General features: G+C 43.8%; 1 protein-coding gene across 1 annotated transcript; it reads left to right on the top strand.

The window, feature by feature from the left end:
- Window positions 1-44,872: 44,872 nt before the first annotated feature.
- On the top strand, window positions 44,873-63,938 carry LOC148518395 (protein kinase C delta type-like). Its single transcript, XM_088477453.1, has 8 exons — window positions 44,873-45,266; window positions 57,072-57,172; window positions 57,643-57,813; window positions 58,004-58,095; window positions 58,898-58,960; window positions 60,107-60,245; window positions 62,028-62,300; window positions 63,660-63,938. The coding sequence occupies exons 1-8, from the start codon at window positions 44,873-44,875 to the stop codon at window positions 63,936-63,938; spliced, it is 1,512 nt and encodes a 503-aa protein (XP_088333579.1).
- Window positions 63,939-72,089: the final 8,151 nt, after the last annotated feature.

Raw genomic sequence — 72,089 nt, 5'->3', positions numbered from 1 at the left:
TAGGGATTTCATAAAGTTGTTGGTAGTATTGGAGAAATTCTTCCGCTATTTTATTGGGATCTGCAAGAACCTCCGAGGTGTTGGAAAGCTTGTGATATGTTTGGGGGCCGTATGTTGTTTAAGCATGGAAGCTAATAATTTGCCAGGTCTGTTACCCCATTTGAAATATCTTTGTTTTTGAAATGTGACATCTAATAAGGCTTGCTCTGCACATGCATTGTCATAAAGCAGCTTGGCTTCTTTGTATTTATTTTTATTGTCATCCCTGGGGTTTTGTATGAAACAGGAATATGTCCCTGATAGTGTCTGGCTAAGTTCTCTTAATTTATTAATCAATTTCCTACGGCGGTGGGTGACATAGCCAATAATATGGCCTCTCATCACAGGTTTCGAGGCGCTCCAGAATAGGTTAATGTCAGAAATATGTTGTGAGTTGTCTGTGGCATAATTTGTAAAATTATGTTCTAGTAGTTTTTTTAAATCTTCTGAATTAGCAAGATAAGCGGGAAATCTCCAGTCATATGAGCTGGAGACTGGTGTGTAATTTTAGAACGAACCAAATGGGGGCATGATCTGAAATCATGATATTGTAAATGCCAGAGTCTATCACTCTATGGAGTAAACAAGGGGATAGTAACCAAAAATCTATTCTGGAGAATGTGTCATGAGGATTGGAGTAGAATTTGTATTCCCTGTCGGCTGGGTGTTGGTATCGCCAAGGGTCTGTTAACTGCATTGACTCCTTCATGTATAACAAAGAAGAGGGTGCGCTTCCTTCTGACCTACCCGAATTTCCAGATCGGTCTAGGGATGAGGAAAGCACTGTATTAAAATCGCCTCCTAGGATTAATGGGCCTTCCATCCAGCCCTGTAAATTGGTAAAGATTTCTGAAAAAAAGGGAGTTTGTGAATTGTTTGGACCATAAATATTAGCAATTGTAATTTTTTCTCCATCTATGTTTAATTTCATAAAGATATAGCGCCCTTGTGTGTCTATAAGAGTGTCAATGATCTCATATTGTATCGATTTGCTAAATAAAATAATTACACCTCTTGTTTTTGTGGAATATGAAGCCGCAGTGAAATTCTTAATCCAATTGCCTCGAATTACATTATTATCTATATTTTTCCAATGTGACTCTTGAAGTAGAGCCACATCTGGTCTAAACCTTTTCAGTTGATGTACTATTTTTTTCCTTTTTATCGGGGTGTTTAGGCCTTCCACATTCCAAGATACAAATTTAACTGAATGTTTCACCCTTACTGAGTCTAAAGTTATATCTATTGGTTGTGACATCTAGCCAATCCCTATTTTGACCCAAAACCGTGTGTAATTAAGTGTTTTGTCTAGTCATGGCATGTCCCAGCCATCACTCCATGACTGTCTTTTTAAGAACCCAAATTAGGAACCAGTATGGTCCCATTACCAACAAATAAAACGTATTCGGTAAGAAAAATGTACATGGAACATGTACCCATTTACAGGAATTCCTATATCTATAAAACATAGGTAAGCAACCTAAAAAAGTGAAGTATAAACAATGTACTATCAATTTCAAACTTAAGTGCATTGTATAATTAAACATTTAAACTGTAATAAAGGATATTTGCATCACAAGAGTTAATCAGTGATTGTTGCGTGGTGATCTATCGCCATTCGCAGTTGTAGGAGGAGACAACAGTATAGCCGAGCTAAGAAAGTTAGATGCGGCCTTCGGGGAGTCAAAAAATAGAGTTTTGCCATTATGTAGAATGCGTAATTTAGCCGGATATAATAAGGCAAATCTGAAGCCGTTTTCGAACAGTTCTTTGCAAACGGGAGAATTCACGTCTGCGCATAGCAACACTGTAGGAAAAGTCCTGGAAAATTAGCAATTTTGCACCCTGGTATGTCAGATCAATGTGTTTTCGGTAGGCTTCTAGGAGATGAACCTTCTCAGCATAGTTTAGAACTCTTAGTATGACCGGCCTTGGTCTGCGTTGGTCATTGCGGTTTTCGGGGCCCACCCTGTGCACACGTTCAGTGAGAATAGGATGAGATTTAATATCGATGCCCAGTGTTGTAGAAAGCCATTGCGACACCAAGTCCATCAGTTCTCTTGGTTTTACAGACTCAGGCTAGCCAATGATGCGGAGATTATTGCGCCTGTTCCTGTTCTCCAGGTCCTCCAATTTGTCGTGAAATGCAGCCATGGCTAACTCCTGTTTTTGAATTAAGGCTTTTGACTCTGTGAGCTCATCTTCCAAAGTTGAGATTCTCTGTTCTGCCTCATCGAGACGTTGTGAGTGTTGTAGTAACTGCCCTAGTGCAGATTCTACAGATTGTTTTAGCTCAGAAATTCCTGCCAACTTTTGGTCCAGTAAAGGAGATATGATTTCCGATATTTCCTGAGCTCTTTGAAGAGATTGAGCACTGTACTGGGAGCTCTCTTCGGTCATGTCAGGTGTATTCACCTTTTCTGGGGATCCCAAAAGACGAGGAGGGTCAGCAGTAGTATTTTTCTATTTGCTTTTGGGAATAGTGCCCCCTCTTGAGCCACGCTGTTGCTTGGCCATGTACTTTTCCATGCAAATAATCAAATATATCTTACGTAGGTTCCCAGTTATTGGAGTTCACGTTAGCTGAGAGAGGTAGTGTATGTTATTATATACGCCTGTACACTTGCGTTCTGCGGTTATTTCAGCTAGTAATGGGCGTTACTTGCACAAGGATAAACAATAATTTTTTTTATCTTCTGACAGTATATACCTGCGGGGAATCACTCCCGCAGCGGTCTCCTACCCCGATATTTCTTGTTGTAGGTCAGCTTTGTCTCAAGTGTCCAGTGGAGAGACAAAGGAGCACAGTTAAAAGCAGCCTTTACTGAGGTCCGCTCGCCGGAAGCAGTTATAACTTGTTATTTAACAAGTATTCAGAACCATCACAGTTATTGTGGGTATCCTAAAATGATGGCTGTCATTTGAGTATTTTTGCAGAACTTAAAGTAAACTCAGGGCTCTTTTGGCATCGTTATGAAAGTTGGTAAGTGATTATATAACACCAAAGTGTCCATAGATTCTTTAGAGGGTATCCGGCATCTGTGAATGGAGAAAGCCTAGTGCTATATAATTTGGTTTAATTGGGGTGTGTTAGTTGTCAATCCACCTGTGGCCACAGAAGGGGGTTTAAAGCCAAGTATGTAATAAAGTAAGGCTTTAGTTTCAGTAAAAGGTAATTTCCTAAATACTTTAATATTTAAAATACCCTTGTGAGTGGCAGTATTAAAGATTATAGAGGGCTGAGCAACAGATTCATGGGCAATGTAGCAGGCCACACACGAGTGATGTTAGGATGTGGGGAGAAGCTGTGCACTTCAGAATATCTCACACTGTACACTGCGATCTCTCCAGCCCGCCGGGCGTGAGAGCAAGGAGGCACAGATCTCCTCAGATGTGTGGTCAGTCGGATGGGGAGAAGTGTAGGGAAGGCTGTGGACCGAGGTCTCAGTGTCTGGAGGTGAGTGAGCCGGCAGCAGGAGAAATCAGCGCTTCAGCAGCGCGCCTGTCAGCAGTCGCCGCCGGCCGTTACAACAGGGCACAGTGACCAGCGGCAGGTACCTGGGGTCCCCTGCGGCAGGGGGATCAGCGGGAGGGAGTGCCGGCGATGTTCTCAGCGCTCCAGGGATGTCCGCGGAAAAGGCGTCGGACGGCACCCGGAATCGAGGCCGCGGCTTTTGGCGCGGTGTAGGCCTCAGAGCCCTGGGATCAGGAGCAGTCCTCCAGAGTCCAATATGACCTTTCTGATGGGTCTGAAAGGTACAGTAGGCTGTGGGTTGTAGGGCAGAGGCTGTTAATGCCCTTTTTTAATGAGTAAAGAGGGTATTTTTAGCTATAACGCTGGAGCTGATATAAAACACCTCCGCTCAGCTCTCTTATCAGGCCACGCCCCCTATGATCAACATCTTATATGGGATAATGTGAATGTATTTGATTGTCCGGATAAGGAGACTATTGTGTATATATAGAGTGGACACATTTCAATCAGTAATAGCTTTAATGAAGGCAAAAATATAATGCATGTACAAGAAATGCAATAACATTGAAGTTTATTTTGAAACATTGTCTTGGTAACTCTAATGTACTTTGTCCAGTCTGACTTCCTCAGGAGGAGATGTAAATACGCATTTTTTTGTGCGTATATGTGCAGTAAGGAAATGGGTATCTTACGCAAAATAAATAACTACATTAAAATTTAAATGAACACGAAAGTTTTTGACATAGAATACTCTGTTAGCAAAATTAACCAGGTGGCATTTGCAAAGCATGACTAAACATTCTCATATATTATAGCCTAAACTCTCCACAGGATGAAACTGTACAGACCTCATTACATTACACCTGTCAGTGAGAATTACCATTACTGTCCACTGATGTGCAATTGCCAGCTGGATTCCTGTGGTCACGTGGATTATGTGTTACCTGCAAGGGCAAAGGGCTTTCATTCTTTAATCATGAATAAAGTAGAAGCAAAAAATTCTGAGGACCATATAAATAATATAAAAAGTGTTAGATTCTGTGCAATAGTTGAACCTGTTGTAAACTGACAATATGTAATGTGTGACTTCAGTGCTGGTAATGCATTCTTGGTCTGATTCTGAGTTAGGAATAAAGCAAGAAAGAGCAAGTAACTGTGCACCTGGGTAAAACCATGTTGCATTGTGGGGGGAGGGAGTGTTTGCTTTAATGCTGTGTACACACTGGCAGATATATTGGCCGATCAATTCATCGACCAATATATCAGGTGCCTGTCGGACAATGTGTACCAGCGATGTGTCTGTGAACAACGTCGTTCACAGACATATCGTGTTGGCTTTGCTGCACAGCCGATGCTCAATATATCTGCAGATATATTGGGGCATCGTGCTGTGTGTACAGGCAGTCAGTCGACTGACCGTACACTTGCAGCGGCAGCCGCGGGGCAGCGGGTCCCACCTCCCCTCCAACACACAGAACACAGGTGATGGTTGTTCAGTGTGTATGATCAACCATCATCTACAGATATATCTGCAGACCACTCGATCTGCAGATATATCTGATTAGTGTGTATCCAGCTTAAGATATGCATGCAAAAATAAAGCTGTCCAGGATTTGTTAGCTGCATTCAAAATATGTATGTACAGTATATGCACCCCTTACATTGCTACATGGTTTTTAGATGTACACAGTCACTCATTCTTGCTTTATTCCCAACTCAGAATTAGGTCCTATGTACCATTCCACATCCTGCCTTCTGCCAACAGGTTGTATACAGGGGTGTATCTATAAGGGGTGCAGGGTGTGTGGTGCACAAGGGTCCCTGGGTCCAGGGGGGGCCCACACCACACACCCTGCACCCATATTATCTAATACTTACCTCTCTGAGGTCCCACGTCGGGACAAAATGCCAGAAAATGGCCATTCCGGCTATTTTCCGGCGTTTTGCGCATGCGCAGTGAGGAAAACCGCCGGGTAAATTGCGTTTCCTCAGCGACCTGTGCATGCGCAGTAGACTCTGGGCACACTCTAGTGCCCAAAGTCTATTGATGCTGCGGTCAGCGGTCAGACGTGTCAGTCTGCTGCCGGCAGCTGGGGAGAGAGGTCGGGGCCCCGGACAGGGAAAGAACACGGGCCCCCTCCTCTCTTAAAATGCCCCTGGTTGTATATATACAGTATGTTAGCTCTGAAGTAATTGTCATATTTGTGTAACACACTTATTACGCAATAATGCCAGACTGCTAAATGCAATTCAATGGAGACAGAACCATTTGTTTGTTACAGTACTTGGATACAGATGGCATCCTACATAACCTTCTGTAGAGAGTTTGTGACAAAACTTTCTTCTAGTTTGTTACGTGTAAATGTTAGTGCCTGAACGTGACATGAGTGGGTTACTGGGAGCTGGCCTTTCAGTGTGAAAGGAGTAATTCAGGGCTTCTGGAAAGATCATCATCCTACTACTTCTGTTTGTTATCAACAGTGGGCGTTTGGTATCACAATGTGGGAAATTGCAACCAGAGGGATGACTCCATATCCAGGGATACAGAACCACGAAATATATGACCATTTACTACAGGGACACAGGCTAAAGCAGCCACCAGACTGTTTGGATGAACTGTGAGTACTGAATTTTGCACAAAGGAGTATTATTATGCAGTGACTGTACAAATGTTTATTTTTCAAACAAAAATAATCTTGAATGCATCTTGGTTGTTTTTGTGGCACAGTTTCTACTAGTCCATTTCAGATAATAAATATAATTTACACCAGTGCCGTCCAATGCCCTGCGCCTGGAAGAACTATTTTAGAGAGAAGATAGAGATAAGCACACACAGCACAGCCACTCTGTAAACACAGGGGCTCACATCACAATAAGATACATACATCTGTAAATTTAGGTCTTCACTACACATTGAAAATTCACCATCCATGGTCTGCAACCAAATCCAATGACCTTTTTCCTGTCCTTGCATAACCATCTAGGAATACACTTTCTGAAATATTGACCCCAGACCCACATATACCATTCTGATATCGCTTTGCAAAACACTCTCATGTGATCTAAATCTCCTTCCTCCAATTCCACTCCTAGAGTTGTCCTTGAAAATCTTATTGCAACTATTGTACAAATCCAAACCCTCACCCAAACTCCTGACTTTCTTGAAACCGCACCAGTTTCCCTGCCCTGTGTCAAATCAACTCCAGTCCCTGCTCTACTAAATGCCCCCTATGTAATACTCTCCATCCAGTTTTATCCCCCTACATTACTTCTTACATGTGGACCCAGTGGGTTGGGTATGGGATCCCAGCAGCCAGAACACCGACAGTCAAAATCCTGACAGATTTCTGCAAGCATTATAACCCTTATAATATTATATATTATCCCACAGCCTAATCTTAACCCTCCATTCCCCAACCCTGTGCCTAACCCTGATACTGATACTTACATTCACAATTGGTCGTTATCCTGACAGTCGGGATGCCGCTGTTGGGATGCTGACTACATCCTGACCCAACATGATCAGTGACATGGGCCTGGACTTGGATTCAAAGTATGTACATATCACTCCTTCAAGGTCTGACACCACCATGGTGACAGTGGAGGTCCATGGAAATAATTCCAATGAGGAGAGGTACATCCTGGAGGGGGCGTCTGATGTGCAGGCTGGGGAATTGGAACAAGCCTGTGCTCCACTATTAATTGGCAGCATCCCAAGTAAAAGAGTTCCGTGGTGTGAGAGCAACACTCTCCTGGATGGAAACTCATCTTCTCTATGCTGATGACTTTGCAGAAGACTCTGAAATCATAGTGTAGAAAGCTCGACATAAATATATATTTCACTTTTTGTACATTATGGACAAATATTTTTCCATTGAACCAATATAAATACCACTCAGGATTCTGTAAATAGAAATATAGGTGACTATTGTATATAAATGTATGAACTATATAGAGATTGATGACAGAAAAAAGGTGTAAATATTCAGCGTATACATTATATGAATTGATGCAGGGTTTTGCTGTGGTTCAGAATTGTGCCTTAGGCAATATAAAGCAGGGGTTGTCTTTATGAAGAGTGAGCTAGCCACTCATTTACTGTTTGAAGAAACCACTAGCTCCCCTCTCTGCCATGGCTGTAGCTAGTGTTCTGTGCCTTTTATTGCTTTCTTCATCATGTAATTGTTATTTCTATAGAAAAACATAGTAGGAGTAACCACCAAAGATAATGGACATGTCTTACATACAGTAGACGTGTAATACATGAATGTGTGAATGCTTCCATAAACAGCTGTGAAAGATATCGGTCATCTATGTTATCCTCTGACATTACTGGTCATCAATTATATTAGTATCTTTCACTATGTGGATGTGTTAGGATGTTCCTCATCCGTGTCAGAGAGTAACACAGATAGTGTATGTCACAGTGGTACAGTATATACACTGTTTTATTAAGGTTTCATACCTTCTGTCCTGTCATTTCCCTTTATACATATACCAGAGCTAGACATTACATAACACAAGACACACACAGTCTAATATGTTATTGTGTCACAGAGCACTATTGTGACTTCTAGGGGTTTATTTATGAAAGTTCGATTTTGCATTTGAATTAATGATCGATTTAACTCGTCTGAAATCGAATCAAATTGACATTCGTTTTCACTGACAAAATCCCCCATTTACAAAGATTCGATTGTTAATTTGATTTCAAAATCGTATTCGATGTGTGTCGATTTTGAATAGTGGTTTTTTGTTCAGTTTTGGATGTCTATTTCAAAATCGAAAATTCACCCATAAAATTTTATGAAATGGAATTAAAAAGCGACAAACACTTCCTTATGTATTCCTATTGGCCAAACATATCACATGCAAGAAGTTACTGTGGCTCCTCTAATTCTGGTTTGCGTACATCTCCGATGGTGGGGCGCCTGCGTATGTACAGGGCCCGTACTGTGCATGTGCAGAACGGATTCTGCGTCATCACACACAGTGCCCCCTTTTGGGTGTGGAGGAACCAAAAGAGGCAGGAGCGAGGTGCACTGCGCCAATCTTTGTCCATAATTCCTACAGCCACAGTGAACCACATGTTTGGATGCATTTTTATTAGAAATGTGCGCAAATCCTAAAGTTTTTCTTGAATTATTTTTAAATTGCTAAAAACATCTAAAATCATGTAATTTGGACCTGTCACATAGAGCCTTTACAGTATTATTAATGTCTGACCTGATTCATTGACGGATGCTATGGTGATTGCAGCTGCGATTGTGTATGTTGAGGATGTGCAAAATTTTTTAAAACAACCCAGCAGCCCTGAAAAGTACAGAGACGCCCTGCGGGGCAATCACAAGGCACAGCAACTGCGCACACATTCTCAGCGCACACGCACATCCATCGATTATCGTCAGCCCAATTAAATCAATGGACACGAAGCATGGCAGCCTGAACAGAGATGCCTGCGGCATACTGCTTTAGTACAGATTCGCAGGCGCACCCAGTGACACGCTCCAGAACTAGCTATGATTTGTCTGCGTTTTTGCCACCACTCACCTGTCACCGGCCAGAAACAGTGCCTGGCTGTCAATCACTCTGCATAAAGGTAAGCACTGGGCAGGGGCGTCGGAATGATTTTATGTTGGGGGGCCCATATAAAATCGTTCAGGCGCCGCCCCTCCCCTCCATCTTACCTCAGTAAAGCTGCACAGCCCTGACAGTCCGCGGCCGCCGATCCTTTGAAATGTTTGGGGGATGAGCCGCCCCCTTGCGCCCCCCCCCTCCCCCCGTTCCGATGCCCATGGTTCTGGGAGAAGCGTCACTATTAGATTTTGCTGCATCCGCAGTGTGAATAATATGGATGAGGAATTTACCAATAATTGCTCAATTGCAAAAATATCGGCATATCGTCTGTCATCTATACTTTCGTAGGCATCATAATGAAGGTTTAGGGAATAGATGTTGTTGAAATCGCCTCTCTGCTATTAGTCTATTTTTTGGGGGATTTTGTGTTCGATTTGTGTTTGATTTTCTGTTTGAATGTTCGTAAATGAGGAGATCCTATGTTTATCTATGTAAAAGTACCGATGTTTTGACGATATTCTATTTTGAACGGCATTTGGTTTTATATTCAATTTTACATTCAGTTTTGCCTTTAGTAAATATCTGATGTGTAAAATAGAATGAAAATCGAATTCAAATTCACTATAAATTTTAAATCAAACAAAATTGAACTTTAGTAAATATACCCAATCAATCAGGCTGTGGCTTAGTAGGCATTGTGTGTGACAACAGAGGTCCCCCTGCCATTCGGAGTTGTGCACAAACCATCGGGTTTACGTAAAACTCTGAATCGGGCCTGATGAGTGACATGTCACTCATACATTGTATTAGGAGACCCCTACAACCTGGCTCCCTAAGTGACCGCCTAGCTTAGTTTAGCAGTAACACCAGGCCTGGGTTTAATGCTGTTTCAGAGGTATATAAAATGCCTCTAATACACTAACATTAAAAGTTGGTGTTCTGTGTGTCTCACTGCTGTTGCTAAGTGATCTTGTCCATAGGCAACTAACATTTTTATTCTAGGGAAACTTAGTGACCGTTATTCTAAACAAACCTTTTTATCTACTAATCCTTCTTGTGCAGAAGAACTCTTAATGGCTATATAAGGTGCTATTCTGCTCATGTATTTTATATGGTATTCATATTTTTGGATTAAACAATGGCATGTGGCAAAAATAGTTTTAGCTCAATTTTTATTGTATTTTTTATTATAAAGAAAGCTAACCAAGCATACGAGATACTGAGGGAAACTATTTACAGAGACAATAGAATTAAATGAGCAGTGACGTAATAGTGCCTCACTGGGCCTTATAGCAAAATTTGGGTAGGGGCCCAGGGATGCCACTCTAATGGACTAGAGTGTGCCATATTTTCCGACTTTTAAGGTATCTTTCCTGCCAGCAGCCTGAAGTGGAGAGCTTCGAGGGGCGGGGCCAGACTATGGGCGTCATTATGCCCTACCCCCTTTACAGAAAAAGTCTGCGATTCGCTGGTCTGTCAGGTGGGGGCGGGGCTAAATGACACGATTCACGTCATTTAGCCGCACCCCCTCCCTATGGACTCTCAAAGTTCACTGTTACAGAACCTGCACTAAGACATATTGGTGTAATTGTTTTCCTAGTGGGAAAGCCGTATGCGTACGTTCTGTGAGTTACACACAGATGTGTGCACAAAAGCACAAAGAGTTTAATTTACACATCAGACACTTCAAATAAACACATCAGAAAGCAAAATCCCAACATTGAGATAAACTGTATTGTTCATGTAATGAGACGGTGGACATATAGTGCTTATGTATGACTTTGAATTAAGTGCCTCAGACATGTAAATGCAATGGCATCCTAAGCAAGCAATTTTACCAGGTAGACATGCACGTTGTAGGTAGGCAGTGGAAATGGGGTTCAAGACACTGTGACATGGCTTGAAACCCGTGTTCATTGTCCTGGGCTGGATCTGGGATTTTGGTGGAAAAGTGGTATAATTTCTGTCCACAACTAATAATTAGATGACTAGCAAATACTTTGTACAATCTGTTCAGCTGCCTTTTGGTCTAAAATACAATTTCATATTACCAGCTCTTCTGAAAACCTATATAAAATATATCCAAGGCTGAACTGTATAACAAACTTTATTATAGTGAATAAAGATACATGGGCCGATGTCCAGATTGGTATAATTTAAGCCTACTTGGTTCATGTCTAATGGTTTCTACAACAGACCAGGGCTCATTCACAAAGGGTACAGTAAATAGCATGGAAACTTATGTGGACTTTAGAAGCCTTCAAGTGATGTGTTTGAATGCGCTTAACATGGGTTGCGCTTTTACCAGACCAAACTATTCTACTGGTAGAGTATATTAATGCATTGCAAATGGCTCTTGCTACAGGATAACATTTTAAATGTTGTTAGTATGAGAAATCCTTTGTACAGTATTATTTTAAACGTACTTTTTAGTCATTATTTAGATGCTGAAAAGAACATTAAGGGGGAAATTGAATTGGCAATGTGCAGTTGCTGCACACATTACTGACTATTATGGTCAAGGGCGGTGCTAGTGTGTTCAGCGCTCCCTGCAAACTATAAATTTGCGCCCTCCTACAAATATGTCTTCTTGATGTCTCTTTATACTGTTAGCTAGCTGACTTGCCCCCCTCACCTCCGTCAGGGGCAGGCAGCTGCCAGCTGTCACTCTCTCTCTCTCTGTCTCACTGTTCGGGGCCTTTCCCTGGCGTTGTGGTGCACAGCTCCTCCATAGCTCTTTTTCTTGGGCACACCACACACAGAGCCAGTTTACTGTACTACTGCTTATAAGAAAGGGTAGACGGTGCTGGGGAGCTAGTTATACAAACTTGCCCCTGCCGCTCAGGGGCGGGCAATGCCAGGCAAGTAAATCAGTTGATAACCGAGCGGCTGCAGACAAGAATTACATTTAAATTCAGGTGGATTGGCGATCTGTCTAATGGGTGGTCCGGTCCACACCTGGGCCACCACTATGGTTTAGCCCGGTGGTTCCCAAACTGTGCGCCATGGCACCCTGGGTTGCCATGGGACACTTGCAGGGCAGCCTCAGGTTGGTGATCCAGCACCAAATCAAATTATTTATGGTCAATGTAATGTAAATATGTAGACAAACAGAAGTGCAAACCTGTCCACCACTATATAACTAACCCTGAGGATGACAGGTCAGCACAATATACTTCATTTACTACATTTTTTTCTGAATTTCTGAATAACAAACTTTTGGCTTAGGGGTGCTGTGAAAACAATGCTGATATTCTAGGGCGCCGTGGTTCAAGAAAGTTTGGGAACTACCGGTTTTGCCTATGAAAGCCCATGACACTTTGAGTGCAGGTAAATGGTAAAGGCACTGAGAAAGCAAGCAGAGGGAGGGTGCCTCTCCAGCCCTTTGCCCCCCTGCAATGCTTACGCAGCGGAATGCATCGCGCCAGTCCTGATTATAGTACCACAACATTGCACGGCTCTACGGGGTGTGAAAGAAAAGGTGCGATAGTGGTTGTCTGACTGTTTTCTATGGCATTTTGTCTCTATCATTTCTAATCGTATTGCCCCACAAAATAGGTATGAGAGAGCCCTAAATGTATAAAAACTAACATGAGCAAAAAATGGATGGAGTTCCCTTTTTAAAATACAAAATGTATAATTTGTAAAGATCTGTGCTTCTAAATAACGTTTATCCAGCTGATTACTAATGTCTGCCTGTTCCTATTTCAATTGTTGCATTATTGACTGACTGATTTTTAGTAAGAAATATCCATGGAAGAAATTAAAGTCTCAGTAAAACAGGATGAGCATATAATAAGTGTAAGTTCTTCAAACCTTGTGCAAATAAAATCCTAGCCTTTATGAAGCTCTCACATAGAAAAACATAACAATAGTTCACTGTGAGCCAGTAAATGAGAAGTTTATTTTTATAGTAACATGTACAGGAGCTATGTAGTGCTAAGTGTAAATTCATGTTTCAAATTTATACTGTATCTAAATTGTTAGTATTAATAAAGAATATATTTCTTAATTGTACATGTATTATTGTGATTTAGGTTCAATTGTCATATCTGTACACTGGACAAGCTTGGTTAAATCTTATAATTAATGATTTTGCAAAGCTAGAGCAGAGCTGTGTTAGGACAGTGGCCCTGATTCAGAGCCGGACGCACTGACAGAGCGCTCGCTCTGAATCAGGGCCAGGCTATTTTTTTTTTTGAACGGCCTCCTGCCTGCTTGCATAGTTGTGGGTGACCACCCACAGCTATAGCGAGTGGGCAGGAAGATGGTCGCGATGGTCTTGCGACGAGACCCTTGTGGTAGGGTCTCGTTGCCGCAAGCCCTGGAGTGCTTTCGGCTCAAACAGAGCCGAAAGCACTCCCACTGACATCACTTGTGATGTCAATGGTGCCGGCCCCAGACGGTAGGCATTATCATGGGAACGCCTCCGTCTGGGCAGCCACGCCCCCGGCACGCCCACCAAAGGGGGCGTGCTGTCACTCAGCATCGACAGCACGCCCCCTTTGGTACGAGACACGGAGCAATGGCTTGCCCGTCGTTATCCGGGTCTCGCGCATGCGCACGACGGAGCCGGCTCCGTCGTGTGCATGCGCACTGGGCCACCATCGACCCGCTTGCGAGCGGGTCTGAATCAGGCCCAGTATACTGTAGTTTCAGAGGATATGTTAGGTTTTTGCTTATGACATACAGTAGGGGGATGACTAAACTCCATATTGCAGCTGATAAGTTACTGGCGTTAGGAAAACCACCAGTGACACATGATGCAGTGGTGACCCGCACTTTCTCTTTTTAGTGAGAAGAGGGCATTGAAGAATGTGAGCTTGATGGAGAGTAGTCAATGAAGAATGAGAGAAACTAGACAGACAGCATCCAAAAGATGATATTGCCACTCCCAACTGCAGGTGCAAGTGGGTATGGGGTCACTGGAACCTCTAGGTTCGACCCCATCTATCTGAGCCAGATTAAGGGGGGGAGGGCCATAATCTCTTAGATCCATCCGAACACCCCAACACACATGGGGCACATTGCTCCACTGTGCAGTCCTGTACTTTTTCTAAAGGCCAAGCAATGAGTGGAGCAGGCCAAGTGACGAGTGGGGGTGGTGCTTACAAGAGGGGGATGGTCAAAGGACTGGGGTGGGCCCCCCTTTCTTAAGTGCCCCGGGCTTCCCCTGAAGGCTAAATCTGGCCTTGGGTTCTAGGTGTGATTGGCTAGTGGGACTGCGATGGGTGGAATGTGCAGCAGCACACAATAGACTCAAGGGAGCATCAGGACTAATGAGTGGTTAAAAATGTCCTGAGGTCAGTGTCACAAGCAGGAATCACAGACAGTAGAGCAACCAAGTTGAAAAACATGGGCTAGTGATTTCTGCGGTCAACTGCTGCAGTCGTAAAAGGCTGGTTTTGTTGTGCACCCACCACTATAGGGGCTGCCACAAAAGAGACCCAAACAAGGGGCTGGAGAGTTTGGAGCGTGAAGATCATGTCACCACAGAAGGAGTGTGCCAGACCAGTTAACAAGAGAAAACTACAACTATAAATGGTTGAATAGGCGCTGTCAGAAATTGTTTCCCCCAAGCTGTCAATAGTCAGTCTCCTATATATGACAACAAGTAAAACCAAAAAGCGCTGATGAAAGATAAATATCTCTACGAACTCAATAATAGTAAGTATGGGACACAGGGCCTGATTCAGAGCCGCACGCAAAATGCGTGCGCTCGCTCTGAATCAGGGCGGACGCTTTTTTTTAAATCCGGCCTCCTGGCCGCTCGCAGATCTGTGGGTGACCACCCACAGCTTTTGCGAGCGGCCAGGTGATGGTCGCGACCATCGGGCTTGCGACAATACGCTTGTGGTAGGGTCTCGATCCCGCAAGCCCCAGTGAGCTTTCGGCTCTAATAGAGCCGGAAGCTCACCCACTGACATCACTCGTGATGTCTGTGGGGCCGCCCCCAAATGGCAGTCGTTCCTTCGGGACCGCCTCCGTTTGGCCAGCCACCCCCCCTGCCCGCCTCCAAAATGGGGCGAGCTGTCGATCAACATCGACAGCTGCCCCTTTTGGATGCAAGCGCCGGAGCGAGTGCTTTTTGCGCTGTGATTGCAATAGCGATTACACAAGCAGTCTCACTGGAATAGTATGCTTATCCATTGTGATCGCTATGCCGACGCCCACCTTACCTTACACACATCCGTAATACTTAGCAAGACTGCGAAACCATCGGTAACATCGAATACCATCGCAGCCTCACGCACACTTGCACAAGCTCTGACTTTACTCAGGAATTGTTAACATCATCGCAGACTATGAGTACTCAAGCTGCGTAAGGCATCGCAGTGTATAATTTATGCATGCCCATGCCACAGTGTTCAAACACACTGGCACGCCTGTGTTTCGACTACCACCCCCACGTCACCTCCCACAAGCGGCGTTTCCTGTCAATCACTGCGATGGGTCTGCGTAGTGTAGAAGCCATTTTGGAATAAGAATCCATTTTGTATGCCATGTATGCATGGAGGGTGGGTGCACAGGACAGGATGGAGTTAATTCATTGTACAGACCCTGTTATAAGTGCACAGAAAAGCATATGTACATATATGGTAAGTTATGCGATTCCAATGTTTAAACAGAGCCATAGTCTCACTTCAGATAATGCATACCAGATGTGTTGCGTGGTACCTTATAAAGGAGACTATCTGTTGAATAAAGGCAGAGAGAGATGGAGATGCTTGTGATTACATATACACGTTCGTGTCCGTGTTTTCTTCCCTACACACATGAACATATGTAGCCTTTAGCAAACAAGACTCTGAGGGTGACCAATAAAGAACTAATTCGCTGGCCATAGCTAGTGAGAATTGACAACATGGAGGTCCCACCGAGATGCCCAGCAGTGTTGACTACCACTGGACAGAGCAAGTGAGATTGTGCTCAGGGGACAGAGTTGCCAGGACACTTTCCCGGGTGAGTAAATACAAATGTGCTGGTCTCCTGGTAGCTGTGTCCTCATTGCAGTTGATGGTCTGTCCTGCTGGAATCAATCCTTGGGTAATTATTGATCACCCTAAAGGTGTTGTTATTTAAACATGTTATAATCTGTTATATGTTCAGTGAATGATAGGTAAATGTTTAAAGTCTTGTTTGTCTGTTTGTTATGTACCAAACCTGTCCTAATTGTGTTTTTAGAGTAACTTTGATTTAGCCACTGATTTAACTTTAGAAGAGAGCCCTACACAGTGATTTGTTTATGAAATAGAAGAGTGCCATGAATTCCATTAGATTTAGAAAGGTACATCAGAGAAGGATTGGATACATTGACAGAAATGTGTTTTCATTTATTTTTGTCTGAAGGAACAGAAAGGGAGGGAGACCCTGTCAGACAGCGTGTTCAGAAATAGGAGGAAAGTTACATCCAGTCAATAGTGTTAATAACTGAGGCAGGAAAAGTCAGGGCGTGGATGTGCCTATAGATAAACATTTGATGATATTATTCTTGTGCACGAGAATAGTAACCTCTAATAAGAGGGGGGACCATTAGGTCTGATTTTAGTCATAAGGGGCTTTGACTAAGCTAGACAAGGGAATGTTCTAGCAAAGCTTTATGGGAATCATAAAGCAGGATATTTGATGAATGTTTAAAAAGGCTGACACCCCAGATACTGACTGGTTTAAACCTCACAAAATGAGATATGAGAAGCAGAGGTTAATAAATATAACCTAGATGACACACTGAAAGGTCTGATTGAGAAATGTAATAAACGTGAATAAGAATATAGAAATGACCCCCAGATGCCCACTTACTTAATTATCACTGAAGAGGAATGTTGTGGTCTTTTTTTTATATAACTAGTGTTTTGTTTTTCTTTTCTTCTTGAAATGTATATTTCATTTGTATTGTGAAGGCATGCTGTGATAGAGGTGCTTTGCTGATGACAATGGAATGCAGGATGTCACAGAAAATGGCTGCCGTGCTGTAACTGAATGTTTGCTTGTGAATGAAATGGGCCCATGTGTATGTGATAAAAGAGAGTCGAGTGAACTTGAGAAAGTAGAGTTGGTTGGAACAATTGTGTTGATCAGATGTGATGTGTGAATGATTGTGCGTAGTGAAGGTGTACTAGGGAATTGTGGAGAAGTTGTGCAGGAATTGAAAGGGTTAATGTGAGTGAATTGCCATTTTTTCATGGGGACGCCCATAAATAAAAAATGTGCATTGCAAGATTGGAAAAAGGATTGATGTTGAATGCATTAATAACAAAATGCTTTATTTGTTATTTTCTAGGAAAATGGATATTTTTTCTGTAACTTGTGAGATCAAGAGAATGCAGAGACATATTGTAATTCTAAAATAAACAGTAATTATATTTGATTGCTGCAGAAGGGATTAATAATAGTAAAAGTGATGTAAAATTTCCCTAACAAAATGTTTTATCAGTTCATGATTTCTTTAAACTGTTGAATGATGCATGCTTACAAATTAAAATGTTAATGGTTTTAGACGACCAACAAGAACATAATTTTACAAATCTAAGAATATAGGTAGAATAGGGGCTGTTGTTTAGATATGACTGGACTTAATTAATCAGAAGCAGCCATAGGAATGCATATTGCCAATACAGTTGCGCAGGTCAAGTAAGCTTTAAATGAAAAGAAAAAAAATCCAATAATACACTCCAGATGTTTCAAGTTCTGGAGTGTAAGGGAATGTGGTAATATACCTGTTATAGAAGAGAAATTATCCTCAGTTGTATAATATCATGAGAAACTGTTAAAATAGACACAGATTAAGGGATTGATGGATTGATAGGTACTTTCACCCTTGGAAATGTCAGGATGTTGAAACTTTATTTTGTTTACAGGCATGTAACTAGAATTACACTGACACTACTTAAAACATGCCGGATGTTTTTTTGTATGCTTCTAACTGATTTGGTTAAGATACTCAGATCAATATTAAAGATTAGGATTAAGTAAGATAAACAGAAACAATTTTTTTTTTGTTTCAAAGCTCCAACCCAACCTAACCAAAAGGGTATGTCTGGACCCCAAGGGCGAGGGAAAAAGTCGTACAAAAAGTGTCTGTACTAAAGATATTTAAACAATTGAGAGGATTTTTAGGTCTTATTGTATATTGTATTGTACTTAAAAGGTGATAGACAGCAGGAATTTAAAAGTACTGTAACTTAGTTATTGTGTTAGCTCTGCTATATTACAGCAGTTAGGTAAGATTGAATCCAGATGTCACTTCGTTTCTCATGTATTCAAGAGGAGGGAGGAGAAGTACTGTGGGGGATGATGCTGGCATATGAGAGAAGATCCAGCAGCACAGCATATGCAAATTGGAAGGGTCTGAGCCTGCACATCCCTAATGCAAATACTATATGTAGTTCAGCTAGCAACCACAGGGGACTAGTGAGACACAGGAAGATGAAAATTACGATTACTTTTTTTTATTTTTCATCTTTCTTTAATGATAATGATTGTTTTGAATTAATGAAATCTTTTTCGATAAGTTATGTTATTGTAAATTATAGATAGATTATACATAGTTTGTATTAGATTTTTTGTTTGCTGCTTTTCAAATGCCGACAAATTTAGTTTTAAGTAAGGTCAAAAGCACATATCAGAGAACATACCCCAGAAGAGGAACTGCTCCAGCAAACCAAGTTGGCCAAACAGGCTACAGTAATATACCTACCTGATATTTTGATATTGGCGACCAGAAACAGCAGAAACATTGAACCTGATTTTGTTAAAAGTTGCAGTTACAGGTTCCTCAGAAGTATGACTTGGAAATGACTTGCACGACTTCGGGTGATGGATGGATGGTTGAGCACCACCTCTGTCTGCCACGTGCACTATTCTCAGTCTGAGCCCAAATACTTCATGGAAGCACTCATCAGCTTAGAGATCTATGGTAAAAATAGCCAAGAAGCACTGGATAGCCCCAGACTTCAGTTAGGCTGCATAAGCCTACACCTAATCATTGCACAGCCCAGGAAAAGTGATCGAGGTACTCGAAGAAGAAAGAAAGATGTTATTCCTTCCAGAAACAAAAGATTGATTTTATATAGTTGGGTATGTTCTGTGCTCAGACCTGTTGTCAAATTGACTATGGTATTGCAGGGTAGCAAACACAATAGAAACAATATGAACAATAGGAAAAAGGAAAATAAATGACAGAAGTAATTCGTACATGTGAAGTAATAGAGAGTGACAAAGGTACACATTTTTTTTAAAGACATTTTTAGAATGTATCTTGGAGAATCTGAGACTAAATAGGACCCAAAGCAATGAGAGTGTAAAAGACTGAATTATACAGTCAAATTGAACTATGATAAGTTTGTTAGAATGTTTATTTTTAATATGATTGTTAGTCAAGAACTTTCCCAGTGTGAAACGTAGGATGATAGCTTATGGAATACTATTTGGTAAAACTGCTAGAACAAGATGTGATTTCCTACAAGTGTTACAATATGAGCATAGTAACTTGATTCAATATGTGATGCATATATAATAGAAACTAACCAAAGTCCACCACCAGGTGTTCTCTTATGTTCTAGATCCCAATTCAATTGCAGCACCTACAAACTGCAACCAGGTGATTGGGTCATGATAAAGAAGAATCTAAGGAAAAGTCCTAGGACCCAGTTACAAGGTCCTTATCAAGTTCTCCTAACTACTCCAATGGCAGTAAAGGCGGCAGAAAAGAAAATTTGGATTCGCCTCACACTGCAAGATCATTACATAAGGGGAGTTGGAGTAATTTGAAGTTATGACTAGATATATATGTTGCTAGGCCTTAAGCCAAACAAAGGCTTGTGAGGATGTACTGTATACTATGATTTGTTCTTGTTATAGTTTTGTTTCTAGTTTTATCAATATCCAGACCTAGTGTAAAGAATGGTCACAAAATAGAAGCTTTAGCCAGACTATGTAATACTGTTATAGATGAAATATTTGATGTGTTTGAAATAATTACGAATTAATTGAAATTCCAGGTGAAGGTTTTGGGACAGTTTAGGCTGATCCTTGAGTATCTCTACACAGGGAAGTATGTGTAAAATAGTGAGACCTGTTTGCTGTACTTATATAGCTGATAATTTATCTGACCAGTTATATGTATACTTAGAGAAAGTTAAGAAATTGAATGACAAGTTTAGGAAGATACATAATGATCCAGAGTATAATATTGATAGTAATGGATAGTTTACACGGTTGAATATGTCAAGTTGGTTCAAGGGAACAGAAGAATATTTTTCAAGTATTTTCATGTTAATAGCTAAAGGATTGAAATTAATAGTCATTTACCTGATTGTCAGGATAGATATATGACTAATAAGGAAAATACTTACACTTGATTACTGTTCTAGGTTTAAAGCGTCTAAAGAAATGTCAAAGACAACTATGATCCTGCTACATGGACATACCCAGAACTTTTGTGCAATTTGAAAGACAAGAGAACCATTGCTTTGCAGAGACTTATGTGAACAATGTATGGAAATAATTGAAGGCTTTTACAAGAATACGGATGAAAAGAAGATACAGGACTATAGGAACTGAGGGACTCATCGCCTATGTGGTCTTGAATGGGCTCTGCCCCATGCAGCTACCTCATTAGGAGGGAAAACTTGTTGTGTGAAGTAGGGACCAGCTACATAGGGGGTGGGCCATGGCTAGGTAAGCTAGAAAGACAATAGTATGTAAAATTTGAATCGAAAGGAGGGAATATGTAGAAGCCATTTTGGAATAAGAATCCATTTTGTATGCCATGTATGCATGGAGGGTGGGTGCACAGGACAGGATGGAGTTAATTCATTGTACAGACCCTGTTATAAGTGCACAGAAAAGCATATGTACATATATGGTAAGGTATGCGATTCCAATGTTTAAACAGAGCCATAGTCTCACTGCAGATAATGCATACCAGATGTGTTGCGTGTCCGTGTCTTCTTCCCTACACACATGAACATATGTAGCTTTTAGCAAACAAGACTCTGAGGGTGACCAATAAAGAACTAATTCGCTGGCCATAGCTAGTGAGGAGAATTGACAGTAGTCACTTCGATCACAGTGGCTGGTTCACGCACGTGTCCTACGATGTATACGCATGCTCAGTACTCAACAATCGGCCAATTGCGTGCATATTAGCAGTTGCGATCCTTGCTGAATAAGGCCCAGAGTTCCACTAGATGAGGTCCTCAACATAAGGAGCTTGCATCTGTATGTACAAATTGCCCAAGGAGTCCCCAGGACAAAGGTTCTCTTCTTTCCTTTACCAATCCAGTGATATTTTAGCCTTCATGAATTTGATCCCTTTTCTGAATGATAAAATAGCTGTTCGGAGAGCTCTGGAATTGAACAGGCGCAACTGGACAACTGTAATACAAGCTATCATCAGGTCTACTACATTACATATTATTATCATTATCTCATTATTTATTGAAGACCTAAGAAGAAAGAAAGAAATACTTCTGAGAAGAATCGAGAATATAAGCTATAGAAAAAATCTAGGTTGAAGTGGTACTGAAAACAGTATATGGGGATCTTCAGGAAATAGCTCTTCTAGCGGTTGAAATTGCAAGTAAAGGCTGTTTCCCAATAAAGACATGTAAGGTGTACTGTAAACAGTGGGGTGCAGGTCGCCTTGTGTGACACCATCCGAGGGGATGACCCCAAAATAGCAGAGCTGCTCTGCAATTTGGTGTCACCCCCTCGAATGGTGGACACTCTTTGATGAAGGCTTAATGATGAAACATGTAAGGGTGTGGCTTGGCGGGTTCCTAGTCTGATGTGAAGGAGATCACTACATTGACCATGATATGTATGGTGTTTTCTGCTGTTTAATCCGCTGTGTTTTGACTGTCACCGTTAGTAAGCAAACTTTTAATCTATTTATTTGACTGCATATTAAAATGATCTTTTAATGCACTATGAGGCGCCCACTATAGAAATATTGTCACCTCAGATGTGGATTCAGTACATTGTGGGGAGGGCGCCGTTCAATTCAAGGAGTTTAATTGTGCATACAGACCGGCTGTGCAATTTACTGAGACCTGCGAGACCAGCTCCTGTGTAACGAGCAAGTCATTTTGGGACTGTTAGTTCCACATGAACTTTGTAAAGTCGACTGTACTAGTGCACTGACTTTATATATATATATATATATATATATAGATAGATATATATATTGTGGCAGTAGGCAGTATCACCAGAGATGGCGCTGGTGAGCAGCAGATTCTGTGTGGGGCAGGAGAGATCCGCCAACACAGAGGAGAAAAGGATTCTGGGAAGATGTGTAATTGCTGCCTTGTGGAGAGAGCTCAGGTGTGGGCAGACCAGTCAGGCTGCTGTGGGAAACAGTCTAAGGCCCGTATTCAATTGCCGATGAAAAGCTGTTTTCAGCTAGACAGTTTCGCCGATGACGTCATTTCGCCAGGTGGAAACTGTCCGCCCAATTCAATTGCAAAGACTTTTCGCCAGTTTACCCCCTGTAACTATCGGAAAAGATTCGCCTATAGATACCCGGCGAAAAAAAGTGCAGAATTGCGGTTTTGGGGTGCAAAGGTGCGGAAACCACTCTGTACCCTTTGTACAGTCCCCCAAAGGTAAACTGCGTCAAAAAACGCCAAAAAAAAATAAAAATAAAAAAAACCCCAAAAATGGCTTTGAAAATGGGGGCGAAAAAGTACAAAGTGGGGCTACAAATGCAAAAACTAGCGAAATAGACTTTTGGGGTGTCTGCAAGTATGGGTGAGGTTTTTTTTGATTGCAGGTGTTTGCTGAAGGTGCGTTTTTTGCGCATTTTTAAGCTTCACTTAAGCGACTTTAAACCATCCTTGTACCCATTTTCATGTACCCCAAATTTACTGGGACTACTTATTTTTGCAAAAAAAAAACCTGCTAAATGCTATTTATCACTTTTCCAAAGACGCTAAACAGCACCTATTGAGACCATTTAAAGATCCAAAATACCTTCAGCAGGGCTATTTGGGGGTACCCATAGTGAACCCCCATGTCACAGCATCTTTAGGGGGGTGTCAGGCTGATTTCCCCAAAAATGACAGCACTTTTCGCTCACTCCGTGTTCGCCGGGTCCCATTATTGCCGATTTTGGAATTGAATACGGGCATACGCAGGGACGAGCGCGATACTTTATTGCACCCAAATGTCGGCGAAAAGTCCGGCAACTGACTTTTCGCTCCTAATTGAATATGGACCTAAGTGGAACTGTGGCAGCCACAGAGCCCAGTGAAGCTAAGCCAAGCCATTGGGGGCCAGGAGGCCTGAGTCCGGACCTGCAGGTGGCAGATGGGACCACAAATCTCTTAGACTGTGTGGCATTGAAGCAGCTGGGCTGCAAGCTGAGGAAGACAGGGCCTATACTTGTAGCATACAGGGAAGGCCACCATGATTGACTGTGTTTTTGAAAAGCTGTGGCAGGCTGTAGCCGGCAATAGACCTGCAGAGAAGCAGGCAAGAGACTTTATGGACAGACTAGCTACACCATGATAATCAGGAGTCAAGCTGTGTGTGGACCTTCATTGAACACTGCATGAATTCACCCTCTACCGAGCTACTTACCCCAGGTTACCAGGTTAACACTATATATATATATATATATATATATATATATATATATATAATCCAACTGAGAAACTGCACATCCAGCGTATTATATACTATTAATGAGGTGCTCCATTAAGGGCCAACTGAATGGACCAAAATTTAGAACATGCACATAGATTGGCACTCCCAATGTAGAAAAAATGAAAACATTTTTATTGAAGCTCACATATTTTTCAATCGATAGTCTAGTCGACGTTTCGGTCCTCCTGGACCTTTGTCAAGACACAGAACATCCAAACTGCACAGCTACCACCAAAGACAGACCCGCTGATTGGCTCCGGCTACAGACAGTTCCCACGTGGTCGAGTCACACCACGCGCTACAGTCAGCGCTGCCGCTGATTGGCTGATGGGACTGCAATGCCCCGTGAGGTGCCGGCAGCGGCCATTCGGGAGCTATGTGTATGTGTGACAACACACATACACATAGCTAGAAGCGTGGATCGGGTAACTTGTTTATTTTTTTAAAATCCCATGGACTACTACGGAGACCAGCGCTGGATGTAGGTGAGTATGAAATCTTCCTTGCAGGGCCAAGTTGTAAGGATCTACTGGACAAGGGGACAGAAACTTCTGGTATAGGTAAGTATGTGTGAATGGGTAGGTGTATGTAATAAACTTATACTGGGCACGGTGTGTGAGTTTTGTCTTTTTTTTAACTATTTATTTTACAATGAAATTACAGGTGCCGCATGTCTGCTGGCACTTGTAGTTCCACAAGTGCAAAATGGCAGGCATGCAGGCACTTGTAGTTCCACTGTAAAGTACAATAGTTTTACATTATTTGGCCCTCCCTATTACCCCCATACCCACCGCTCCAGGGGTATGGGGATGAGCCCCAGGCTTCAGCGTAAGCCTGTGGTGCTCGGGAGAGGGGGGACCCTTTTTTGGGGGGTCCCAGACTCCCCCGAGATCACCGGCTTGCGCTGACCGACTTGGGGTGTAATGCTTTGGACCTGGAGCCCCGGTGATTGGGTCTCCGGGCTGTGGCATTGTACCCCGGTTGGTTGGGTCTGGTGCTGGTCTTAAATATAGGGGGTACCCCAAGTCGTTTTTGCCCCCTATATTTAAAACCAGCACTAGTCCCTGCAGCCTGGTGTTGGTTTCTAAAATACGGTGGAACCCTACACATTTTGTTCCCCGTATTTTTAGAAACCACCACTGGCTGGCTAGCCTGGGGCTGGTTTGGCTTTTGGGGGGGGACCTTATGTCATTTTTTTTCAAAATTTTTACTGGTTTTTTTTACAGGTTAACAAAAATGGGAATTTACGGGAAATATTCTAGGGACCCCCCAAATGATGTCTAGATATGGGGGATCACTATGGGTACCCCCATTTTTAACTACTGAAGGAAGTCGGGGTTTCTAATAGCGGCGGCAGGAAAAAACACCTGGCAAAGCTATTTAAAAACACGACTTTCTTTTGCTGGCAAAAACGGGGTTACCCGTAGTGATCCCCAATGTCTGGACATCTTTAGGGGGGTCCCAGGCATATTTCTCGAAAATTCCCGTTTTTTTCCTTAAATGAGGTCAAGGGGCATTTTTAATAAAACAGGGATAATTTTTCAAATCACTATAGCAAGTGAAAAAAATGCAGAATAGGGGTTTGGGGGTGTAGGCTTATAAAAAATAGCCTGTAGTTTTGGGAATGTCCCCTTAAAAGGAAATGTTAAAAAAAAAATGTCCACAAAAAAATCGGGACACCATTAAAAAAAATAAAAAATTTGGGGGGGTTAAAAAAAAAATTATGTAAAAAAATTACCAAACTAACGAAATTATTTCTGGTGGGGTCCTCAAGTATGGGGCAGGTGTTTTATTCATTGCGCAAAGTAGCGGCAGGTGCACAAATGCAGAATTTTTAAAAACTTACTTTAGGGACATCAAAATATGCTAGTACCCTTTTTCATGTACCCCAAATTTGATGGGACCACTTAAAAAAACGAAAAAAACAACCTAAGTGCTCTTCTGCAACACTTCTTCAATGTCGGGAAAAAAACACCTGCTGCGGCTATTTAAATCCCTGACTTTCATTTACAGGCTAAAACGGGGGTACCCATAGTGATCTCCCATGTTTTTACAACTTTAGGGGGGTCTTACAAATTTTTGATGGAAAAAATCGTAACTTTACGCAAATCCAACTTCGGAGGTTCCCGTTTTTGATAATTTTATATTGAATACGGGGATAAGCGGGAGCGCGCACCAGACTTAACGCAGAAAAAAAACTCTGATATGAAACGTTAACTTCGGCAGTGAAGTTAACGTTTCATATTGAATACCCCTCTTAGACTCTCCTCGGGATTTGTGATATCTGACAACGCCACCAATATTGTGCGGGTATTACATCTGGGCAAATTCCAGCACGTCCCATGTTTTGCTCACCCAATAAACTTGGTGGTGCAGAATTTTCTGAAAAGCGACATGGGCGTGCAGGAGACGCTTTGGGTGGCCCGAAAAATTTCTGGCCACTTTCGCCATTCAGCGACTGCGTGCCGAAGACTGGAGCGCCAGCAAACACTCTTGATCCTGCCCCGCCATCACCTGAAGCAAGAGGTTGTGACGTGGTGGAACTCAACCCTCTATATGCTTCAGAGGATGGAGGAGCAGCAAAAGGCCATTCAAGCCTAAACATCCACCTATGACATAGGCAAAGGAGGGGGTATGCACCTGACTCAAGCGCAGTGGAGAATGATTTCCATGTTGTGCAAGGTTCTCCAGCCCTTCGAACTTGCCACACGTGAAGTCAGTTCAGACACTGCCAGCTTGAGTCAGGTCATTCCCCTCATCAGGCTTTTGCAGAAGCAGCTGGAGAAAGTGAAGGAGGAGCTAAGACAGAGCGATTCCGCTCGGCATGTGGGACTTGTGGATGAAGCCCTTCATTCACTTTGCCAGGATTCCAGGGTGGTCAGTCTGTTGAAATCAGACCACTACATTTTGGCCACCGTGCTCGATCCTAGGTTTAAAGCCTATGTGGTGTCTCTGTTTCTGGCCGACACAAGCCTGCAGAGGTGCAAAGACCTGCTGGTGAAAACACTGTCAGCTGAAGCAGAACGTGACACGTCAACAGCTCCTTCTTCATTTTCTCACGCAACTGGGGCTGCCAGGAAAATTCTTAGGTATCCTAAGCAACCCGCTGGCGGTGATGCAGGGCAGGCTGGACCAAGTTTGGACATCTGGTCCGGACTGAAGGACCTGGCAAAAATTTCTGACATGTCTACTGTCACTGCATATGATACTGTCACCATTGACAGAATGGTGGAGGATTACATCAGTGACAGCATCCAAGTAGGCATGTCAGACAGTCCGTACCTGTACTGGCAGGAAAAAGAGGCAATTTGGAGGCCCCTGTACAAACTGGCTCTATTTTACCTGAGTTGCCCCCCCCTCCAGTGTGTACTCCGAAAGAGTGTTTATTGCAGCCAGGAACCTTGTCAGCGTAAGGCGTAGGAGGTTGCTTCCACAAAATGTGGAGAAGGTGATGTTCATAAAAATGAATTATCAACTCTTCCAGGGAGACCAGACTCCAGAACGTATAGAGGAACCTGTGGTGGTGGATTCCAGTGGGAACTAATTAATACTCTGTGAGGATGAGGATGTACACAACACTGAAGAGGGTGAGGAATCGGTGGATGAGGAGGATGAGGACGACATCTTGCCTCCGTAGAGCCAGTTTGTGCAGGGACAGATAAATTGCCAGCTTGTTTTGTGGGGGCCCAAACGAACCAATAATTTCAGCCACAGTCGTGTGGCAGATCCTGGCGCTGAAATGATTGGTTTGCTAAAGTGTGCATGTCCTGTTTATACAACATAAGGGTGGGTGGGAGGGCCCAAGGACAATTCCATCTTGCACCTATTTTTTTTCTTTTTTCTTTGCATTATGTACTGTTTGGGGCCTAGTTTTTCAAACTGCCATCCTGTCTGCCACTGCAGTGTCACTCCTAGATGGGCCACGTGTTTGTGCCGCCCACTCGTGTCGCTTAGCATAGTCATCCAGCTACCTCGGTGCAAACTTTTGGACATAAAAACACTATTGTGAGGTGTTCAGAATAGACTGGAAATGAGTGAAAATTAAGGTCATTGAGGTGAATAAGAGCATAGGAGCAGAAAAACCCACAAATTCTGTGATTTTAGCTGTTTTTATGCTTTTTTTCAAAAAAATACAGATCCAAAACACAAAACCCAGAACCCAAAACACGGAAGGGTGGTTTTGGCAAAACCAATCCAGATCCAAAACACGAAGAAAGATCCAGATCCAAAACCAAAACACGAAAAGTGGCCGGTGCACACCCCTAAAATGAAGTAGATTGTTATCAAAGGTTGTTATACAACGAATATTTCCCCAAGGTCCATGGTGACTGCTTGGGGGAAAAAAACAAAATAAAGACGAACTGTAAAGCGCAAATAATGAAAAAGAGAATGCAGCACATACTTGTCTACTTTTGTTTTCTCCTCCCCGGGAGAAGCAGGTCGGTTGTGACAGGGGTGGGGCATGACAGTACACGTCCCCCTTCACAGTAAATTGCCGCGATTGGTGATTGGTGCAAATTTAAATATTCCTGAAGAATCACGTCATATAAGCCCTGCCCCCTACATGGGGACCCTCGATTGCCGCAGAAATTCTCCCCATTCTGCCCACTTCACTAGGAAGTGTGCAGAATGTGGAAGAAATGCCTCCTCTACCAGAGGTGCAGGGGGTTACTCGAAAAATCGGGAGCCTCCAGTGACTTTCTGGAGAGTAGGTAAGTATAATGCAGCATTGAAAGCACGCCACCAAACTCTCCAGTCTCTTTTCACATTATTATTATTATGCCATCCCCCAGTTTGACCCCACCCACCTAATACATTTGACCTGTTTAGATCACAGCCTTGACTATTATTTACCTTGCTGCTACTCCCACCAATAACCAGGGAGGAGGATCTGCAATGCAGTAGTCAGTCAGCAATAAGTAAATGCCATATGGCTGATGGGGCATACAGATAACTGACTGCCAGCACTCCTGCTAATCCTACAGCTGCTGACTCTCCAGTTTCCGTACTGTAGAGATTCTTCAATACGGCTTGCAGTGGCGTGATTTAATGTGTACATTTAGAGAGCAATGTTACACCCACAGGAATACAGTCAAGATAACAACATATTAGGGCCATTTCTAATCTGGGTGGGTATGAAGATATTAAAATTGCGATTGTGGATAACCTGGGGATTAGCTGGTATGTGGTTGGCTTCAATGAGTCCGCATCAATTCTAACAAAGCAAGGACAAGGCATGGTGGAATAGGGGGCCCGTGAAGCCCCATGAATGATGCCATGTGGGACATCAGAGGCCGAAAATAAATGGTCTGGTTACTTACAGAGCATTATATTGAGCGCACCTACCTAATACAGGCTTGGGAAGCTATATATTGGTGGGCTGGACACACAAAAGGGGTACATGCACTATACATGTCACTTCTCGATATGTACTAAAGGGTTTTCTCTGCCTTCTGCCTGCTAGAGTTAATAGCAGGCTAGAATTTTGTGCTGCAAATGGGTCACTTAGCGCTGCCATAGGCACCTCATAGGCAGGGCTAAGTAACCCAGATGTTACTAAGAGGAGAGGTTATGGGAAGCCGGTGGTCGAAATCCCAGTGCCGGAATCCCGAACCGTGACCAGAACCCCGGCGCCGGAATCCCGACATCACTAGATATGCCCACACCAGAATCCCCACAGCTGGCATATCGCAACGTAAGTATAGCGGGGTGGGTTAGGTTTAGGCCGCGGGGGGGAGGGTTATGTTCACATTTGCGCCCCCCCAACAAAAAAAAGAAATAACTTTTTCTAGATGGCGTTCCTCTGCGCTCGCTGAAAGCACACGCGCTTCTGGAAAGGGTGGCGTGTCCTTGCGGAACATCCCCAATTCATCACACTGTGGGGCGTGCCTTACACAGTAATGTCCTTTATAACACATTATGCCACACACAGTAATGACCTTTATAACACACGCAGTAATACCCTTTATAACACATAATGCCACACTCAGTAATGCCCTTTATAACAAATTATGCCACATGCAGTAATGCCCTGTATAACACATTATGCCACACGCAGTAATGCCCTTTATAACACATTATGCCACACGCAGTAATGCCCTTTATACACATTACGCCACACGCAGTAATGGCCTTTCTAACACATTATGCCACACGCAGTAATAGCCTTTATAACACATTATGCCACACGCAGTAATGCCCTTTATAACACATTATGCCACATGCAGTAATGGCCTTTATAACACATTACACCATACGCAATAAGAACCTGTATAACACATTATGCCACACGCAGTAATGCCCTTTATAATACATTGTGCCACACGCAGTAATGCCCTGTATAATACATTATGCCACATGCAGTAATGCCCTGTATAATACATTGTGCCACACACAGTAATTCCCTTTATAATACAGTATCCCCAATTCAGATTACGCTACACATTACTCCCTTATTCATGTTATGACACACAGTGGTGCCCCTTTTACACAATGCTCAAATTAGTGCCCCTTATACACAAGGCCCACAGTAGTAGTGCCCCTAATACAATGCCCACAGTAATAGTGCCCCTAATACAATGCCTACAGTATTAGTGCCCCTTATACATTGCCCACAGTAGTAGTGCCCCTAATACAATGCCCACAGTAGTAGTTCCCCTAATACAATGCCCACAGTAGTAGTGCCCCTTATACAATGCCTACAGCAGTGATACCCCTTACACAATGGTCCAGGTAGTGGTGCCCCACATGCAGTGCCCCCTATAGTAGTGCCTGCTGTGGTAATGCCCCCTATAGTAGTGCCCACAGTAGTAATGTCCCCATTAGTAGTGCCCCGAGTAGTGCCCCATATAGTAGTGCCCCCATTGGTAATGTCTCCCAGTAGTAGTGCCCCCAATAGTAATGCCCCCCAATAGTAGTGCCTCCCAATAGTAGTAATCCCTCCATTGGTAAAGCCTCCTATAGTAGTGTCCCCAGTTGTGTTTAACCCCCCTCCCCCGATCTACTGAGGCACCCCGTAGTAAACTTACCATAGGCAGTCTTCTTTCCCCGTCGGCAGGGTCTTCATTGTGGAATGCAGAGAAGCTGTGCTGCTGGGTAGCTGGGACCTAGCGCCTCTTCAGACAGCCCGGTGCCTGTGTCAGGATAATTACCGCAGAGGAGCAGATCGGAACACCCTATGTGATGTCACGTGAGCTGGCGTGGAGGAGGGGCTGAGACTGGAAGCGGCATTGCTAAGCTCCCTCCACGTGACATCGCTGCCCACCTGCTGCTGCATGCCTCCCACAGGATGCAGCCGCCGGGTCAGTCAACATCTGATGACTACCCGGCCATGGCAAGCAGCTACAGTGTCGGACTGCTTTCAAAATTTACGGCGGCTAGCGCGCGTGGGGGGTGCGGGGACCGTCCCTTTTTTTTTTTCTGGAGACCTTTTTTTTCTTCCTGGGCACTCAACCGCGCCCTCTAGGCGCCCTCTTCGTTGAACAAGCCTCAACATGGGCGAAACGCGCGTCCTCGGTTCATGACTAATCTGCTAATGCTTCTTTGAGACCAAGCCAGTGCACGGACAGGACTCATTATCACTCCACACTGGTATCGTATGTTACTGACAGAATACTCTGTCTGATTAGCCTTAATTATTACTTATTTTCATTTCCTTTTGATCAGCCTGCAAATCGCTACTAGAGCAGCAAATATTCCCAGTTCATAACTGCCTATTAAGGTTGATATTAGGTATTTTCTTTTGTCAGCTTGCGAAATTTATTTTACATTTTATTTATATATTAATACATTGCTTATGTTTCATTGTACCTGTTGAGCCAACAGCTGATGACTTGGTCTGATAACCTAATATTTTGCAATATACCGATAGATCATCAATGTGGTCAGCTTAATTATTGAGGTTGAATTTGGTATCTGATGAACTGACATAATTATATACATGATGTTCCTTTTTTATGCTGACTGGCTGTCAATTTTCTTGCTCTAACTTAAATGTGTATTCTTGAGAGTTATGTGGGATATTTAACCCTATTATTTTTTACCCAGCATATAAAGGGTGTTTATATCCTCTGTGTTGAGTACATATGTATAGCTCAAGACACATTTAGGTGCTGCTCTCAATTAATTTTGGTTAACGTACGCAGTTTATTTACCAATGTTTCTTTTTATATTGTTCAATACCATTTGATTTAGGACTTTATCACATGTGCTGTACACCGATGTCATCTTCATCATTTTCAGTCATATTATCTACTATGTAATGTGTGCATCACTAGTAAGGCATGCTTCTGCATTCCTTCTTTTGAAACTTATCACCAATCAATTGGACGTTTCTGTTGTAAACAGTCCTACATTTTTCTCTTACAAGTTTATATCATGTGCATAGGGCAGATCCCCAATTATTTTCAGTGATACCAATTAAACCTACAGTCATATTTTACTGATTATGCCCAAACCCGTCTGATCTTGGAAGCGATACAGTAAAAGCCTGGTTAGTACTAGTATGGGAGACAGCCTAGGAAGACCTGGTACTGCAGGATAAAAATAACTGCACTGTTCCAATGGGGTTAATAGGACGGCACATGGTGTAACTTGTACCATACATGCCTACCCTCCCGGTTTTCGCAGGAGGCTCCCGATTTTTCGGGTAACCCCCCACACCCCCGGAAGGGTAGGCATTTCTCCTGCATTCTGCCCACTTCCTAGTGAAGTGGGCAGAATGAGAAGAATTCTGGCGGCGATCGCGGGTCTCCGTGTAGGGGGCGGGGCTTAAGACGTGATTCTACATAAATCACGTTGTTTGGCCCCACCCCCTATGTAAATTTTAACCAATCGCGGCAATTTTGCCACGAGGGGGCGGGGCTTAATGACGCGATTTGTCAGGCCCCGCCCCCGTCACCCCCCCTGCTGCTTCTCTTACCCGGGCTTCTCAAGGGAAGAGCAACTGAAAGGTAGGCAACTATGACTTGTACACCAATATCTGTGGTATTTTCCTATTTCATTAAAGTACATTCACTATTATTTTTCTTGTGTGGTATGTGAATTGCAGAAATTGCCTTAATAAATATTTTCGCCAATTTATTTATACTTGTTTATATTGGTACCTCTGAATATTATTTTTAAAACATATATTAAAAGTTAATTTTTAAACTTAACATCTTTGAATATTTCTTCTAAGTGTGCCCCAACAAATAGCCTTACTTTTTTCTTAGTGTATGGTTTATGCATTTGCAATTTGCTTTTTATTGTCGACGTTTTGTAAAGTTAAAGCTAAAGTTAGGAATGCCAAGAGACTTTTGTCCTCATGTAAAATCTGCTTATATTCCCTTTTTCTTCAGTATTGATGTTTTACATAATATACATAGACAATCATTGCACAGCTCCTGGAAACCTCCCTTTAAAGAGACAGACCCACTAAAAGAAAAAGCAAGTTATAAAATACTGACATCCATGCAGGGGCGGATTGGCCCGCTGGGACAGAGGGAAAGTTCCCGCTGGGCCAGCCGCATTAACCCCTTTGCTGCTGGCCGACACTGCCTGCTGGCTGCCGTGCTTACGGAATTTGCGTTCCGCTATGGAACGTAAACTGGAAGCTCCGGACTCCACAATGAATGTGCAGCATCCCATCCCTCCCTCAGCTTCTGCTGCCCTCCGTCACCTCACCTTTCTCTGTGGGATGGTCAGAGCCAAGCCAGGCTGCGGGAGATGAGGTGGACCACGCAGGGGGAAGGGTGTGTGTAGCTATGCCAGGGATCGAGTAGCTGGACATGGAAGGCAGCCGGAGGAGCTGGACGTGACTGACAGGGGCTCCCCCTCGCTGTGTGAGGCTGCTGTCAGTGCTGTGAAAGGGACAGCGGCCAGGACCGCTAGAGGCCGGTTTGGGGGACGGGGCCAGACTGATTACACAATTAGACCCGCTAAATTACGGAAATTGCACCATTTAGCCCCTGCACCCCTCCTTGTGGACCCATGAATTCCCCATTACATCTCCCATCCTGCCCACTTTCCAGTGAAGTGGGCAGGATGAGGGAGATCTGCCTACATCTCCAGGGGGTGCGGGGGGCTACCCGAAAAATCGTGAGCCTCCTGCTACTTCAGGGAGTGTAGGTAAGTATGGCTGGGACCCATGAGCTGCGGTGAGCTGAGGTGACCCTGGAGTGGAGGTGATTCTTGTTCAGCTTTTTCCACTCCTATCCTGCCTGCTACTCCAAAATACTACTCCTATCCTGTCCTACTTTCCATTATTACTCCCATCCTGCCCCCTGAACTACTACTACTCCCCTTCTGCCCCACACTACTACCACTCCAAGCTTGCACCTGCTCTGCCATTACTACTACTTCCATCCTGCCCCTTGGTATGCACACCTACTACTACTACCATTCAACCCCCTGCTTCCCACTAGTACTACTCCCGTCCTGCCCCCTGCATCCCACTACTATTACTACTCCTATCCTGACCCCAGTGGCGGCAGAGTATATGAAGCTCATGCTTCAGGTGCTAGTTTCGATGGGGGCGATTGGCTCACCAGCCCTACCCCCTGGCCTCACAGTACAGTATCCACCATAGCTACCATCCCCGCCTCTGAAACATACCCGTAACCCGGCCAGGGACCTACACTACTCACCAAATCCTTTTTTTCACCTGTTGGGGGTCAATGTGTTTTTTTTCCCTGTGGGGGCCATAGTGTTTTATTGATTTCTGTACGGGTCAGTCTATTTGTTTTTCCAGTGGGGACCAATGTGTTTTATTTTTTTTCTGTGTGGGCCAATGTGTTTTTTTTTTCTTGTGGGGGCCAATGTGTTTGTATTTTTTTCCTGTGGGGCCAATGCGTATGTTTTTTTCTGTGGGGGCCAATGTATGTTTTTTTCTGTGGGGGCCGGGATGTGTTTTATTTTTTTTTTTGTTGAGGCTAATGTATGTTTTTCTTGTGGGTGCCAATGCGTTTCATTTTTTCCTGTCAGGTATCAATGTGTGTATTTTTTTTCTGTGGAGATAAATGTGTTTTATTTTATTTCAAGGGGACCAATGTGTATTAATATTTTTCCTGTGGGGGCCAAAGTGTGTTATTTTTTTGCTTGTGCATTGTTTTTCATTTGCACATGTGTCTGAGTTGCAGTGCGGATTTAGGGCCTGATTCAGAGCAGAACGCTCTGAGCAGAGCACTCGCTCTGAATCAGGGCCCTCCTCCATGAAAATGGAGCGTCCTCCTGGACGCTCGCATAGCTGTGGGTGACCATCCACAGCATATGCGAGCATCCATGATGATGGACGCGATGGTCTTGACCATCGCGACCATCGGGCTTGCAACGGAGACCCTGCGGTAGGGTCTAGCTGCCGCAAGCCCTGGAGTGATTTTGGCTCTATCAGAGCCAAAGTCACTCCCACTGACATCACTAGTGATGTCAGTGGGGCCGGCTTCAGACGGTAGGCGTTCCCATGGGAATGCCTCCGCCTGGCAGGCACGCCCCCGGCACGCCCACCAAAGGGGGTGTGCTGTCAATCAACATCGACAGCATGCCCCCTTTGGTGCGAGACCCGGAGCGATGGAGAGCCCGTCGCTCGCCGGGTCTCACGCATGCGCACGACGGAGCTCCCTCCGTCGTGCGCATGCGCAGTGGGGGAACATCGACCCGCTTGCGAGCGTACTGCCGCTCACGAGTGGGTCTGAATGACCCCCTTAGATCCATGCACCACAAAGTGTATTAGAAATGTGTTGGGTATTCCTAGGTGGTTACATGGCAGGGTTGCTGACATTTAGCTCCCTCCTTCCGGGAGGGAGCTGTCGGGCAACAACACTGGGGGAGTCTCGCGGCAAAAAGGGGGCATGTTGCGGGAGAAAGGGGGTGTGGCTTGGATAATGACACGTTGTTGGGGGTGAGATTAATGGCATTGTGATGTAGGGGGCAGGGCTACGATGACGCGAATCAGTGCGAATCGCGTCACCGGCCCCGGGGTTTATGCAGGTGGGTCGCTGGGGCCGGGAGACTTGCTTGCCTTTCTAGGGGGGCCGGGAGAGGCACCTGATTTTTGGGAGGCTCCCGGCCAAATCGGGATGGTAGGTAAGTATGTCACATGGGGTTGGCTATAGAGAAGCTGAATTGCTCACATTGGAGGTAATACGGATGATCTGCATCTAGCATAGGGTTGGTGAAAGTCCCAATAGTATTACCAACGGTGGTGTCTAAAGACTTAGGGGTCTATTTATCAAGCAGTGAAAAGTGTGGAGAAGTGAATTAGTAGAGAAGTTGCCCATAGCAACCAATCAGGTCCTACCTATTATTTGATAAACTGTACTTGATAAATGCTACTTAAAAGCAGATTGGTTACTATCGGCAACTTCTCCACTTGTTCACTTCCCCACACTTTTCACTGCTTGATAAATAGACCTCTTAGACACTGACAGTGTGCGTCTCAATACTTGCATATTCAGACGCATGGCTGTACACCAGAGAAGAGCGTTGTAATGTCATTAGCCTAAAGTCACAGATGCAACTGCAGCAAAAGACACAAGGACAGCTGCAACTGTGTCCAACTCAGGGGTAAATTTACTAAAATGAGAGTTTTTAGAAGTGAGTTTTAGAAGTGATGTTGCCCATAGCAACCAATCAGATTCTAGCTATTATCTTCTAGAAGGTGCTAGTTAAATGTTAAGTAGAATCTGATTGTTTGCTATGGGCAGAATCAGGCCCTATGAGAATGGATCCCGCACCCCTCGACAGACCCCTCCTCCTCAACAGACCCCGTCCCTATTAGGGCTGCTTCCATAAATTTCCCGAGCTGGTTTTCCATCCCAATCTGCCCCTGCATCCATGCACTGTATTGCATCACATGAGTCCTCGTGCCACCAGAGAACTAACACTAGATGCTCTATTCATTTATAACGTTGGTCTTCCTGCAGGGACTTGAAGCAATTATCTTTGTGAAGACCAGCGTTTCTGCATGACAAAGTAAAGCTGGGTACACATTAGATGATTTTTAAAAACGATTTGGCTGATTCCGACGGATCAGAATGACAAATTTTTAGAATCGTCAACTGTATATGCACTATGCTCGCTCCTGTGGGGCGGCCGTCACATCTTCAGGTCACCCCTACATGCGGCTCAATCTGACAATCTCGATTCCCCGCAAATTATGCAGTGTGTATGCACTACTGGATGACCAGGCGATATGTTAACATCATATAATTAACGATCTAACCATCAGACAGTTAAAAATATCATTCAGTCGTTTGGTAGATTGCACAGTGTGTATGCACCATGGGCCTGATTCATTACGGATCGCTAGTGCGATTGTAGTTGCGATTACACACGCAGTCTCACTGCGAAAATATGCTAATGATTGCAATCGTAATGCCGTCACAGCCAAACATTAAGATGCCCACTTTACCTTACACACATCTGTAATGCTTGGCAAGTCTGCGAAACCATCGAACTTCCAAACAGAAGATGTGACTGATCTACGTACTGGCAGTGGTAATGCTTCCAAAAAAATCGTTTAAGCATCAATATGTCCTTTTCAGATAGGCTGAACACTACATACAACACCTAAATTACCATACTATGTCATTGGCATATACCCAAATGTCATAGCTCATACTAAACTCAACCTCCTGTTACAGAACTTCAAGAATATGAACCTTCATGAAATGTTAGATCCTATACAGTTATAAAAACTACCACATTGTCCCCCAATAATACATTTCTATTTGACCATTCTATAATCATATGCACACATGACACCATATTCAGACTCAATATACATACATAGAAGCAGGTCCGGCAATAGGGGGTACTAAGGGTACACCCGTACCGTGCCCTGAGGTTCAGAGGTGCAGAAAATGATGGGGCCACTGCAGCAACTAAATTTGATATACAGACTGACCACACTGGCCGGCCGCACAACTAAGCAAAATAAAGCCAGTCATGCATACCTCAGCAGGACAGTCCCGTTTTTCTGGGACTGTCCCACTGTCTCACTCGCGGGTCGCAGTGTCCCGCAGTGGGGGGGAAGTTGGGGAGAGCACATACCGATGCTCTGAATAGCAGCGGGCGTGGAGAAGGTGAACAGATGCTGCATCTGTTCACCTGTGTAGGGGGCTGCCCAGCATCTCGGAGACTGCTGGGCACACCCCCTATGATGACATAAACGGGGTTTGCTGTGAGGCTCCGCCCCATTTCCAATAAACCCCACCCCTTTTCATCGGAGCTCCGCCCACTTTTCACCAATGCGCCTTAGGTGCGCGAAGTGTCCCTCTCTGTGGAACACAAAAGTTGGGAGGTATGAGCCATGGCACCATCTCTCAGCCCCCCTCCGAGTACCCTCATCACCTGGTTCGTGCTGTGCCTATTAATGAATGATGCAGCGGTGACATTACACGCAATGCTGCCCCTCCCCTGGCAATTCTGTCCCTGCCTCCCTCACACACAGGGGAGGGATATGTTGGTGCTGGGTCAGGCGTGGTGGGTTCAGGGGTGGTGGTGTGTGCGTGTTCGAGGGGGGCTCCCCAGAGACATCAGCGTACTTGGCCCCAAGATTTCTGTTGCCGACCCTGCATACAAGATGTATAGTAGGTACAGTCAATAGGAAATTATACACAAGAACATTGTATTAGTGATTGTGTGGTTCTGTTCTAGTCTCTAAAGGTAATGCTGGAACCTGTAGAGCCATAAAGGCAAAAATAATGCTAGGCCTATCCCATCTAGAACAAGTAGACAGATAATTGCTGCTAAACTACAAGTCCCAGAGATATCTCAGCAGCGCAAGTCAGGTACAGACCTATACATACAGTATATAAGCCCCATATCCCCAGCTTGCTGCACTATTGCATACAGGCTCTCACTATAATGCCCAGGTCATTCTGATGTGTACCCTGCCTTAGGCAGCTGCCTAAAAGTGCCAGCCCCTGGAGGGTGCTGTTGAGTCCACCAACCTTCTGGTTGGTCTAATAAGCCGCCGCTATCTGCCCCAACTCCTGTATGACCTTTTCACTCCAGGCTGCCAGCAAGTCTCTGCCGTGGCCACCCAGGCTGTCAGCCTCAGCTCTGATGTGTGCTGTGCTGCTGTGTGCTAAGGATAAGGAAGAGGTGGCCACCACACTGCCTGCATGTTCCATGTCTTTGAATGCAGAGTGCAGTGTCATGTCAGGGGGAGATTTGGAGGATTATCAGAAGAACCTTCCTGGCTGTCGGGTATATGCATTCACTGACATGGAACATGCAGGCAGTGTGGGGGCCACCCCTTCCCTCTCCTGAAGTCCTCTCCTTCTACCCATGGATTCCCAGCCTGTCAATCACAAAAGAAGCTCCGCCCCTCTACACTACATGAGGAGCTGCTGCTCAATGGCTTCCTGGTGAGAATTCATATGTGTATGTATGAATATATTTATGTATGTATGTGTATGTATGCATGTATTTATTTATGTATGTATGTGTATGTATGCATGTATTTATGTATGTATGTGTGTATTTATGTATGTGTGTGTATGTATGCATGTATTTATGTATGTATGTGTGTATTTATGTATGTGTGCATGTATGTATGTGTGTATGTATGTGTGTATGTATGTGTGTGTATGTATGTGTGTATTTGTGTATGTATGTGTGTGTGTATGTATTTATGTATGTATGCATACTTACCTACCCTCCCGATTTGGTCGGGAGCCTCCCAAAAATCGGGTGCCGCTCCCGACCTCCCGGGAAGGCAGGCAATCCTCCTGGCCCCCGGCGAAGTGTCCGCACACCCCCGCGCTTGTAAGGAAAAACCTCGGCAGCAGGGGGGCCGGTGACGCGATTCGCGTCATCGTGGTTCCGCCTCTGGCTGCACAATGCCATTAATCCGGGCATTGTGAAGAGAGGGCGGAGCCATGATGACACGATTGCGCTACCACGCCCCCATCCTCCGCCCCCAACACCGCATCAGCTGCTGGGCCCCGCCCCCTTTGACCGCGTCACACCCCAGAAAAATGGGACTGTCCCTCAGAATGCGGGACAGTTGGGAGGTATGCATACATATATATATATATATATATATATATATGCATATTGCACATACACACATATACTGTATATCTATAGCTAAACACAAACATGTATATGTCACACATACATCACACACACACACACACACTTACCTTGCAACAGCTGCAGGTTATAGATGAAGACATGACCATGTCATTAGGTTCCTCTAATGGAAAATACATTTTGGCCCCAGGACATTACGTCATAGTCAATGAGAGGATCAGGATCTAAGAAGCTCATTCAGACCCACTCGCTAGATGCGTTCTTTCGCTCCCAGCATATGCAAATTTGGCCAAGTGATGGCACGGCAGGCAATCGCACGGCAAGGCTTAAGCATGCCCACTATGTTCTGGCGTGTGATCACTTTGTGTATGTAGACGCTCACCAGCCTGTCTTAAGCCGCCCACTAATGCCCGTCATCTTCAGGAAGTGTATGCAAGCATGGGTACATCGTGTACCATCGGATGTGAACGCAGCGCTTGAGGTAGACTGTACCCTACCTCAAGCACTACGATCACTTCAGTGTGAAATACAACCAAGTGACGTGTACTATGACACTGCCTGTTAATTATGCGCGCCTCTGAAACGGCGTTATTTCTGTCAGACACGACCGCGTTCACATCTACACTCCCCCGTTTCTAGTGGCCTGCCCCTGTTACCACAAATGGCTTCTCCTGTCACTCACTCTGCTGGGCTGTCTATGCTGGGCGAGCGAACACTTCCTGATCTTTCGCACTGGTTTGCGCACGTGCCCTGCGATGCATACTCATGCACACAATGCAATCATCGGCCAGCTATGAGCAAACACTTCTTAACGTCCGGGTCTGAATCAGCTCCTGAGTTCCTGCTTGTTCCTGCTGAAAAATGCCAATGCATATATATAATATATATATTATATATACAAAATATGTAATGCCTAACCGGCAAAACACAACACGGCACCTATGTGATAAATATTATTACTTGTCCCTGTGGGTTATATTACCTAGGGATAACATCACGGAAATGTAAGGAACGAATGGCCCTCCATAGGTCAGCCATAAAAGCGGCACTTAGAGGTAAACCTATGGATCAGCCGGTGGCATCTCATTTTCGTGATTATATACATCAGTTAGCTTCTCTTAGATACAAGATAATAGATCATGTGCCAGAACGGATGAGAGGTGGTGACCGATTAAAAACTTTAACTAGATTAGAAGCAACCTGGATATTCAAGTTGGACACTGTAGCCCCTCGAGGTTTAAATGAGCGTATTGCATGGAATTCGTTAATGTGATGAAATAATGGGGGATACAAATATTTGAAAGTATTTAATGTAGTTAATTGAGACATGTGATCATCAGTTTAACATTTTGTATTTTGTATAGCATAGTTCTCTTATTTTATGCATTTTACTGCATTATGTTTTTGATTGGGTGCTAATTGTGCATATCCTATTGTTTCAATGTTGTTATCTTCATAGATTTTAATGTGATTCGATGTTCATTGATTTTTCTTTACTCTTTTGCACATTTTTCTGACAGGCAGTAGCCGGAGCAGCGCTTCAGGTTTCTATGGAGACCGCCGGAGCTTGAGGCTGTTGCGTCATCATGATGCACCGCACACAGGCTCCGGTCGCGTGCACACTTCTCTGCTGTCTCAGTCACAACTCATTTGTCTTCGGGTGGGGATATAAGGTAAGCTGTACATGTGTTTGTTGTGTTTATGTCTTCCTGATGACGGGGCGTGATAGCCCAGAAACGTTGACGTAAAAACTTTTTCTATTTTGCCGGTTAGGCATTACATATTTTGTGTACCTGATATTTCCAAGGGCACGCAGGCAATTGTTTAAGGAATGGGGTGTGCCGAACCTATCTGCTTGTATATATATATATATATATATATATTCCAAAGGGATCCGGCACTCACTGAAAAGATACTAACTGCACCCCGTTGCCTGCACATGTACGTCCGGACTCCAGACCGGCAATAATAGAAGTAAGGGAAGGTGAGCTTATGTTGTATACTTTGTCCTGACGAAAATGATAACTCATAGAAACGTGGACCACAGGAGTAAAATCCTTTAATGCATACCAAATCTTCTGAGTGCCGCACTTTCCTTACCTCTATATATATATATATATATATATATATGTTTGATAAGCGAAACTGGTTCAAGCGACTAGCATGACTTAAGTATAATGGTGTGTTATAACCCACTGGGTCAAGAATGAAGTGCAGTAGTGTTCATACAGTGTTCTCCCCAGAAAATTTGCAAAAAGGGGCGTAGCTTTCCATGGAGGGGGTGTGGCCACACAATAGTATCAATTCACATTAAGCCCACACAATATGGCCCCTTTATTGCCCATGATGTACACAGTATGCCCCCTTATTGCCCAATATATACACAGTATGTCCCCTTATTGCACATTATGCCCACTCAGTATGGCCCCTTATTGCACACTATGCCTGGCTTGGGTGTTGGGAGGGGGTGGAGGTAGATAGCAAGGGCAGTATTGTGGACAAGGAGGTGGTTAGGGACAGGCAGTGCTAAGGACGGGGGTGGACACAGCAGTCAGGGTAAATGGGAATTAATACCAGGCAAAGGGGCCACACAGCTGGATAGTGACAGGGGCCACAAAGCCTTCCAGTAACACCAATGACAGGAGTCCTTACCTTTCAGGGTGCTCCTCTACCAGCACCGTTTACACCTGGACAACTGGTCTGCACACCTCCCCAGCCCGGGTCCGACATCCCCACTGAGGCACAGTGAATGGAGAGTGGCTGTGGCGGGAGCAGCGTGTGATGGAGAGGGACCGGAGTGAGGCTGAGTAAGCCAGGAACACAGAACGACGAGCAGGCGGCAGCTGCAGAAGGCGCACACAGAGGGAGGAGGAGCCGCAAGCGCCAGGGTGATTCTGGGAGCTGTAGTGAAGAGAATCTGCCGGCGGCGATTGGTTGAGAAGATGCCACAGGCGTTATTGGTTTCTGCGGCGCTGCGCAAACAGCGGGCGGCGCTGCAGTTCCTGGACGGCAAGATAATTTTGCCGGTCGAACCGCCCTTTAAATAGAGCCTTGGGAGAACACGGTTATATATATATATGTGCATAAGTCTTGTAGCAAAGTGCAGTAAAGTGCTTTGTGAAAAAAGTGCAGTGTGTGCAAAGTGTACTACTAAAGTGCTGAAATGGAACAAAAATGTAACCATTTAAAATTACCCCATCAAATGGGGTAACCAGGTGAATAATAAAGTGCAATGTATCCACCTGGTAACCCATTAAAGGTTGATTAGAGGTTGTGATCATTGCTAGGCTGTGTTTTGGATTTTTGGTTATGTATCAATAAATTGCTATATATATCTTTATTGCACTCTGGCCCTGATTCAGAGCCGGACACTCTGACAGAGAGCTCGCTCTGAATCAGGGCCGTCCTTCCTGATTTTTAGAGCAGCCTCCTGGCTGCTCGTATAGCTGTGGGTGACCACCCACAGCTATAGCGAGCGGCCAGGAAGATGGTCGCAATGGTCAAGACCATCACGTCCATCGGGCTTGCGACGAGACCCTTGTGGTAGGGTCCTTCCTATGGGAAGGAGTTCCGGAAATGCGAAGAGGGATCTAAGCGGATTCCTCCTCTGCATCTCCTTGGGATGAGAAATGACTTCCAGGTAACCCTTTGTTTTCAAGTGTTTTCTCAGGTGCAGTCAGCAGAATAATTCTAAAACTCCACCACCAACAACAACTATGGGCCATATTTAATATGGGGCGAAAAGTCTGACATTGGCGATAATTTATCGCTGATGACGTAATTTTCGCCAGTTTCAATTATCCCAATATTCAATTTCAAAGACTTTTCACCAATGCGAAAAGTCTTTGTAAAAAAAATGGGTATATGTTTTCTCCATGTAATACATGGTGAAAAAAAGTGCAGAATTGGGGTTTTGGGGTGCAGAATAAAAGAAAATAGCCTGCAGCCTTTTTAATGTCCCCTAAAAGTAATCTGTGTCAAAAAACATTTTTTAAAAATCCTCAGGACACCCCAAAAAATTTACTTTCATTTTGGAGGCGAAAAAAAAAATATTGGGGAAAAAGTTTTAAACTACCAAAAATGATTCAGGGGGGTTTCCCATGTATGCGGCTGGTAGCGGCAGGTGCATTTTCTAGAATACGGCTGGTAGTGGCAGGTGCATTTTTGAAGAATTTTAAAAAATAACTTTAGGGACTTAAAAATATGCTTGTACCCATTTTCATGTGCCCCAAATTTGATAGGCATTGTTATTTTTACTCCCCCAAAAAAGCTAAGTGCTATTCTTCACTAGTTCTTCACAGGCGCATTTATGCACCTGCCGCGGCTATGTAAAAACCCCGACTATCTTCAGCAGGCCAAATCGGGGGTACCCAAAGTGATCCCCCATGTCAGAACATCTTTTGGGAGGTGACAGCATGATTTCCCCAAAAACAAACAGCACTTTTTGTTATTTATCTTTCCGCCGGGTATAGTTTTTCGCCGGATACAAATTGAATACGGGGATAAGCGGGCACGCGCCCAATACTATGCCCTTGCAAAAAACGGCGATGATGGCGAAAAGTCCGACCTCTGACTTTTCTCTTCAAATTAATTATGGCCCTAAAGAGGACACTGTGACTGTGCGTCATGCTGTTGCTGATACGTACTTCTACTTAAGCCTCTATAATTTATTCAATTTCTAGGTCTGAAAGGTTAAATTCTTTACAATACAAGCTAGCCTTCTATAGTTAATTAGCATAAAACAGCATCCATGATAAAAGATACAAGCGAAACACCATCTGTGTCAGTCCAGCAAGGAGATTTGTCAGTGATGCCACAGAGGCCCTCTTCCAAGCTCAAAAATGTATATGAATTAATGTGTTTTTTTTAATTACCCTGATTTGCAACTTCAAGCATTTGTCAACATCAATTGATTGTAATAGGAGAAGTAACAGTATCAGCTACAAGTTAGCTACATGAAATGGGCATCATCTATGGTGGTGGCCTGTCTGGTAAAGCATAGCTGGTGCCATCATCAGCTTCCATGCTGCTGTCACATGATCACCTGCTGCTGTTTACTTTCAAAACTCTGAGTGGCAGTTGGGAGTCAGAGACAGTTGGACTGTCGGCAGGATGGCGTCGCTTCTGGAGGAAGCCAGGAGCTCAGAGGATGAGGAGTTTTCTATCTACAAGAGAAGAAAGAAGATGATGGCTTTGAAGAAAAGAAAGATATCTGACAGTTTGGAGGAGTCTTGGGCCATCAAGAAGGCCAAAAAGAGGATTTCCACCAAGTCTCCCAAGAAAGGAAGAAAGAAGTGCCTGCATGTGAAAAACAGCTCTGATGATGGGAGCCAGAAAAGTTTTTCTATGGATTATACCAACCAAAAGAGTGATAAGAGGAGGAAGAGAGAGGATCAGATAAAAGAAATTGGCATAGACAGTGGAATGATTGCAGACAGGAAGAGAAGGAAAACATCTGGGGAGGGCATTCACTTTGGTGACTCTAGAAGGAGACAGGAACGAGCAGGTATGGCCGTATCAATATATAAGACATGACAACCAGTAGACTTGGAATAATACAAACCTTACAAGAAAACAACAAAAACAATCTGGACAGTTTAGACATCTCCCATTATCCACAATTACCACACCCATTTCCTATGAGAATCACACATCCGACAAATTATGTACCTTTTGCCTTTATAAAAAGTGGAACTGGTGGTAAATATGATAACCTTTATGAAGTCATTATTCAATATTATCTGAGGTAATCATTTATGGCCATCACATGCAGTATAACAATATCAGGATTTGCAGCTGAAATTATGAATATAATTAGAAATTGGTGTTTAATTTGGCTATAAGTCTTCTTTATCTGTTATTTTCCATCTCTTGGGTCTCTAACTGTTTGCTCAAGTTAGCATGGTCCAAGACTACATCTACTGCCCCTAAAGGGAATGTAATCATGGGTCCCACTTAGGGGTAAGGCCAACCACTAGTGAGGTGATATACTGCCATTAGTGGGGTTGTGGTAATTCCAACGAGAACTTGCTTAATGCTAAAGTGTAGTATATAAAGAAAAAGAGTTTAATATATTCTATGAAAAAGAACTACAGTGATGAAATGTGCATTAATCAATAAACAACCTTAATTTATATGGATAAACATATGCATTAATAAATACAAAAACGTACTTTGCTGTTCAAGGGACTACCTGGGACTGTCTGTTATTAGTTTTTTTTTTAACACAGATAATGATCTCTGTTGGTTTTCCTAAAAATATCACAGTTGGGGCTCTATTCAGCAAACACATTTCTACTAAACAATGCGGATATGAGTGTTACCACATTTTTCAGTATTATTCCCACTATACAGCAAAGTGTTACCAGAGAAGATAACGCAATTATCTTCTCCATTAATACCAGCTCGTACAGTATCACACTGTAGAGCAGAAGCCATTGCTCCCTACAGCTCTTTAACATTTTTGCAACTCATCAAGCATCAAAACATTAAATAAAGGTGTAGACGCTTATTTTATATAATATCATCTCAGAATAGCGTCATATGAAGAAAAATCCTTCTTTATGCCTGAAAACAACCAGGGTAGAGGGATCTTGTACAATCAGTCCCTGTAGCCGTTCCAAGCAGTATAATGACACAGATTTGTAAAAAAAAAAAAAAAATATATATATATATATAGCCCATCCCTGAGCTTTTTTATATTGCGCCTCTTTATACACTCCTCTATAGAAACTCCAATTTGGAGACGGAGGTGCATGTTGGGAAGATAAGAAGATAAGCAGTATGTATTCAAGCCAGAGAAGCACCAGGAAGGCTAAAAATGGTGGAAAAATGGGCGTGGTCACTTAAAAATGGGGCATGTGAACATGACACACCCCTTTATCGTCACTCTGACCATTCCTTTCCATATGCACCTTAACCCCAGTAGTGCCCCTTATACAGTACCCCAGTATACAATGTCCCCAGTTGTGGTCCCTCTTATGCAGGCCCATAGTAGTGCCCCTTTTACAGTACCCCCAGTAGTGGTCCCCCTTAAGCAGCCCCCCATTAGTTCCCCCAGTAGTGGTCCCCCTTATGCAGCCCCTTATTAGTTCCCCTTATTCAGTGCCCCCAGTAGTGGTCCCCCTTATGCAGGCCCCCAGCAGCGATCCCCCCTATACAGGGCCCCCTGTAGTGGTTCTCCCTATTTAGTGCCCCCAGTAGTGGTCCCCTAGTAGTAAGCCCCTTATATAGTGCCCCCAGTAGTAGTTTCCCCCCAATAGTAGTCCCCAGTAGAGGTTCCCCCTCCCAATGCAGTACCCCCAGTAGTAGCCCCACCAGTAATGGTGTCCCCAGTAGTAGCTCCCCCCCCAGTAATGGTATCCCCAGTAGTAGTAGCTCCCCCCAGTAATGGTGTCCCCAGTAGTAGTAGTCCCCCCCAGTAATTGTGTCCCCAGTAGTAGTAGCTCCCCCCAGTAATGGTGTCCCCAGTAGTAGTAGTCCCCCCCAGTAATGGTGTCCCCAGTAGTAGTAGCTCCCCCCAGTAATGGTGTCCCCAGTAGTAGTAGTCCCCCCCAGTAATGGTGTCCCCAGTAGTAGTAGCTCCCCCCAGTAATGGTGTCCCCAGTAGTAGTAGTCCCCCCCAGTAATGGTGTCCCCAGTAGTAGTAGTCCCCCCCAGTAATGGTGTCCCCAGTAGTAGTAGCTTCCCCCAGTAATGGTGTCCCCAGTAGTAGTGGCTACCCCCCAGTAATGGTGTCCCCAGTAGTAGTAGCTCCCCCCCAGTAATGGTGTCCCCAGTAGTAGCTCCCCCCAGTAATGGTGTCCAATGCAAAACTAATCCATATGCACTGTCCATAAGCAGCCCTGCAGCACCACCACTCCAGTCCCTCCACACTACAGAATCCTATCTATGACACCTGACCCTCCCTGGCTGGCAGTCCCAACCAGTCCATAGCATCTGACAGTCACTGAATGGCAGCGCAGCAGCTGACTGGTACACACACTAACTGTGAGATGCGGTAAGCAAAATCAATTAATTTAATTAGTTTTGCATTGGATTTACATATAGAATATTATGGGATAGTATTTAAAACAAAAACGCTGTGCTGCTACTGCCAAATATATATATAATATAAAAAAATGGGTATAAGCAGAGGGTGGCTTTAAAATGGTCTATCTATCTCATATCTATCTATCTATCTATCTATCTATCTATCTATCTATCTATCTATCTATCTATCTATCTCATATCTATCTATCTATCTCATATCTATCTATCTATCTCATATCTATCTATCTATCACATATCTATCTCAAATCTATCTATATAATATCTATCTATCTAATATCTGTCTATCTCATAGCTATCTATCTACAGTATCTACTCTATCTATCTATCTCATATTTATCTATCTACAGTATCTATCGATCGATCTATCTCATATTTATCGATCTATCTCATATCTATCTATCTATATCACATCTACATACCTCCCAACTGGATGCAGGACATCCCGTTTTTCTGGGACTGTCCCGCTGTCCCACCCACTCGCCGCAGTGTCCTGCGGTGGGGGGGAAGTTGGGGACAGCACAAACCGCTCTCCCCAAGCACATCCCCCAAAGTGACGAAAATGGGGGAAGTCGCGAGGCTCTTTCCCATTTTCCATAGACACCTAGCTAAGTTAGAATGTTGGGAGGTATGCATCTATCTATCTATGTCACATCTATCTATCTATCTATCTATCTATCTATCTATCTATCTATCTGTCTCCTATATCTTATCTATCTCTCTATCTCATATCTATCTTTCTGTCTCATATCTGTCTCATCTATTTATCTATGTCTCCTATATCACATTTATCTCTCTATCTATGTCACATCTATCTATCTATTTATCTATCTATCTGTCTCCTATATCATATCTATCTCTCTATCTCATATCTATCTATCATCTATCTATCTCATATCTGTCTCATCTATTTGTCTATGTCCTATATCATATTTATCTCTCTATCTATGTCACATCTATCTATCTATCTATCTATCTATCTATCTATCTATCTATCTATCTGTTTCCTATATCATATCTATCTATCTATCTATCTATCTATCTATCTATCTATCTATCTATCTATCGTGGGGTCCTGGGCAAGTTATAGATGATAATGTGGTTACTTCTGCAACATATGACTTGCAGTAGTGGTGTTGGCATTATGTGGCAATACAGGGGTGACAAAGGCTCATTGTCTCTGTAATATGTATGGGGGTATCTCTGTTCAGTGTATAGCTAATATATATATGGGGGTATCTCTGTTCAATGTATAGCTGTAACACATGTTTTGGCAAATGCAGGGGAGATATATGTGGGCGAGGGGGGTCGAGGGGGCCCCCCAGAGATATCAGTGTACCAGGCCCCAAGATTTCTGTTTGTAGCCCTGCCCATGGCTCAACTGAAGATATACCCTTAGTGACCTTCTGTAGCTTGTTTTCTGCTGTCATGTCCCCTCAATCTGTATATCCTCCCCCTCAGCCTGATGGCCTTAGGTTATTCTGTAGGTATGTGATTTATCCCTGTTATTCATGTGCAGTCCTCTCACCTCTGCAGCTGCTTAGCACCACCTAGCCTTAAATTGCCCCACCAGCCATAATGCAATCACTATGTGTCGGGGGGAGGGGGTGATTACTCCTTCTAGATGGAAAATGCAGCATTTCCCTTTTATCATGCATTGTTAGGGGATATCGGGCATAGGGGACTAGATAATGATAACCACACCCAGTGCTGTTACATGGCTATGGAAATAGGATGCTTAATTTAAAGGGGCAGCAGGCATAATTACTATGAGAAAGAGATTGTGCTCTCCTGCATGGGCACCTTACAGCTGACTACAATAGGTACATGTTTACTGCTGAAGAGTATGTGGTTTTATCCAGTTATTTACATATGGGGCAGGATTTAGTGCAGTAAATGGTTTGTCACAACTAAACCTCTGATATCTTGAATCACAGTTAACATGACCCATTCCATTAGATACAAAATGCTCTGCTCCTGGGGTCCCACCTAATGTATGATTGCAGTCACCTGTGCTGAACTAGGTAATTGATGAGATAGGTGTTTCAGCACAGGTGTCTGCAATCATAAATTAAGAGGGAAGTCCAGGAGCAGAGCATTTTATTCCTAATGGAATGGCCATGTTGGAGCATACTTTCCGACTTTTCTGCAGGGGGCTTCGGGAGTGGGCTGCCAGGTCCATCCAGCAGGGAGGGTGGGGGCGGTTCAGGTAGGCGGAGCGGGGGCATGCCGATGCAATCGCATCATAGTGGCCCCACCCCCCACTTTAGAATGCCAATATTACTGGCATTATAAGGCAGGGGGAGATTCAGCGCGAATCGCATCATCGCACCCCCGGACCGCCCACTTTTGTGGGTTTGCAAGGTGCCGGAGGCCATTCCGGGGGACTTGCCTAGTCTTACGAGGTGCCAGGAGCAGCACCCTATTATCGGGAGAGTCCCGGGAGAGTAGACAAGTATGCGTTGGAGGGTCTGAGTTAAGCTGTCAGTAACCCGGGTTATATGAATAAATAGCATAATACATTCTGTTTGCTGCAACAAACTTTGCTTCACCTGTAAAACCATAATCTTTTACCACCTTAAATAAACTAGTTAATTACAAGCATGATAACAGCTGACTGCATGCAGCTGGATAATGATCATGAGTCTGGTTTTAAATGCAGAGTGCAATGCGAGTTGGCCATAATAGCTCCAGCATTGCATATATAGAACTAAGGGCCTGAAACAGCATGGATCGCAATTGCAACTGCATACGCATATCGGTCAATGGTGCATACTGCGCATGCGAAGGTTAGCATTGAATTTACACACGCAGATAGAAAGCCATCGCAGAGTGAGTGATGGGATGTCAGTGTTTGGGGGTGGTGACGAGGGAGTGGTAGGAGAAACCCAGGCGTGCCTGTCCGTTTGAACGCCATTACATGGATGTGCATACATTAGCTACTGTGACAACATATGCAGCCTGAGTACTCACTGCATGCAACGGAACTTGCACTTCCTGAGACAGGAAAGATTCAGTATATAGGAAAGATTCCTGGACTGCACACCCTGAATATATATATATGCAGCTGTGGCTGCTCTTAACTATTTCTTTTACACTTCACTTTTCCTATTATGGTGGTGCCCTAGGGCGGCTTAGCTGGGCTACTTTGGGGGCGTCCTGCACTCTGGATTTGACCCCTAGTATGTTAGGGACCTACACTAAAGAGGTTACCTGGATATGGTGGGAAGGCCCATAACCTTGGCCATGATTATGCTAAAAACCTCTATCGATTGCAAAATTTGATTGAAAATGTATTTATATGTAATTAGTAATTTGGGGTTGTGCACCTGTGATCTGTATGTTTCAATTCCTGAGACAGGTCAGACCTGCTGTAATTCTGTGTGAGGGGCCGATGTTACTCATTGTTACCGATTTATACGCAGAACTGAGAGCAGGGCCGGATTTACCATTAGGCAACCTAGGCGTCCGCCTAGGGCCCATTGGGTCCCAAGGGGCCCGTGATCGGGCCCCCCTAAATCCGGCCCTGGAGAGAACCTGCAGCACCGTGTTGCTGCTAGACACACAGGCACTGTAGCAGCAGCGCTGCTCATTTTCCAGCTCCTCACCTCATTTAGCTCCACCCCCAGCCGTGATGTGTGCAGCGTGAGCTGCTGCAGTCACAGCATCTCGCATCTCCTCCAAACCCTCTCCCTGCAGTGTAATGCCAGCCTCCTTCCCGCACTGTGTATCAGCCTCCTCCAACCAACCTCCCATGTCACCTGCGCTGCTGTAATCATCCCCCCCCCGGCCCCCGCAGTGTAGCCCGCTACACCCAGCAGCATGTGCTGATCTCTGCAGTGCAGTACAGTCTAAACTACCTCCGCCCGCAGCTATGGCCAGTAACCTTACCCAGTCGCTGTAATGGCACCTCCATCCCGCAGTGTAGCCAGCTCCCTCTGGCAGCCCAGTCCAACCACCCTCCCCAGTAGCTATGGCCAGTAGTAGTTTTCCCCCATAGTCACAATGATAGCAATCTCCCCCTGGTAGCATGCACTAATCCTGGCAGCCCCAACCAATCAACCTCCCCTACACTATGCTGCTTTGGCCAGTGTCAACCTCCCCCTGCCCTAACTGATTTCACCCCCCTTCTGAGATCCATGGGGTGATTACTGTGTACAATGGTCTTCTGCTTATGAAGACAACAGGACCCAGAACAAACAGAATGATGGCACTCTGGGTAAGTTTAACTGATAAAAAAAATTCTAATTATATGCGTACGCATATACATATATATAAACCTCCCATCGTCTGAGGATTGATCAGTGCGTGAATCATTGACAATAAAACATACTCGATTGAAATAAAGACACAGAGACTTGTATTTGGCAGAATTGTTAGCTATTTTATTTAATTAACAGATAATGAATTAATTACTAAAATTAATTAAATTAATTTAAATATAGTTGCAAAGAAAGAACGGCTAACAACAGCCCAAGCCTAACACTATAAACACTCTAACCACAACACAATACGCTCAAGCCTTCTACCTTGACTACCCACCCTGAAAGGTGATGATGTTGCCCCCGGCGGGGTGGTCCAGCAGACTTTAACAGTCAACAAAGGTAAGCGAAACAAAAAGTAAACCAATATTCACAGTGCTAATAGGTAACCTGCCGTTCTTTCCCGCCTAAAATAGCCAACGAAGAAATCACCAAACCCAAATTAAAGAGAGCACATAACATAAAATTTAGGGAGGGAGGGTGGGAAGACAGGAACAAAAGAGGCTGACTCCGCCTCCAACAAACTCTAATATCCCTGCTAAAACCTACAATCCTAAGAACCCATAGGCCCTAATTATCACATGATTCCCCACACTGGTCTGCCCCCAGCCTAGGAAGTTTAACCCTCTCCACTCCTATACAGTCATTTCGTTTATCATACTGTATATTCGCCAAGTCACTATGTAGGTATTTATTTTCTTGCCTGATCTTCCAACTTCAGTTTTCTCCATTGTTATTCCCTTTTTCCTTCTCTCATCATGTTCTTCCCCCATTTCCTCCCATCCCCTCTGTCTATCCACATTTCCTCCTATTTCCCTCTGTCGGCCCCCCTTTACTCCCATCCACCTCTGTTCGTCCCCTTTCTTCCCGCCTCACCCTATTTTCCCCCCTTTCCTCCTGTCTCCATCTTTGCTCCCTCTCCCATGTATATATAAATATATACATAATATAATGTGATCTAGCAACACCTACTGTGATAACTGTGCAAATATTACAGTAGGTGTCCCTGGAGCAACATATACAAATCATATTACTGTGTGTAATATATATACTGTATGTGTGTATCTATATGTGTGTGTATGTATGTATGTATATATATATATGTATGGATGGATGTGTGTATGTAATATGATCTGTGTATCTTGCTCCAGCAAAACCTACTATAATATTGGGCCCCAAATCGGTATCTTGCCCAGGGCCCCGTGAGGTCTAAATCCGTCTCTGACTGAGAGGTATTACGGATGTGAGAAAGCGGTAGTGGGCGTCTCTATGCTGGCTGAGTGGTTGCAAACATTAGCATATTTCGCAGTAGAACTGCATGCATAATCGCAGCTGCGATCGCAATAGTGATCTGTAATGGATCAGGCCCTAAATACAGATATCACCCACACGCTGAGTTGTATGCATCCTTGGGACTGGACTGCTACAATCTGTACACTTGGCTTCATAGCTGTCATTATTTTTAGTTCTCACTTGCGTCAGCCCTTTCCCTGGTGCAAGAGATCCTCCTGAATATACAGGTGTATTTACACATATGCACAATCCCTGCATAGCCCACAATTATGTGGAGATGCTCCTAATAAGCTATGTCTACTTGTTACTCATAGAGGAAACAATTCCATTGTAAGATGTTTCATTGTAGTTCCAGGGAGTATTTTAAATGTCAATACCCTTTAGCCACAACAAAATGGAGCACACCATACAATCTCACCTCTACATTAATGAAATACTTGGGGTATAACTGAATACTTTATAGCATTTTTTATGTATTTAGGTTTGTTTACTGTAATATGCTCCCCCTTGAGTTGCTACAACTCCACATACTATTGCATGTTACCAGGGCTGGCTCGAGGAGGAGTCACGCCCTGTGTGGAGAGGGAATACGATGCCCCTCACCCTGCACTCGGTGAAGTCGTGAGCACCCAAAAAGGAGGTGTGGCCTAATTATCGTAGACCATGCCCCCTAAGTGACGCTAATTGGGGACGTGCCTGTATGGCACGTATCCCATTTAACGTCAGGCTGGGGGCAAGCCCAGCACTCCTTCAGTAGCTGGGCTGCCCCCAGCCCTCTTGCTGCACTGAATTGTCCATTACTTTTCTATGGGGCCGGCACAGCTGTGGTGGTGGGAGTGCCCAACCTCCTTACCACCAGCGGGACACTTCGGCCCGCGGGTAGAACAGCAGAGCAGTGCCCAAAAAACAGGACTGTCCCGCTGAAAATCGGGAAGGTTGGCATTAGTGTGCCCTCAGTGGGGTGGCGCCCCTGTTCGACTGCAATAGATGAACATGCCTCGTACCGGCCCTGCATGTTGCTTTAGCCTTGACTACTCATCTTATGCTAATCCCTACTAACTACAATAGATGCAAGGGGTACACCTGCTTTAGGGCCCAGTGCTGATGGGGGCTGATCTACCTTGTCAAAGTTATATGTGTTATATTTTTTTACCATTGGGCAGTCTCGGACTGGAGCATGAAGGGCCCACCGGGGGAATGCAGTGATAGGGGCCCATATTTGGGGTTGTGGCCAGCCTCCACAGAGGCTTGGCTAACCATTAAGAGTGCATGGTCTGGGTCCCTTAAAGAATCTATATAGTAAATACTGCTAATGCATGCAAGATAATGTACAAGATTAATAACAGCAATGCATTATAGAAAATACATCATAGTCCTGTGCAGTATAATTTAACATATGTATAATTAATAATTCAAGTGTACAGTCTGCATCCTGAGCACTAGAGAAGAGGGTAGGCCCTTGGTCAGTGGGGCCCACCAGGGGTTTCCCCTGTACCCCTGTGGGCCAGTCCTACACTGCTATTGGGTGCTACATAGGGCCCTTCTCAAACTTTTGCTATGGGGTCTTCAAATACCTAGTTATACCCCTGGCCCCACCTACAGTTAATATGGTGAAGGCCCCTGGCAAAATAAGGGACTAGCACTCCCCCCTCACAGTTATAGTACATTATTCCTACACAATATAATGTGTAAAGTGCAATATAGCCCACAGGGGACAATTGTGCCTTCACATTGCCATTAATAAATAACACATATTCTAGAGAGAACCAGGGTTACAGAGAGTTTCAGGCATGCAGTTGTGTGGGGATACGGGAAGTTACACACTGCGCAGCAGCACAGGCGCATTGTCAGGACTTGGGGCAGTCAGCACAGAATACCGGCGGTGCGAGTGATCACGGTATACAGCGCTCACTGCTCAGTCATTTCACATCTCCCATTCTGGGATCAACATAATAAACATGACCACTGTTGATCCCATGTAGCCATCCCCAATAAATAAATATACCTTCCATCCTATAAAGCCCATAATAACATCAATATTTAATAAATAACCCTCATCCCCACCTTAAATTAATAGACATTGCCAAGATGCCACTATTATATTAATATCCCTCATCATTAAATGAACAGTTCCCATCCACTGCTAAATGATTACCCCACCACACCAATAAATTAATAGCCCAGCCCACATCCCCATTACATGAAATAATATCTCCACACTAATAAATAGCCCAGTCCTCTATCCAATAACATTAAATTACTAGCCCACAGAATAATAATAAAATTAATAGCTCAGTCCCCTGTTTTAAAACAGTCTTCCTGCAGCCTGAGCTCAAGGGGCTCAGGGATGCTGTGTATTCTCGTCTCTCCCCATTTACATGCACTGCTCACCTGGCCAGCCCCGCAGGATTGCCCACTCACTGCTGCTGCTGCTGGCCCAGTTATAAAAATGGTATATATATATATTTATATATATATACACACACTATATATCACTAAAAAGTTTTTTTTACCTGTATAAAACTCTTCTTTTAAATTGTTACAAAAATTATTGATTTATTAAATAATCAAATTATGTAAATAAGAACTATTACCCTTATTCAATATAATGTCATTAATAATCTACATATTTATTAATTAAGTTTTAGCAAATTAGGTGTAAATAATTATTTACATAATTTGATCATTTAAAAAAATCAACAATTTTGGGGTAATTTTTGGAAAATATTAGTCAATTAAATGGTTAAGCAATAGGGCCCACTGAGGATATCCCAGATACACTGATGGTCAGCTATTATACAAATAATATTAAGCAACTGACCGGCACAAGGTGATGCAATATGACACCAGCCTGAGGTGCAAATACCCCTTCACAGCCCATCCCTGACCATTTTTCCAACAGTAGCAATTGATGACCCACTTTCCTCTATATGGCTGAGTTTATGTGCTCTCTCTGTACACAACAGTATTCTGACTGCATTACAGTTACATAATGGTGTAATACAATACAATAATGTACATGCATTTTACATGTGCCTCTAAGAGCTCTATTTACTACAATCTGCATTGTGAATGCAGATTGTCGTGTGATATTACTCCGGTCAGCTGACATCCCATACTGCACTGGGACCCGGTCACCTGATGACCGGGCCGCAGTGCAATAAGGGAGACCAGCTGACCGGAGGGAGGACATCACCGGAGCCCCGAACTCCGGTCCCTGGACTCAGGTAAGTACATTTTTTTTTGGACTTTTTTTTTTTTGCAGTGTATCAGCATGTGGTCTGTTTAGACCACACAGCTGATCACTGGGGCCGACTCCGGGCTCTGCATGTTAGAGCGGAGCAGGAGTCCGGTAACCGGGGGAGACCCTGGATAACGCCACCTCCAGGTGGCGTTATTATCACAGGGCCTCCCCAGGTATATTTTTCACAATTTATTTTTAGTAACTTGCACACAGATTGCATTTCCCATTCCAATTATGGGAAATGCGATCTGATTACTAAAAATAAGTGATACGTAGGGGTTGGAGTAGAATTTTACGAATTCTACTCCAATTGCCCTGTAGTAACTTTAGGTGAAACTAAAATAATGTGAAAAGGGTGTGAAAACACCCTTTTTCACTTAATTTTAGTAAAACTAATGATAATAAATAGATCCCTAACTCTGAATAGTAAATGTTACATTGTTCACTTTTTTATCCCTATAAGGAGGAAGTGGTGTTCAGGAAGCTGCTCCTGGAGAAACAGTCTCTTCATACATCAAGAGGCTGTCATTCTGCCATCTACTGGGCCAGGGCAGCTTTGGGAAGGTAAGTCATGTGACTGTGGTTACATAACTCAGGTAACAACTGTGTGACTCAAACATTGTAGTAAAGGAGGCATCATGAATATATTATCATTGTCACTCCATGTACGTCATTAAGCATCACCATAAAGCAGTAGGACAGGGCCAGGTTAAGGCTTGTGGGGGCCCCCCTTCAAGCCACACGGAGCTTCCCCCCTTCCCCCTAAGCCTTCTGCCCTCCTACCCCCAAAGACTCTGCTGCTGAGTAACGGCATGCGGGCGTGACCTCCTCCCGGCAGAGCTGCTGCCTGGTCCTCCAATCGGCGTCATGGACGTAATGTGTCAATGTGTAATATCTAAAAATGACATTTATTTTTTACTTTAATGACACTGGAAATACAATATACCGCTAACCTCTAAAGATATGGATGCGTATAGAGGTAATAAAATGTAAGTAGAAATATGATTGTGTGTGTATGCCTCTATCACCTGTAGGTCCTGCTGGCTGAGGACTCTCTGACTGGTCAGCGACTGGCAGTGAAGGTCATCAAGAAGAGAAAGCTGCTATTGAAGGACCCGGAGCTGGTGTTTGTGGAGCGCAGGGTGCTAGAGGTTGCGTCTGGTAGTGCCTTCCTCATCCATGGTCACCTTGCCTTCCAGACCACGGTACAGTGTATTTTAGACAAGGATCATTAGTTAGAATTCTTTATTTATATTTACACATTTACCATAAATACAGGTTTCATCTCTTCTTGGGTAATAATGTTACTATGAGCCAGTACGCTCACTTGGAGTTGTTGCCATGTTCTCCTAATAAAATGTATTATATGACTGTTGTGTGTGTCCAATCAAACAGAACCATCTATTTCTGGGTCTGGAATACGCGAGTGGCGGGGACTTATACCAGTTCCTGCAGAGGAAAGGCTGCTTGGACATCACCAGCGCAACGTAAGCACCTCAAATACAACAGACATGTACTGAAATGAACTGTAACAGGGTGTGCAGAGATAGGGACAGTATAAGGGTTGTACACCTTTTGTAAATTCCCCTTAATATTTCCTACCCCTACACCTTTACCCAAAGCAGGGACGCTAGATGGCCCAGCAGCTAACATTACTGGGGTACCTTGTCCTTATCAATAGAGCTTGTTTAAGATAATAATACTCAGTTTTGAGCTGCATTACATCTGCATTGAAAGGAGTTAGACTTAAATAAAACGCAGACTTTAATGTACATGCCCCCATCCCATACACCTGGGCCATCCTCTCCAGGGAATGGCAAATGTTCAATGTAATCTTTTCATTACTGATCACCTTAATTTGGTCTTTATGTTGAATGTGAGTATGGATAGAATAACATGCAGGGGCACAGAGAGAAGGGGGAGCAGATACTAATTACCGGGGCCTGGACTTGTTTGAGGGGCTTGGCGGGGTGCCTGGGCCCCCCTTTGCAGGTGCACATAGTATTTTCCAGTCATTTTTTGCAGGGGGATTTGACCACACCACCTATATATCACCTGGTCCCACCATTGTCTTGATAGCCCTGCTAACATATGGTCTTATTAGATCATGGAATGTCTTCCATATATGTCAATGTGCTGATCATGTGGGAGCATAGTTGTGAGAATGTGTCAGTGATAACAGGGTGTCATGTGACAGGGGCAGTGTATGACATGAGGGGGTAAGTGGGGATATCAGGTTTTCTACCTTTTTCTAGTGTCAACAAGTTACAATAATTTCTTCTCTTTAAGGTTCTACGCAGCTGAGATCACATGTGGTGTACAACACCTGCACTCTAAGGGTATCATCCATCGGTAATTATACTAATAATTCCAATTTCATACATAGGGCTCTATTTATTACAATCCGCATATTGAATGCGGATTGTAGTGTGATATTACCGAGTGAATTCGCATTGCGAATTCAGGCAATATCACAGGGATTTACTATAAATCCCTTGCAGGGACAGAGCTTGCGATAAAGCTCTGTCCCTGCGGATCCCATCCGCACTCTAGTCGCGGTATTTTCGGAAAAAATACCGCAACTAAGAGCCCGCGCATGCGCCGACCGACCACCGCTACTACCCCCCCACCGACGCTAAGCCCCGCCCCCACGATCGCGGACCCCCGCGACCCCCCCGCAACCCCCCTCCCTTCATTACACTTACCTGCATCCTCCTGGCCTCCGGTGGTCTTCTCCGGGCTTCCCGATCAGGTGATCTCCCATACTGCACTGGCGCCCGATCACCTGATGACCGGGCCGCAGTGCACTATGGGAGACCAGCTGACCGGAGAGGAGCCATCACCGGAGGCCCGATCACCGGTCCCTGGATTCAGGTAAGTAAAAAAAAAATGTTTCATTTTTTTTTTCTTTTTTTTACAGCAATCAGCTTGCGGTCTGCTTAGATCACATAGCTGATTACTGGTACCAGCTCCCGCCTCTGCTCTCCCCGTTAGAGCAGAGTGGGAGCCCGGTAACCGGGGGAGATCCTGGATAACGCCACCTCCAGGTGGCGTTATTATCACAGGGCTTCCCCCGGTATTTTTTTACAATTTATTTTTAGTAACTATGGTCGGATCACATTTCCCATTACAATTATGGGAAATGCGATCTGCTTTACTAAAAATAAGTGATACTGGGGTTTGGAGTAGAATTTTACTAATTCTACTCCAATTGCCCTGTAATAACTACAGGTGAAACTAAAATAATGTGAAAAGGGTGTGAAAACACCCTTTTTCACTTTATTTTAGTAAAAATAATGTTAATAAATAGAGCCCATAATCAGGTCACAGTGATGTGCACTTTCTTATTACGCTTAATGTAAGAACTGAAATCACTGTAATCACTAGGTGGCGCTGTCTGCAAAATGTGACTCCTGTAATACTACTAGTAATTCATGTACAGTATATATTTCTCACTAGACAAAATAGTTCTCATTTATCATAAATCTTTCTTTATAGAGACCTAAAGCCAGATAACATCCTGATGGCAGAGTCTGGTCATCTGAAAATTGCTGATTTCGGCCTGGCAATCGATAACATCTTTGGTGACCAGACAGCCACAGCCTACGCTGGAACCCCTGGATATATGGCACCAGAGGTGAGGGGTATAATATATTATTACTATCAGCAGCATATGCTCCGGCTTACGCCTGGAAGATGTCACATACATTTCTTACATTATTAATCAATGTTTTTTGCCATTTGTTTTGACTGCAAAATACAGTGTTTACATCACTTTTAGGCATAAAATGTAAAAATCTTTTCTAAAACATAGAAAAAACTCTCCATATGGAGAAAAAAATGGTTACACCACACACAAATAAAACATTATGGGCCTAAGTCAGAGGTGGGAGCAGACGTGTCTGTGTCTTTAGTAATCGCCCGTATGTGATACCATGTAATGCCACTACACAGCCCTTCCCTGGTGTACATCTGTGTGTGCAAGGACTGAGACGTCACTATGGGCATATGTAGATGCTGTAATACTGCCTGGTGCATCTGTAGTCACCACCATCAGTCACACCATAGAAACTTATACCAGCACTATGGCAGGTGCAGATTATACAAGTATGGCCTCACTGTGAGTGATTGAGCACCCATGTACACAAACACGTTACTGACACGCCCATAATACAGACCATCTCTGTGCATCTGTTTAGCCACCTCCCAGTCACCACCCAGCAATGCCAAGCACTTCTCCTAGACATGTCTGATGGTGTGCGGCTCATCAGTGTCTTTGTGCGCACACACTGTGTAACACATGCGCCGTAGGAGTTTTAGGGATTTTCGGGTAAGCGCAGTAGCAAAACATTGCCCAACTCTGTGACCTTCGGCATTGCGTCCAATTCAGAATCAGGCCCTATATGTCCTGCCAGAATAAGTGGTGCATTCGCCATCATTCATTGACAAGTGGGTCGCTAGTGCTGGTGATCATCATCATCAGTGAATGTGCACACGTCCCTGACCTACCCCAAATAATAATTCTGGCCTCCATCTGTTCATAGCTGTGTCATCACACCTTTATTGTACTCTTAATAAGAGCATCATTGACCTGCCTACCCAGGAGCAAGCATGTGTGACAGCAGTGCTGGGGAAGTACTCTGTGGCACCCTGTGCCAGCCCCGCCCATAAATATGTGACTTCATTGTGTTATGACACTCCAGGCAGCTCTACAGGCTGCAGGGTGTGTGTTTGTAGTGACCAAGCACCCTGCAAGCCAAATACAGGAGCCTGGGACAGAGACAGTGCCATACCAAGGGCCCTGCACAATGACACTGCTCACACTTCCCTATTGACATCACTGAGTGACAGATTCACTTTGAGTACTGTCCGTGGAAGTCACGGCTAAGGATGGCCATCGACCATCGATATTTAACAAGCATTAAAGGTTTACTACCGATGGGCGACGGTTTTGCTATCGATTGCAGAGAGCCAATGGAGCTCAATGTTTTTTTCTTCTACAGAGAGACAAGGAGCTTAGCTGCACCCCCTGGTAGCCTGCTAAGTCCCACCCCATGTTTTATATTGGCCCGCAACCCACTATTTACTAGCAGCAGTGGCCATCAAGTGGTGCAAACCATCAATGGTTTTCCATAGATGTTTTGTTATGCACCATCGATGGTTATCATCGATGGCACCATGGAAGGTGACCATCAATAGAAAGCCCTATATGACCATTCCTAGTCACGGTTGTGACGTTTTTAGCCACTTTGAGCAATTTGCGGCAAAGACTCAGCTATAGAATGCTGCCCAAGGTGTTACCTACTGAAAGAGGTGGGATGATAATAGCAAAGAACTAGTGCCAATGAGACACAGACACATGGCTTATAGTAGATAATGATAGAGTAACAATGTGCTATAATATCTTTCTCTATGGTAGATGCTGGCAGGAGAGGAGTACAACGCTGGAGTGGATTGGTATTCATTTGGTGTCATCATTAATGAAATGATTACCGGAACCCGTCGCTACCATCCCAGACGGTTCCACAAGGCAGGAGCTGTGGCTAAAGACATCGTTAAGCAGCTCCTGTGTAAAAATCCATCCAGGCGTTTGGGAGCCAACGGAAACATCCGCCAGCATCCTTTGTTCCAGCGCATGGATTGGGTCTCGCTGGAAGCCCTTAGACTCCCACCACCACATGTCCCTGACCCAGTAAGTATAGGAAAAAAAGCAGTTTTGCACAATTAATGCATTTAAAGATAATAAGGGTCATTTACAAATATAATAAAAAGATGAAGGTCAACGATCATTTTATGATGAGAGGACATCGCTCAGCCTATCCACATGGTGATCACTGTGGCATTACTTGCTTTATTTAGCTAATGAAATAACTGCAATCACATTGCACCCATATGTAGTAAGTGATTTCATGTACATTATTATATTGAGTCCAGCCACTGCAAACATGGAACTCCGGAGAGCTGAGTATTGAACATGGGTGCAGGGTGTATGGTCAGGGCAGCTACTAGGGGGGCACGTGCCCTTGACACTGGTCTTGGGGGCACTGAGAACAGGCTGCTGATTGGGGGCCTAGGTACCTGGCTGTTAGTGTGGGTTTGGAGCCGCATGCCGGGACTGGCAGGCAGCTGCCCGTTGCCCTGCAGAGACACAGAGCTGCAATCATTCTCATGTAGCGCCAATCGAGAGCCAATCAGAGCTCGTGGACCAGCTGCAAATCAGCAGCGGCTGCTGGTCTGCAAGTTCTGATTGGCCCGTGACCGGTGTCACATTAGAATGATGGTGGTTTGTCTCTCAAGGGCTGCGGACGGTTGCCTGCCAATGCAGGCATGTGGCCCCAAATCCTTAGCTGGAAAGCAAGCTTGCCAATGCGGCGTGCAGCTCCAAATTTTAGGGTGAGGGGCTTCAAATCCTGGGAACAAGGTGAGAGGCTTTGGGGAAGGAAGGGGGACATAAATGTGTAAGGTGCATTATGGTGGGTATTGTGGCATAATGTGTAAGAGGGCATTATTATGGCATAATGTGTAAGGGGTATTATTATGGAATAATGTGTAAGGGGTATTAAGGTGGCTTAATGCTTAAGGGGCATTACTGTGGCATAATGTGTTAGGGGCATTAGTGTGGCATAATGTGTTGTAAGGGACATTACTGTGGTATAATGTGTTGTGGGCATTACTGTGTGGCGTAATGTAATACATGAAACTACACACCCTTTTCAGGAGTGCACATGCATTGCACGTAAAAAAATGTCTTCATTGTTGTTTTTTTGGGGGGGAGGGGCCAAATTACTGCCTTCCCGCGGGTGAGAAAAATCCTAGTTTTGGCCCTGGTATGGTTTGGGCGCCAGTAGACTTTGCAGCCTACAATATATGCACCGCACACCCCGCACCCTTTATAGAGAGGCCACTGAGCAGAACCACACTACACTAGCCTGTGCTATCAGCGGCTCCATAGATACATGTCACATCTTACTTTTTTCTAACACTTTTAGCTTTTATGAATTTGAAATCAGATTTTAGTACATGGATGTTTATTTGTCTCTTCTTCCTGTAGCCCACCATTGAACACAGCTCCCGAGGATGTAACATCGAGGAGATGGAAGCAGCAGAGGCTCAGATAACACCACTGAGCTCAATAGACCAGGAGCTGTTCAGAGGGTTCTCATATGTGGGCTCCAACTGGAGGACCATCCCCAGAACACCAGCCTTCCACCTGCATGGAGCGAGATGGCCTAACACCTGGAAGATGGTTATGGAACGAAGAGATGGTTTCAGGCTGATGGTTTTCGTATTCATGTTTATATTTTATGTGTATATTCTCTTTATAAGTTAAGAGTATAATTTTAACACATTTTCTTTTCTATTCTTCTGAGGTCACCTCTGAGGATGTGCTCTACAGAATATGTCTCCACCTCCCAGCAGAAATAGTTTAGACTTCTCGCTGGATGAAGAAGGTAAATTCTAAGAAGGTGACTTATAAATCTCAGGGCTCATTGCTGAGTGACAGACATCAGTTGATTGATGCTGATGATAATATTGAACTTTGAGTTTTTATAGTCAGCTCCTCTATGAAAGTGTCTTAATTATTAGATTCATACACAGCCATGGTTGTTCATGAGATCTCTGTTGGCATTTTAATATAGAGTTCCCCATACTTCAATCTCTGTAATTCAAAATCAGGCCCCATATCTCTGATGACATTATAATGTAGAATATTCCCCTCCTTACCCATCTCTGCAATAATGCTAAATGAGACCGTAGAGCTCTAGCAGCACAATATAATATACATAATATAATACAGTATAATATAATTTAAATCTACATATAACATAATAAAAAATCAGATCTCTGAAGTAATTATGAGACTGAGCCAGGGCCGTTTCTAGAGAGGAGGGGGCCCGTGTGCAGTCTCCGACACGGGCCCCCTCCTCTCCGCCCGGCAGTGCACTGAGTTGTGCGTGGCCAGCGCTGGAGTTACAGACTCTGGGCACTGCAGCGGCGCCCATTTTCCCTGTACTGCGCATGCGCAAAAAACGGGAAAATGGCCACTGTGGCCATTGTCTAGTCATTTTATAGCGAAGGACCAGCGCACCGACGTGGCACCCTGGAGAGGTACGTAATATTATGGGGGCAGGGTGTGCAGTGCGTGGCCCCCTTGGACCCAGGCCATGTTCCCCGCACACCCTGCACCCATTATAGATAGGCCCCTGGACTGAGCCCACTCCAAAAAGTTTATTGGTATAATTATTATGGAATTAGATCACATATCTGTAGGGTGAAACAATTAAATAACTTGCCCCTCCTGTGGTGTCTTGCTGTCTGTCTGTGCACTGTACAGGCCATGTGACAGCAGCCTGCCCTCTGATTAGTGGATAGTTTCAGACATTCACTAATCAAAGTATGGAGACCTCCAGCTACTCCATCTTGTGAATGGCCAGCACCATCCACCAATCAGTTTGCTACTGTGTAAGATGATCTCATACCCAGTCACTGTGCAGCCACACAATGTATGACTAAACTTGGGGAAGGGGATGGCCTATCCCATTTGGTTAAGCGCCTGCTGTCTATGTAATAACAGGTAATGCAGGATAGGAAATATATTACCTCACATACTGATTAAATGAGTAAATGAACAATAACATCCTGTGCATCCTTTGTTTCATCATATAGGGGCCTATTCATCATCACTTAATTTCTACAAAAGCAGGGGAAAATGAACATTTTCACCTGCAATTGTAGAAATTAAGTTATCGGGCCATTCATCAAGAAGGTATCTGTGATATCTTCTGTTTACCTTCCTCACGCTGAATGGGCCACTGTCCCCATACACTGGTATGGGGTCAGAATTAATCAAGCTCTGAAAATACAATATTTTCGGGGCTTGAGTGCGGGAGCATTCTCCATCTAAGATGACAAGTGCTCCGGCTCCGGGCTTGCAACCTACTCCTTCCCTATGGGAAGGAGTCCCGGATAGCGAAGAGGGTTCTTTCGGATCCCTCCACCCCTGTCCGACTCCCTTCTCTAGACGACGGGTCTCTTGGGCGCATACGTGACCTGTAGGTTACGCATGTGCACTTGTCTCACTGCTCTGAAAGGAACAATGAAACAGTTCGGGGAGACAGCTGATTTTCGGATCAGCTGTCTCCACGCTGGAGCAATGATGAATTGCTTCGGTGCTTGCATAGAGTTAGAATGTTAATTATCGGGGTCCGAACCCCGATAATTAATATCATGAATAATCACAATATGAGAGATCTAATGATGAAGGTGCTGGGTATAGAGATAACACAGCAACACACAGAATAAGATACTGTAGTGTGTGTGTTTTTTACCATAGAAAACACACATTAAAGTCTTACTTTTTTTTTGTTATTATACAGCACTTCAGAGCCATGATGAAGAAAAGAAGAACATGTTTATGTTTTTAGAATTTTTAAAACATGTTTATATATTTTTCATTGTTACTACTATTATTATTCCTATTATTTTTATTATAATTTTAACTATTATTACTACTATTATTATTATTGCTAAAGGGAAGGGTTAAGGGGAGATTTAATCGGGGATAGATGAGTTAGGAGGGAACTAATATTAATAATAATAATAATAATAAAAAAAAAAAAAAAAAGAAACATCAAAGGTGTGTGACTGGCCGGCTATTTAGGGGAGGTGGAGGCCGGGTTTTATTATTATTATTATTATTACTTCTACTACTATGGCTATTATTGCTAAAGGGAGGGCTTAAGGGGAGAGTTAATAGGGGAGAGAGGAGTTAGGGGAGACCAGAGGAGAAGAGAGATTATTTAAACTAATAACAATAATTAGAATAATAATAAACATCAAAGGAGTGTGACAGGCCGGCTATTTAGGGGTGGTGGAGGCCGGGTTTTATTATTGTTATTATTTTTATTATTACTACTACTACTACTGCTATTATTGCTGAAGGAAGGGTTTAAGGGGAGGGTGAATAGGGGAGAAAGGAGTTAGGGGGGGCCAGGGGAGAAGAAAGATTATTTAAACTAATATCAATGATTATAATAATAATAAACTTCAAAGGAGTTTGACAGGCCGACTATTTAGGGGAGGTGGAGGCCGGGTTTTATTATTATTATTATTATCATTACTTCTACTACTATGGCTATTATTGCTAAAGGGAGGGCTTAAGGGGAGAGTTAATAGGGGAGAGAGGAGTTAGGGGGGACCAGGGGAGAAGAGAGATTATTTAAACTAATAACAATAATAATAGTAAACATTAAAGGAGTGTGACTGGCCGGCTATATAGGGGTGGTGGAGGCCGAGTTTTATTATTGTTATTATTTTAATTATTACTACTACTACTGCTATTATTGCTGAAGAAAGGGTTTAAGGGGAGAGTTAATAGGGGAGAGAGGAGTTAGGGGAGACCAGGGGAGAAGAGAGATTATTTAAACTAATAACAATAATTATAATAATAATAATAAACATCAAAGGAGTGTGACAGGCCGGCTATTTAGGGGCGGTGGAGGCCGAGTTTTATTATTATTATTATTATTACTACTGCTATTTTTGCTATAGGGAGGGTTTAAGGGGAGAGTGAATAGGGAAGAGAGGAGTTATGGGGGGCCAGGGGAGAAGAGATATTATTTAAACTAATATCAATGATTATAATAATAATAAACTTCAAAAGAGTGTGACAGGCCGGCTATTTAGGGGCGATGGAGGCCGGTTTTTATTATTATTACTACTACTATAGCTATTATTGCTGAAGGGAGGGGTTAAGGAGAGAGTGAATAGTGGAGAGAGGAGATAGGGGGGACCAGTGGAGAAGAGAGATTATTTAAACTAATAACAATAATTATAATAATAATAAACATCAAAGGAGTGTGACTGGCCGGCTATTTAGGGGAGGTGGAGGCCGGGTTTTATTATTATTACTATTACTACTGCTATTATTGCTGAAGGGAGGGGTTAAGGGTAGATTGGATAGGGGAGAGATGAGTTAGGGGAGACCAGGGGAGAAGAGAGATTATTTAAACTAATAACTATAATAATAATAATAATAAATATCAAAGGCGTGTGACTGGCCGGCTATGTAGGGGTGGTGGAGGCCGGGTTTTAACTAAAACATGGTACAGATGTGTCCATATAAAAATAAAACCTACAGTTTGTGTTTTAGTTATTTTAAAAAAAAATTGACAGTACATATCTCTGTTACTGTCATTATTGTTATTACTATTATTATTGCAATTATTATTGTTAGCATATGAAAGAAATATGACCTAATGTTAAGGGTAGATTGAATAGGAGAGAGATGAGTTAGGGGGACCAAGGGAAAAGAGAGAAGAACTTGGATTTGTTTCCTATGATGGAGTAAAATGAGTAATAGCTAGAGGGAGAAGAAGTTAATAGGAGACAGGGTTAGAAGGTGGCAGGTAGAGATTTCCTATCTGATAGATTCTATGTTGGAGGTGAATAGATGACAAAGTCAGAGGCAGATAGGGAAGGAATATAGGCAGATAGGGAAGGAGATATAGGAGTGGGGGAGGGCAGAGAAGGTGGTGATGAGACACTGGTAGTTGGAGGATTTGGAGGAGATGAAAGCCTTGAAGAACACACCATCACCTGGTTGAGTGAGTAGAAAAGAGGTCACCATAGTAGAGAGCTGTTGGAGAAAGCCAGGTTTTAGTGATGTTGAGGAGGAAGATGAATAGGTCTTGAATGGGGGCCATTTTATTATTAGCTATAAGTTTAAACTGTGTTATTTCCAGTATATAAACCATATATGATCTCTATCTCTCTATAAATATATATGTTTTCTTTTTTTTTATTATATACTTTATTGGGGATTTCCCTCTCTATGGGTTATATGGACTTACCTTACTAACACTATTCTCTGTTTATAGTCATGGTTACTCAAACAATTTAGTACAGTACTTTATAATTTAATACAAAAATAGCAGCATTCAATGTGACATTTTATTACCTCACATTTCCAACTTTGTATCACTTTTTTTACGCGTTTATATATTTTTAATATTTTAATGTGTATGATGTTTTATACTGTACCAATAAATGTTATATTTTAAGAGGAATTTTGCTCCTTTTTTCCATTCAAGTGTTCACCAATATTAGACAATTCTTTTATTTTTCTTGTGTATTATGTTTCATATCTGTGTTACTAATTAATGTACATTTGCAAGTAATCTGCATTATGGAAGTCCTACAGAATGGCAATTACAAAAAAATGTTTGGTCTGGGATTACTTGTTACATTATTTGGTGAATGGTAATAGTCAGGGTCTGGCAGCTTTTAGCCTGGGGGGGAAATACAAGCAAGTGGCCCTGGCTTTCTACCAGCATACGGCAATAGAAAAATAGGCACAAACCAGGCATATGCAAGTGTAACTGACACAGGGTAGTACGCATTTCAAGTGAATCTCCACTAATGGCTGAGGAGGCGTAACTGGTCTGTAATGAGCAATTTCATGTAGATAATGTTCAGTGAGGGCGTATTGATGGAACTGCAGCCACTGAGTTGGTCCTAAGTGTAAATACGCCTGGTGCATCTTCTTCAACAAGTGTAGTCTGATGTACGATGATGATAATTATCAAAAGCTAAACATATACGTAGTGGTCAGGTGTACCACAAGATGTACAACATACAAACGTGAGCGCTGGCACTGACACAAACCAGGACAAATCATAAATAATTAATAGTACGACTAATACATGGAGTTAGTAAAGTGCCACTCTATGGGGTCAATTCAATTAGTCGCAAGAGAAGAAAGCTTCAGTTGAAATGGTGTAGAAACGTCAGCAATGGCAGCTGAACTTGCCCAGTCCCGGCTCAATACCGCCCCAGACATCAATTTTTTTGTACGCAGCGCTGCAAACAAAAAGCTGCGTGTTCAGAGCTACCGAAACTGCGGTATATAGCTGCACTTACTCACGGGGCAATCCACCTCATGGCTAATTGAATCGACCCCTATAGGTAAAAATAAATAAGAATATTACTGACTTGATATTAAAACATACATTTATTTAACCCTTAAAACAAACAATTTGCTACATATACACCAACAACACAAGCAAAACAGTGACTACTTTATATTGGTAAAAGAAATAGATAATTCCCAATTTTTTATACATTAACAAGTAGATCCCAAATCTGACACCACCCTTCCTCATTAAAAATTAGTTCCCAGATCTGACAGGTCAGTTCCCCTTCCTCTCTAGTTTAAAATCAGACCCTAGATCACTCCTTCAATTATGATCATACCCCATACCTGACAACCTCCCCCACTCCTCCAATTATAATCATACCCCAAACTTGACAACCCTCCTCCCTCAATTGCAAACATACCCTGTACCTGACAATCACCCCTCCTTCCTCAATTACTTTATAATCAGTCTCAAACTTGACAACTACCTCAATGTAAATAATACCAGAGAACTGCCCCCCAAGTCAGGCCCCGACCCATGTCAAAGAACTGCCTCTCCTAAACCTGATAACCCCTCCTTTTACCTCAATTAAAATCATGTCCCAGAACTGCCACTAAGGCCCTCATTCAGAGCCGTTCGCTATTTGCGTTCGTTCGTTCAAAAACAAGGGGTGGCTATTCAAATGATCCGTTCGCACATTGCAGTCTGTTCACACCTCTACGTCTGAACGAGCGAGCAAAACATATTTTATTTCTTAAAAACGCCCCCTGGCCGCTCTCACCATACGTCATGTCCGCTATTTATTGGATTAATCGAGTACATCGAACAGGATATGAACTGCTCGCTATTCTTGTGGTTGGTTTTTTCAACCGCTATTTTGCGAGCAGTTCTGAGTTAAAAAAAAACAAATGACGTGGTCATTGACGCTGCTATATTAATTATGCACACCCATAAAACGCACGTTTTGACCTTTAAGCACGCCTGCGTTCTGATCTCCGCTCCCCGTTTTCAAGCACCTTCCCCTGTTACCACCCACATACGCCTCATTCTGTCACTCAAAATAGCAGGCACTCGCTATATTGCGTACAAACGATTTTCGGCCGCACTGACTGGTTCGCGCATGCGTACTAAAAACCGTACGCATGCGCTGATGTGCGAACATCGCTCAGAACGAGTGTACTGCCGCTAGCGAGTGGCTCTGAATGAGGGCCTAAATCTAACAACCCCTTCCCCTAGAATTACAATCATATTCTAGAACTGTCCCCCCCAACCCCCCGCAGACCTAACAACCTCCCCCTTCTCTGTCAATTGAAATCCTGTCAATTAACACCCCTATAAGTGACAACCCCTCTTCCCCCTCAATTAAAATCATGCCCCAACTGCTGATAAAAGATCAATATTAAATGAGACCTCAGTTCTATGGGGACTGCCCAATACATCTACATACCCTAGTCCAGGCTACTGCTGCTGCAGTCCCTTCTTGCTCGCAAGCGGGTATGAATCAGGCCCAGTGCCCCCTGCGGTGCTATGTGTCACGGCACTGGTCGCACTACCCTAGTTACGGCCCTGGGCAAGATCTACCAATCTTGCACACGATCCAGCAGCATATCGCTCAGTGTTTGTCTGTACGATATATCGTTCGGATCCGCATATGATGCTTGTAGGCATGGATCAGGGAGATCTGTGCTGCAAGCATCAAGACACAGATGCATGCATCTATGCCTAAAAAGTAAAAACCTGTGTAAAATGAAAAAAAAAAAACGGCGTGACCCTCCCACGTAAAAGAGCAACGAGCCCCAGGCTTTTAGTGACCCAGTGCTGGTTGTACAAAATACGTGGAAAAAACAACTATGGGGTCCCCTGTGTTTAAGCGCAGCCAGCGCCGGGCTCTGATCCAGTCCTGGTTCTGGAAATACAGGGGAAAAATTAGTAGGGTCCCCCTTTAATTCCAGAACCAGCACCGGACTTTTTCAAGTGGGGGGCTAATGCCACAGTCAGGGGAGCCCTTTCACCGGGTCCCCCAGCTGAAGCATTAACCCTGACCGCTAGTCAGCCCAGGCTGGGGATCCCTGGGGAGCTGGGAACCCCCCCCAATAAAGTGGTCCCCCTCTCCAGGGCACCACAGGCGTAGGCTGATAGCCCGGGGCTAACCCCGGCACACCTGGCCAGTGGGTGCTGGGTTAATTGATGTATTTGAAAGAGTTAAAAATTTTGTCTTTTGCTGTGGAACTACAGGTCCCAGCAAGCCTCCCCTACATGCACATTACGGGCCCACTGGTACCTGTAGTTCCACAACAATAACAAACCCCTGAAATTTGGCATGCAGCACCGAGCGATGGTTCTACCCATCCATGCCAAGTTTCAGCTCGGTACCTCCAATAGCTTTTGAGGTGTAGCCCCTTAAACACCATGCCTCCCCCTCACCTCTCAGGAGTTCTCTATCGGAGAATTCAGTTTTTTTCGAGTCAGTCAGGTTTTTTTCGAGTCAGGTTAAATACTGTCTACTTTTGCATGTAGTCCACAAATGACAGACTGCAATTTAGATTTAAGTTTGGATATGCAGG

Source organism: Taudactylus pleione, unplaced genomic scaffold (genome assembly GCF_031769625.1).
Source record: "Taudactylus pleione unplaced genomic scaffold, aTauple2 ptg000201l, whole genome shotgun sequence".
Taxonomy (NCBI): Eukaryota; Metazoa; Chordata; class Amphibia; order Anura; family Myobatrachidae; genus Taudactylus; species Taudactylus pleione.
The sequence above is the reverse complement of the archived record's forward strand: the minus strand, read 5'-3'. Positions and strand labels throughout refer to the sequence as shown.

Excerpts from the sequence above, each read along its gene's own strand:
- LOC148518395 (XM_088477453.1), top strand. The coding sequence starts at position 44,873 with ATGGCGTCGCTTCTGGAGGAAGCCAGGAGCTCAGAGGATGAGGAGTTT. Across the intron at positions 57,814-58,003 it reads ACCTTGCCTTCCAGACCACG|AACCATCTATTTCTGGGTCT; the intron begins GTACAGTGTATT and ends CCAATCAAACAG. Across the intron at positions 60,246-62,027 it reads CTGGATATATGGCACCAGAG|ATGCTGGCAGGAGAGGAGTA; the intron begins GTGAGGGGTATA and ends TCTCTATGGTAG.